At 55.0% G+C, this 71035-nt stretch overlaps 1 long non-coding RNA gene across 2 annotated transcripts; it reads right to left on the bottom strand.

The window, feature by feature from the left end:
* Positions 1-49276: 49276 nt before the first annotated feature.
* LOC121172073 lies at positions 49277-64438 on the bottom strand. 2 transcript variants are annotated; one of them, XR_005886196.1, is made up of 5 exons: positions 64312-64438; positions 62640-62812; positions 59557-59718; positions 51126-51207; positions 49277-49679 (listed from the first exon to the last, which is right to left on the bottom strand). It is a non-coding gene; the product is annotated as an uncharacterized LOC121172073 (long non-coding RNA). The 2 variants fall into 2 exon arrangements; XR_005886197.1 differs by lacking the exon at positions 64312-64438 and adding an exon at positions 63172-64098.
* Positions 64439-71035: the final 6597 nt, after the last annotated feature.

Genomic DNA, 71035 nt, shown 5'->3' with positions numbered 1-71035 from the left:
TCCTTCTGACCCTCTTGCTCCAAGCGGAAGGGCCCCTTCTCTCTGTAAACATCCTCTACGTAAGATGATCTTAAGAAAGTGCCTGTAAGAGAGACGCGACGTTCATTTGCAACAGTTTCCGGGGGCCCCAGTCTTGTCCCCCTCACCGGTTGGAGGGTGAGGGGGCCTGCTTTGACCACTCTGGAGGGTACCGCAGAGGGTCCCCTCCTTTCCTCTTCAACCCTTGGAATGGATGCGCAGACCCAGGCACAGTTGGATGAAGCCCTCGGGTACCAAGTGGGAAGCGCCGGCAGCCAGCGTTGGACTTGACCCTGAACACAGCCCAGGACCCGATGCTTACCCTCTCTGGTCTCTCTCTCTCCTGAGGTTCAAAGAGCAGAAGGCAGGCGACCGGATGGCTGCTTCGCAGATGTGGGCAAGAGGCCCAGAGGGAGGCAGCCTTGAACTTGCCATCACCCAGCCAGCCGGCAGCGGTCAGGCGGCTCAGGTGCCTTCGTCCCTCAAACACACAGAATCACCACCAACTCATTTCACAGTGCTGATGGAAAGCTGAGGATCGCATGTGCCAACCCCATGGACTCCTGTACCAGTCAGGAGAGACAGGGCAAGGACTTCAGAGCCAGGTCACAAATCCCATATCAATGGCTGCTTAGGTTTTCCAGGTCAAAGGGAATATTTTCTAGGCCAGAGGTGACAGTCACAGGGCATAGCCCCCGAGCCGCCCCTAATGCCTGTCCCCATGGAGTCCACGCAACCAAGTGTGAGGCCCCACCATAACCATTCTAGCTGCCTACTTCCCTGGCCCTCCCCTCAGCCCCCTCTGCCTTCTCGTTTTGCCCTACCCGGGCCTCCCTCGTACCCAACCTCAGACCTGAAGGCTGAGGCTAGGAGGCTCACGGGGCACGAGCTGCATGACCGTGTTGATGTTTACGACATCAACAGGTGTTGGCAATTTCCTTAATCAGGTACCATCCTTGCTCCAGACGCCCGCCGGAGCCTGCAATTAGAGTGGTCCCCAAGCCCTGCACATGGTTCGGGTTACCACTCCAGGAGGGACAGATGGCCTATGGGCAGTGTCTTTGTGGCCCAAGATCAGCGGTGTGGCACTGAGACAGACAGCAAGAGACAGAGAGAGGAGAGCTTCCATCCACTGGCTTATTCCCCCTCCAAAGATCTGCAGTGGCCAGGGCTGGATCAGGTTAAATCCATCCAGGTTCCCCCTCACAGGTGGCAGGAACCCAAGTGCTTGACTTTAGCTGCCCCCAACACATTTATGCCACTAAGAAACCAGAGCCAGGAGCCTTGGATGGGAATTTGAATCCAAGTACTCCAAGGTGGGGTGCAGGCATCTTATCCATTAGGCCAAGTGTCTGCTCCCGAGGCATGGAGTTTAAAAACAAAATCCAGAGCAACGCTAAAAGGGTTTTAACCTAAGCAAAAGACTCCCAGCCCAAGCCATGCCCACTTCCCCCACCAGAGCAGTGACTTTTGGAAATATCAGCACGTTCTGAACTCAGTATAGACAACAAAAAAGGTCCCTATTTTACCATTTTAACAATGTGAAAAAAAAAATCATACCTTTTTTTTTAACTTAACGTTTTCAGGACGCTGTTAAATCTGATACACACCCTTGGGATGCCACCCTCTGACACTGGGTGGTTCTGCCCTAATGGCTCACCCTCTCTGGGCATCACTTCTCCCAGCTGTGAAATGGGCACGAGACTGCCTGCTTGGTTCTGTTGCTGGGATTAAAAGGAGGTATCGGGGTTAGCCGGAGATTGAGGCGTGCCAGCTGCGACTCACACGTGGGTCTTCCTAAGAATACACGGAAGCGTGGAATGAGAAAATGTGCGTTTTTTGACAAGTGTTGAAACCCATGCATGCAAAAGGATTTTAGAATGCTCACACAGAATGAAAACCTGCAGGGGTGTCAAACATGTCTGGCACCAAAATCAGCTTATCCTTCAAGTCCATCTTCTCCACGCATGGTGGAGGTGTCCTTGTGTTCATGGCTCAGATCTAACATGAGTGTTGAGAAATGCAGAAACTACTAAATAGCTCAGGGGCCAGCATGGTGGTACAGTGGATTAAGCCACAGCCTGCCACATGGGTATCCTGTTAAGAGTGCTGGTTCGAGTCCTGGCTGTTCCACTTACCATCAAGCTCCCTGCTGCGTCTCTTCGAAAAGCAGAAGATGATACTACGAGGTGCTTAGAGGTTCCTGCCACTCCTGTGGGAGACCCAAACAGAATTTCTGGCTTCTGGCTTCAGTCTTGCCCAGCACCGACTGTCATGGCCATTTAGGGAGTGAACCAATGGATGAAAGATTCTCTCTCTGCCTTGCAAATAAATAAGTCCTTAAAACAATCGATGGAGGCCCAGTACGGTAGCCTAGTGGCGAAAGTCCTCACCTTGTGAGCACCAGGATCTCTTACAGGCACTTGCTCGTATCCCAGCAGCCCCGCTTCCCAGCCAGCTCCCTGTTTGTGACCTGGGAAAACCATTGAGCATGGCCCAAAGCCGAAGGATCCTGCACCTTGCATGGGAGACCCGGAAGAAGCTCCTGGTTTCGGATGGGCTCAGCTCTGTCCATTGCAGTCACTTGGGGAGTGAATCAACAGACGGAAGATCTTCCTCGCTGTCTCTCCTCCTCTCTATATATTTGATTTTACAATAAAATAAATAAATCTGGGTTCTGGTTTGTGTTCCAGGTGCTCAACTTTCAGTCCAGTTTCCTGCTAATGTGTCTGGGAAAGCAGTGGAAGGGGTTTGGGCCCCTTCATCCATGTGGGATGCCAAGAAGAGGCTCCTGGCTCCAGCCTGACCCAGCTACTGGCCATTGTGGTCATCTGGGGAGTGAACCAGTAGATGGAAGATCTAGACAGTATCACAATGGGATTCCAGCACAGGGGCTGATCACAGAAACCACCCCATGTACCAGCGATGAGGCATGACACCTGCCATATAAGGATGCTCAGTCTAGCAGATGTTCTGATCTGTCACTGACCAATGAAAAGATGATGGCAAAGCTACTAGGTGGCCTGGGCCATCTGGTTCTCATCCCACACTCAGAACCCATGTGTCCCCATGTTGGGGGGCATCTCTGCCCATCCTTGATGTCTGTGACATGCTCAAGGTGAAGCTGGCACAAGGAGGTTCAACTTCAATGGGCATGGAACGCAGAGCACCCAGGATGCCTAGACTGTGGGGGAACCTCACAGGGAACGGAACTGGTGGGCCCCAAGGGTCATGAACTCTGCAATGCACCAGGTTCCAGGTGGGCTCTGAAGGCACCCCTCCCCCCACTGCCCTGCCCCCTGGGTGCCTGTGGGGAGAAGTAGGGGGGTGGGGGACTGCAGTGGGCCAGGCCTTCGAGGGCACTGGCCTCCCTGCTCCAGGGGCTTGCCTAACGTTTTCTATTTAAATGCAAATTTTGACTTTTCACTTGGCAGCTAGCAAAAAGTTTTTTGCACCAGAATGAGGGTCACGATAATAATTTATCCACGGGCCTTTTTCCTCACAATTATTATTTGTTCAAGGGAGCGGAGGCCCCAGAGACAGCAAGATGGCGAGAAGCGGGCTCAGTCGTAGAATACTGGCCTGCAGGTGCTAGGGCAGAGGTCAGGGAATTGGGGAGGAGCAAGGTGGGTAAGGAGAGGCTGCCTCAGGCCGCTGGGGGACACTCCCCCACAATTCACCCCATCCTATCCTGGCCATCCATGCATGCAGAAGACAAACTGACTCTTGCTCAGTTCAGACCCCCATTCATCAAGCGAGGTTTGAACTCAGGCTGCTCCGAGTGCGATGGCCAAGGACAGCCAAAGAAAACAAGCAGGATGACACTGGGTGCCACATACAAGGCACAAGTTTCCAGACGCAACTCTTTAGGTAGTTCAAAAGTCTGGGAAGGCATCCTGGAGGAGGCGACAGCTGTTTCTAGTCTTCACAGGTCAGGGCCAAAGGGTCAGGGCCACCCCTGCAGGCTGCCAGAGACAGCGTCCAGCAGTGTCCTCTAGGATTTATCTCCTCCGTGGAAATGGACACACAAGGTTTTCCAAGGCAGATATCCACAGGGTGGAGGCAAGTTCAAGGGAATACTATGCAGCCATACACACTGGGGGAGCATGCGCTCTGTGTACTGGGATGGGTGACCTCCAAGCTACGGGAAGGAGTGTGGTACAGCCCTGGACAACAGGTAAGTAACAGCTGTCCCTGCTTGCTTTTGTGTGCAGGAAGTGTTGCTAAAAGTGACCGCTCGCTTAGCTGATGAGAAGGGGCCCTGGAGGTCAGACATAGACATGGGAAGAAGTGTTCAGTGTTTACGTTCTTTCTTTCTCTTTTCAAGATTCATTCATTTATTTGAAAGTCAGAGTTAAGAGAGAGATGGATGAATAGCCTCAGCAGTCATCTCGACTCACACTGCTAGTCAGCAGGTGACAGCCTGGGCCTGTGACCACCATTCTGCACAGAGTGGCTGTGAGCTCTCACCCGTGTCCCCTACCTCCATCTTCACCTCTCACAGCCCAGCCTCCTTCCTGGCCCCCGAATACAGCCTCCCAATTCCCCCACCTGGGGGCTCTGTACTTGCTCTTCCTTCTCCCTGGAATACTCCTCTGCGGCTCTTCTCGTCGTTGCTACTTGCTCGCCTTGTCATCTGTTCATGCTGTATCAGTTAGCGGCCACTGTTGCAACATCACAAAACAGGGCAGACTGCTGCTGTGGCTTCAAGCATTGCAAGGCATGTGCCTAGCTCACGCAGGAGTCTACAAGCTGAATGGACAACTCCCCGGCTCGGGGCTGCTCCACAGAGGGCTTGGCCTTTAGGCTGGCCCTTGTGGATCTGGGATGACTTGTCCCTAAGCCCCCAGGGCCTGTTGTCCCCCCTGCCAGCTAACCCAAGCTTATATTCAAAGTGAAGGCAGATTCCCAGGACGGCAAGCAGACGCCTTTGGTTGCTCATGGACAGCTCAGTGGTTTTTACCCGCTCTCCTGTGGGAGATGCTGCGAAAGGCAGTGGCTACAGGAGGAGGGCAAGGCTGGGAGCAATCCTGCCGTTAGCCAATCCCAGCTTCCCAATTGCCCTCTCTGAGAAACACCCACCATAATCATCTCTTAGCCACTCAGGCATTTTCCTCCAAGAATGCTTTAAAAAAAAAAGTATAGTCTTTTATTTTATTTGCATATCTGGGGCACTCCCTACAATGTAGCCTCCAATTGCGGTGCTGGCACCCCAGATGGACGCCAGTTTGATTCCCAGCTGGACCACTTCCAATCCAGTTCCCTGCTAATAAGGCACCTGGGGAAGCAGTGAGAAGTCCTTGGGCCCTGGCGCCCATGTGGGATACCTGGAAGAAGAAGCTCCTGGCTCTCAGCGTTGGTTGGGTCCAGTTCTGTCCACTGTAGTCATTCGGGGAATGAACCAACAGATGGAAGATCTCTCTTTCCATGAGTCTGCTTTCAAATAAAGAAATAAAACTTAAGAAGGAGAAGAAAATCTGCCAGTAGATTACAAAGAGATGGAGACAGATAGGAAGACCTTCCATCAGATGGTTCACCTCCTACAATGCCTGCAGTAGCTAGGGCTGAGCTGGGCTGACCCCAAGGGCCAGGAGCTCCAGTCTCAGGAAGCGGGCAAGGATGCTTGAGGCACTGCTTGATGCCCCGCCAGATGCCCACCTGCAGGCAGCCAAAGCGGGATGAGAACTCGCCCACGCGGTTTCCTTTGCAGGTTTCCTTTTCAGATGCTGTCATCACGTCCATTGCCGTGTTGGTTTGTTCTCACGTGTGACCCCGATGGAAGAGCTGTTCCCCTAGAGAGAGATGAGGTGCACCTGACACACCACTGAGGGGCGGGGGCTCCCACCATATTCACACTTCTTCCCCACCCTGGCACCCACAATAACAACCAGATCCATACGAGTTCAGGGGCTTTCTGGAAATTTCCTCTCAGAAGCAGGGACCAGGCAAGCCCACTGTGATCTACTTCTGAGGGTCTCTGTCACCCCTGGGCATGGAGCAAGCTCCTCCCCACCCCACCCCTCTTTCCTAAGTCTAAGACCACTCTGAGGGCGCTGCGTCTTGTCTCGTAATTACCTTCAAATGCAAATGGCCGTGCCAGTGCCTATATTAAAATCTGCATTGTCAGCAGTCAGGGCAGGAGGGGAGGGGGTAGAGAAAAAGAGGACCCCAGAATACAAGACAAGCATGGAGTGCCCTGGCCATGGGGCTGAGAGGCTGACAGAAGGTGGCAGCTACCAGATCTTGCAGGTGGCATTCTCCAAGGGACCAGGGGCCAGGGCAGATAAAAGGGGAACCTGGGGCTCCAGTGGGCCATGGCACATGGGTGGTCCTCACAGCTCCACTCCCTCGCTCACTCTGTCTTTCCTATGTGCCTTCACTGGACACGCACCCAAGCTGCCACTGTGTTCCGTCCTTACCCTTTGGCCTACACTCTCATGGGGGCCATGGCCAGTCCTGAAGGTGGGGGAGCCGGTGTGCCTGGGGCCCAAGGAGACACACAGGTGCAGAACCCAAGGTGACGGTCACACTCCCTTGAGCCCTATGACACAGTCCTACATGCCCTCCACCTACTTGCAGTTCCCCATACCTGGTCTACGGCCATCAGCCCCCGCCACAGCCAGGGACCGAACTCGTGGTCACAAAAGCTGTGCTTCAGGTGAGAGTCTGCCAACTCTTCGAAACACTCCCTTCTAGCGCCTTCTTCTGGACTTCCAGGACCCATAAAAGGAAAGAAGAGAAAGACATAGGAGAGAGGGCGAGGAGGGAAGGGCTGTGCACCTGGGACTTTTTCTTCCTGCACCCCACACTTCACCTGCAACCCTTTGGGGAGGGAATGACTGCCCAGGAAGTGGATCACTGCCCAGGGTTCAGGACCCAGCTTGTACCCAGCCTCAGGATCCCACAGACTGACTGGGGGGCAGGTCATATTGTGCAACACCTAAGAAATCCAGGCAGCCTTCCTGGATGAGGTGTCCTGACACAGCCCATGGAGGTGGAGGCGGAGCCCCTTGGCTCCCAGAACTCTTTGTTTTTTGGATGGGGGAGAGAGCAGTTTAGAGAAATGATTTGGAGGTGACAGCCTCTGGGGGGTCTCAGAGAAGGCTCATGACACTGAGACCAACCCTGGCAGATGTGTCTGATGCTTCAACACTCAGCATCCCAGACCTTCAGCACGCAGTAAGGCTTGATCCACATTATCCGGTGTGTACGTGTAGACCACAGGGTCGGACTGCGGTCCCTACCTGCCCCTCGGGAAGGAACCAGATCCCCACCCTCACCCCCATAGATAGAGAAAATATACATCTATTACAATTTGTAAACCGAGCCATCCGTCCCTGGGTCTCAGTGGCAAGGGCCGAGGACGGGGTGGACACACGGAGCACAGCCCCTGGGAGACACTGATAAGAGAGACCTGGGCGGGGAATACGGGGGCTTGTCCACCAGCCCATTAAACACCATTCTTACAAGGTTTTTTTTTTTTTTTTATCCAACCCCCCCCCATCCTCTTTCATTAATACACGGGGTGAATAGGAGGCTGAATAAAAACCCAGCCTGGCCCGCACAATCGCGGATTGAAAGGTAACTGTCAACAGAAGGATTTGGGCTACAAAGGGAACCGCGGCTGCGCTTAGCAAATGATTTTCGGCTTGTCATTTCAATGGGCTCTGTTTCTCTGAGATTGTGGGGTGGGGGGTCCTCTCTCGCACGCTCTTTCTCTCTTTTGAATAGCATTTATTACCACGCTAAAAAAAAAAAAACTGTGTTGTCTCTCCGTTCCCCACCCCACTCCCAAGTCCTCCTGGGTCTCTCTGTTCTCTCCCAAAATTAAAGGAAATAAAGTTCTAGAAGGAAAGATTGGAGCAAGGGACTGGCTAAGGGGGCTAGGGAGTCAGGGACGGGGCTGGGGGCTGGGGGCTGAAGCCCTGGTCGGGGGGCAGCACAGGGGAGGGGAGGGGGTGCCACCGCTCTCCAGGAGTGAGCTGAGGCGTGCATGGCCTCTGTCCCCCTCCGAGGACAGCGCCCAGCAGCCTCTTGCTGTCCATGGCCTGCCGCAGTCCCCAGGGCTGGCAGCTCAGGCTCTTGGTCTGTGCTGCTGGGGTGAATGTTTCTTGGGGTGCAGGGATTGTGAGCTGTGATGGCTCAGTTCTAGAGGAGAACACAGATCCAACTCCAGAGGGATGGGGCGGAGCAAGAAAGCACGCATGCACCAGTTATGGTGTCCGCACACGCGAGCCAAGGAAGTTACAGAAGCAGAGAGAGAGAGATCTTCCACTTGCAGGTTCACTCCCCACCCACATGGCCGCCATGTCCAGGGCTGGGAATCTCTGCGTCTTCCACATAGGTGGCAGAGACCCAAATACTTGTTCCATGTACCGTTGTACCCACATACGAGACCTGGAAGAAGCTCCTGGCTCCTGGCTTCAGATCAGCTCAGCTCCGGCCATTGCTGCCATTTGGGGAGTGAACCAACAGATGGAAGATTCTCTGTCTCCCTCCTTCTTTCTCCCTCCTTCTCTCTCTCTCTTTCTCTCTCCCTTCCTACCACCTCCTCCTATAAAACAGAATCATGCACTCCAGAAACTTCTTAGAGAAACCAAAGTGGCTGTTCATATAAGAGTTTGCACATGCACAGCTGAAAGGCTAGAGGAATTCCAGGGGCCATGGCTGGGTGCTGGGAGCTACCCAGCCAGTGCCATCAACAGCAGCCTGTCATGCCCATCCCATCAGTGGTTTGGGTAGGTACGTGGAGAACAAGGCTAACTCACAAGTGCTCAAAGCCGTCAGTAGCATCCTGGACAGCTCCATTCACGCAGCATCTTCAACCCAGCCGGGTTCCGGCCACGGGCAGCAGCTGCGTGACCAGCGAGCTTTCAACCTGCAGGTGGTGACACTAAACTACAGCTTTGCAAGATGGTCTCACGTTGTGACCGACCACCCAGCCCCTGGAGGCCAACCCTCCCCTCCAGTCTGCCTGTGCCCACTACCTGATGGACAAGAGTCATGGGGCCTCCCAGGACAAGGAGGCAGGAGTTGTGGCTGCCGCACTGGGTTCAGGCACCTGCCTTCCCCGCTGGCACCTTACACCCAAGTGTACACACACTCGAGTCAGTTTGCCAATCTAGATGAGCAAGAGTGAAGGCAACAGCAGAGCGTCTCCCACTGCTATGTCCTTTCTGAGCTCGAGGCATTAGATGCCAGCTCCCATTCACCCCTACAAAGCTATGCCCACCAAAGTCTGACCACATGCCCACTGCTAGGGCAGAGACCCCCCTCAGGGAGCCCTAGGAAGCAGGGGCACAGAGAATATTTCCAGTTCACAGAGGGGGAATCTGAGGCAGGGGGCAGGAGAAGGACCTGCCCCAAATCACACAGGTGGCAAGCAACGCAGAGCTGGGATGTAGACCCCAGCCCCGGCCCCTCATGCTTCCTACCCCACCCAGCGTGCCACCTGCCCAGGGGCCATGCATGCACTTGTCTGGCTGGTCCAGGTGAGCATAGAGACCCTCTGCAGGTGCAGAGTTTAAGACACTGGCTGACATTCCTGCATCCCGCATCAGAGGGCTTGGGTTCAAGTCCCGATTCTGCTCCAGGTCCTAGTTCCCTGCTCACACACACCCTGGGGATGGTGGTGGTGCCACGTGACAACTCAAGCAGTTGGTCTCTGCCACTCAAGTGGCAAAAATATCCAGTTTTTTTTCTTTTTTTTTTTAAAGATTTATTTATTTTTATTGCCAAGTCAGATATACAGAGAGGAGGAGGAGAGACAGAGAGGAAGATCTTCCATCCAATGATTCACTCCCCAAGTGGCTGCAATAGTGGAGCTGAGCTGATCTGAAGTCAGGAGCCAGGAGTTTCTTCCAGGTCTCCCACACAGGTGCAGGGTCCCTCGGCCTTGGGCTGTCTTCTACTGCTTTCCCAGACCACAAGCAGGGAGCTGGATGGGAAGCAGGGCTGCCGGGATTAGAACCAGTGCCTATATGGGATCTTGGCGCATTCAAGGTGAGGACTTTAGCCGCTAAAGTGCTGAGCCTTTTTGGGGGTGGGGGGTGGCTCGTGGCTCCCACCTCAGCCTTTAATTATTGTGGGCCTTTGGGGAGTGAACCATCAGATAGAAGCTCTCTCCCACTCTTTCAAATAAATACAAATACGTTCTAACATGATCGAGGCTCTCAGCACGTCAGTGGCGGATGTCAGCTACGTTTCTCCACCTACCCCATCTCCGCAGCTACACCTCAGGAAACTGAGGCACACGGGGATGAAGAAGTCACCTGCTATGGCCACAGGGAGACTGAAATCAGGCTCCAGCCCCCTTAGGACATGGGATCAGCCCTGCACCCTGCTTCTAGAGTCTGTCTGGGGGCACTGAAGACAGGGGTACCCCTATCTCTCACCCCGACCCCCACCCCTCCAACTCCCGTCTTTCCCAGCCCCACTACCTGATGGACAAGCTGGTCCACCTGCTGGTTCAGACTTGGAGCTTGATTAGCCCCCCAGGCCAATACAGTGGAGTTCCCGTGCTTCCTGCTTCCCTCCACTGTACTCTGTCTGCCTGTTTGCCAGCCCCTGCCCTGCCTGGCTCTGCATCCCTGGAGCCTAGTCCTGGACTGTACACTCCACCTCCTACCTTCCAGGCCAAAGCCGAGCTTTACCCTCCCAGCTTTGGTGTAACCACTGGCTTCCCCTTCCAGAAGAGGGAGACCGACTTTCCGAGCCCCTTGCTGATATTCTAAGACCCTCTCCCCGGGGGGTCATCATGTCTGACAGTGATGGAGCGCCTAATGGATTCCCTATGTACCACCTCCCCACCTGCTCACGAGGCACGTACAGCTAGCATCCTTCTTGCACAGGAGAGGCCACCAAGTGCCCCAAAGCAGGACTCTCCTGCCCCCTGGAATTTCATCTGATCTCCACAAGACCCTGAGTCCGTCTGCCCAATCACTCTCCCACCTGATCATAAGTAAAATCCACCCTCCCCCGCCCTGCAATAATTATTAATGTGCATTTGCTAGTTTGTGAGGAATATAGGGCAGTCTATTGGGTGTTGAGCAGTGACCACAGCAGACATAACTTTCTTGTAGATTTTACACGGCAGCTGGGAGACAAGGCAGGGAAGCAGGCAACACGAGCGTCGCTGAAGTTGGGCAGTCTCATTGAGCCAAGGAGACAGGAGATCCTGGTGTAGGGATGGTCATGTGAGCACGTGACAGTTGGCAAAGCCAGGCAGCTGGGTGGGCAGCCTAAAGATGCTAATTGGGACGTCCCCTATCTCCTGCCTGAGTAGTGGTGTTCCACTTCTGGTCCAGCTCCCTGCTAGTGCACACCCTGGGAGGCCAACAGCAGGGAGAGAGTCAAGTCCCTCAGTGCTGTCCCCCACATGGGACACCTGGAGTTTGTTCTGGGCTCCTGACTTCAGCTCGGCCCAGCCCCGGCTACTGCAGGCTTTGGGGGAGTAAACCATCAGAGGGAACATCTCTTGTCACCCCTGCCCTCTATCATTCACATTAAAAAATTTTTTTTCTAATTAAAAAATATAAAAGGGAGGAAGAGAGGGATGGCAATGCAGAGTGGGCCAGGCAGGGCAACAGGAAACGCAGAAGCTGAGGTGGAAGGTGGAGCTGAGGCCAGGCGGGGAGGAAGAGGAGGCCCAGACACATTCCATCCCCCTTCTCCAGCCCTCGCCTGTGGCCCCTGCTGGACTTCTCTAAGCTTGTTCATGTTCCTTGTGACGGATACCCCATGCACCTGCTGAGAAAGCAATGACCCAGAAGGCTCTGGAGCTACCATCCCTGCCCCGGTGCTGTCTGTGCTTCAGTTTCCCCACTAGCCCCACCTGCCACCCAGAGCACACACACCTTTGGCTGCTCCCAGGACATAACCAGGTCCACTGAGGCCCACCTTCTACCCCCCCCCCATGATAGCCTGTCTCATCCCCACCGTGGTCTCTCTACGCCACATGTCAAGACTCCACAGCCACCTCAGGGCTCTAGGATGTAGCAACTCAGATTCTGACACCTGGTGGGCCTCAGTATCCTCCTCTGTACAATGTGTCCCCCATCCTCCACTAGCTTCCACAGTTCTTGGGGACAAGGAACAGCAAATGCTGGGTTCTGGGCCTGGGGCAGGGAAAACCCCCGATGGGGGGAAGCAAAGGGGAGACGGAGCCAAGGGCTGTAGCAATTCTACCCTTAACAGATACGGAACACCTGACACCTGCAGCGCTCGGAAGCTCAACAAAGCCAGGAGGACAGCCTTCTGAGCAAGCCCAGCCCTGCCGACAGCTCCAGGCCCCCACCTTGCAGAACCGGGGGGGCAGAGGAGGGGAGGATGGATTTCCGGTTGCTTCAAGTCCCTGAGTTTGAGGTCATGCTCTTACAGCAGCTGCAGGAAGTGAACACAGTGGTTGTGAATTGCAGCTGCATGCATATTTGTCTTTCCCAAATGCAAGGGCCATGTTTCGGGGGAGCCTAGAGGTCAGTGCTCATCCCCTCCACCCTTGCACCTCCACACTCCAGGCATTCCACACAGCGGAAAATCAGTGCTTGCTGGACCAGGCTGGAAGGGACATCAACATCAGCAACATTTGGACCAGTCTCCATATCTCAAGATCTCCAACAAGCAGAGCCTGGCCCAAGTGTCACTGACTAAGCTTGAACCTGGGCTCTGGGTCCCACCAGGGCTCTTTGGAGCTTATCACAGCTAATTTCCAAAGGTACCCAACACAGAGGGCATGGTAGCCTTTCAACCAGCGTTTTTAGATCCTGCCTGGGTAAAAAGGAGCAAGAGAGAAAAGACAGGACCACAGGACAGATGGACTCCATGCTGCCTGTGCGTTGACAGGTGAGCTGCAGGTGTAGGTTGGCAAAGGGAGTCTGCCTGTGGGATTCCTGGGGGAAATGAATTCCTTGCACACTAGCCTCTCTTCATGCTTCTCCCACACAGCACCATCCAGCCAGGGTCCCTCATGCTCCCACACAAATCATAGCCTTTTGCCTCCTTCCTTTCTCTGACACAGTTTAGTCAAAGGCCTCCAATGTGAGCCAAGTGTCCAGTTGTGATGGCTGTCCAGTTGTGATGGCCATGGTCAGATCCAAGATGGGGTGGTTCCAGGCAAAACTTGGTCTGCCTACCAGGATATCATCCATAATGAAGAAAAGTGGTTATTGCTTGACATGTTTAACATTGAACGGATGCATGTTTGCATGAATGGATGGGTAAATGGATGGATGGATGCATGGATGGATGGATGGATGGATGGATGGATGGATAGATGATTGAATGAATGGTTGGATGGGTGGTTGGGGGATGGATGGGTAGATGGATTGATGGATGAGTGAATGAGTGGATGCATGCATGGATGAATGGATGCATGCATGGATGAATGGATGAATGCATGGATGGATGGATAGGTGAAGGAATAGGTGGATGGATTCATGGATGAGTGTATGGATGGATGAACGGATAGATGGGCAGATGGGTGGATGGATAGAAGAAAATAGGCAGAAAGTGAGAGAGGGAGGGAGGGAAGGAGAAAGGGAGGAAAAGAGAGAGGGAGGGAAAGAGGATGGTAGACTGAAGAAATGAAGGAAGCATAGGTGGCTGGGTGGATGAGTGGATGGGTGGAAGGAAGGAGGGTGGGTGGTTAGGCGAACAGATGAATGAGTGAGAGAATCATGATGAAGACAACAAATGGAAGAACAAACGAACGAGTCAAACCAAACCCAGATTCCAATTCTTACTCCTCCATTCACTTGCTCAGGTGTCTCTCATCTCTGTGCTTCAGTTTCCTAGGTTGCAAAATGGGGATCCTAATGCATAGCTGTGGGGTGGGGGTGACAATCCTGTGAGTCCTAACAAGATTGTACACATGAAGAGACCAGCCCTGTTGGCGCCATCAACCTTCCCTAGAGGGTCCTGGAACTGTCTCATGGGCACACAGCAGATCCCCAGCCAGGTGGTAGCTCGATGCTCCAGGTTCCCAGCTTCCCCTCAGGTCTCAAAATCCTCTCCTGATCAAGGAAGTTCTGACAGCCACTCCCGTGGAGAGGTGGCAGGAGCCAGACTGGGCTGTGAATTCGGCTCCCCTTGCCATGGTGGGAGGTCGTGGGCTCCTCCTGGGAGCCCAAGGAGGTGGCAGTGGTAGTTGGGGTGACTGGTCACCCAGGTTCAGCTCTGGTCCAGCCCAGGCTATTACAGGCATTTGGGGAGTGAACCAGAGGATGGGTTCTCTCTCTCTCTCTCTCTCTGCCTCCCTCTCCAATAAATAAATGATCTTTTGAAAGTAAACTTAAATTGTGCACAACACAGCGCACGGCCTCAGGCCGAACCGTGTTGGTTGGATCCACTGAGTCCCCTGCCCTTGACTGTGAAATGACAGGGGCCAGTAAATACCAGCACACTCCCAGGGTGGCCAGGCCACTACAAAAGATCATACAAACTGTCATGTATCAAAGAGAAGCAGGCTGCAGTGGCCAGGACATTCTCAATCCGTCACCCAGGACACCAGCCCCAGCGCCAGCCACGGAGGTCACAAGTCTGGAGCTGGCGGCTGAAAAACCGAGGCGTGGAACCATTGTTCTCAGCGCTTGGCCTGTTCTAGCAGGTGTCAGAGACTCAGCCGGGAATCCAAATGCGCCACCCCCCCCCATGCCCTCTTGCAAGGGCTGCTCTAACCCCACCCCCATTCATGGTCCAGCTCCTTCTTCCTCCAGGCACAAGCCGTGGAGAGCTCTCTCCCTCCCCTCTACAGATGTGGCATGGAATAAGGGGGAGGGGCAAGCCAGGGGTTCTGGGCATAATTGAATAATGCCAGAAGAGTGTGAACAGGGGTGGGTGACATGAGTTGGAGGAGGAGCCCAAGGTGAAATTTATTGCTGTCAGCTGGTGTGCTCTCGCTCCCTGATACCATTTCCTTGTATACCGATAAGGAGTTATCTTAAATGACCATGTCTTTTTCAATTTGTACTTAACAGTCAATCCCATTTTCCTTAGATGATACTATCGCAGCCGGATAAAAAATGCATTCAATAATCCCTTGGGATCTTCATATATCAATATCAAATGGTCTGAAATTGACCTGTTATAAAACCCAGTCCTTCAAGCTAGCGAGAGACGAAATCAAAAAGCAGCAAATTGTAGCATGCCCGGGGTTTTGGGCCAGTCAAAGGCGCTGTGACTAAAGTCCAAGTTGTTTTGTTTTTTGAAGAGTTATTTTTAATTTGAAAGGCAGAGTTACAGAGAGAAGGAGAGAGACAGAGAGATCTTCCATCTGCTGGTTCACTCCCCAGATGGTCGCAAGAGCTGGAACTGAGCTGATCTGAAGCTAAGAGCCAGGAGCCTCCTCCTTCGGGTCTCCCCTGAACGCAGGTGCCCAAGGCTTTGGGAATCGGCACTGATAAGCAATGCTGGTGCTGCAGGCAAGCTCAGTCTACTACACCCTTGGTTTATTACCCCCATCCTGCCCCATCCAGGGTGTTCTAACAACAAATGGCCCACATCCATGCAAAAGGAGAAAATTCATCTGAAAGGTCTAGCTGGGTTAAGGCATGTGTTCATTGAGTGGGACCTGTCCCACAGCTGGATCTAACAAGGACGCTACTGAGCAGAGAGGGGTCCTCATCTCCAAAGACCACCCAAGCCCCCACCATGCCCCCAGACCATACAAAGTACTCAGGAGGCTGAGGCTCATGCTCCAAGCCACAGAGTATCCTTGGGCTCCAGAGAGAAAGGCCAGGATGCCCAGTTGGTGGAACCATCTTCTTAGGAGTCCTGGTGCAGTCCCAGTGATCCTCCTGGGCGAGGCGGATCCTTCCCACCGTCCCTCTTTTGGTGGTTTCATCTAGAGGCAGTGCAGACACGAGAGGTTCATTCGCAGCTCCTGGTCAGCTGTCAGAAGCCATCTGGCTGCTGCCTGTAAAATCTCCCAGGTTCGCTCCCTTGGGAGACGCCTCTAATTCCTAAAGTCTGTCCTCTGAATGGACAGGGGAGGACCTCCTGACATTAGAGATGCAGAAACACAGAGAGGAGGAGGAAGGGGCAGGGAGGATGCCACAAGCACTCTAGGCTCTTACACGTCAGAGAGAAGGTCCCTGTAACAGGGCAATCCAGGCAGGCTTCTCACAAGAGGTAGATTAACCCCAAGAGAGTGAATACTGGATGTGGATACTAGTTTTGTTGATTGCCTTTCTTATGGGCTGCTCAAAAAGTGGGGAGACTGGGACGGAGAAGACAGGGAGGGATCCAGCACTTGGGGTGACCAGGTCAGGCAGGGGTTAGGTCGCCTTCACAAAGGAAGGCCAGAAGTGCCCCCTTTGGCCTCTCCTCTCCAAATCTCCCTCTTGGGCATCTAGGACGGGGGTGGCACAGCCTTGTTGGGTGGTTTCGGGCTCAGGAAAGACCCTCGTGAGAGAAATGTCCAGCGTTTCCACAGGTGCCCACCAGCCCGTTAACCACTTGGGGAAGCCATTGACCCCTTAGACAAGGTCAGGATGAGGTGCCCAGCGCTGGCTGTGACTAGCAGGGGCATCTCCTGAACAGACGGACTGGAGTCACCCAGAGTGCCGGGTATCCCCATGTGAGAAATACATCCCACAACGCTGGCCACCAAGAGGACCCCCGGACCCCCAACCCAGCCCCAACCAGGTATTCAGATGTATGCTGCTCCAGACAGCCAAGCGAGAAACAGCCGGTCCATGCCAGGGCACAATTCCTAGCCCACAGACTGAGTACTGTCATCAGCTGTGACGCCTGGGATGGCACACGCAAAGGGATTCCAGAAAGCTGCTGCTCAAGGCCAGGCGTTGGGTGCAGTGATGAAATTACCACTTGGGGTGCCCACTTCCTGCATTGCTACATCTGGTTTGAGGTGCCAGATACTTAGCTTCCCAGCCAGCTCCCTGCTAACACAGACTCTGGGAGGCGGCAGTGACAGCTCACGTCCTTGGGTCCCTGCACTCACGTGGGAGACCCGGATGGGGCTCCTGGTTCCTGCTTTCTGTCTGTGCCAGCCCTCTCTGCTGCAAGGTATTTAGGGGGTAAACCAGCAGGCAGCAGAACTCTCTTTCTCTCTTTCTACCTTTCAGTTAAAAAGAAGAAAATAATAGATTGATAGTTCATAAGAAAACAGAACTAAAAAACATTTTAGTGCAAAGCATCCTATCCAGGAGGGAAGGATATTAACAAAAGATACCAATCTCTAACATTTTTGCACCCCAATAAGTGTATCTTTGAGTTCCACTACCACCAAGTTTTCAAAGTCCCCTCATCTGACTATTTCCTCAGTGATTTATGTCCACACAGCCCTGTCCATGAGGAAAAGAGAAACAGGGCGACTTGTCCCAAGTCCCACAGGCCAACTCTGGCCAAGATGGGATCTGATTCCAGGCCTGCCTGGAGCCTAGCAGGTCTAAATGGACCCCAGCACCCTGTGTTCCAAGCAGCGGGAGGAGATGTGATTGACAATTGTGTTTTCATATGCTTATTTCATTATGTTCCTGTATTTGGAATGCAGAGAGACAGAGCCAGAAGAAGGAAAGAGAGACAGAAAACAGATTTCCTGGTTCACTCAACAGGGTTTGGGTTGGGCCAGAGCCTGGCGCTGGAGACTAAACTGAGGTCTCCCAAGTGGGCAGGAGGAAACTCTAGGACTTGAGCCCTCACCTGCTGCCTCCCAGGGCGAGCCTTAGGAGCAGAAGCTGGACTTGGGAACTGAACCGGGACTTGAACCCACACACTCCACCTTGGGATGCAGGCAAGCCTGATGGGGTCTTCCATGCCACATCAAATGCCCACCCTGACTGTGCCTTTCCCGGCAGAAAAGCATATAGTCTTGGCACTCCCCAACCTTCCATGGACTACCAGGCAAACCCAGACTCCACCTCCCTACACCCCCATCCCCTACCCGAGGTGTGTTCCTCTGGGGACAGCTGTGGGGGCATGATACAGTACCCAGACAGGTGCAGAGCCCTCGAATGGCCTGGCTAGGCCCAGTTCAAGTCTGCAGTCTTCTGGGTCTGCAGGGGTTAAAGACAACTGGGGGCGGGGAGGGGGGGGGCCTGCCCTGGCTTCAAGAAAAAAAAAAAATCTCCCCCCTCCACCCCGCCAGTGTTAGAGACTGCGAAAAAGGCAAAATGATTGTAAATTCCGCCAGGGGAATTTCGCCGTGAATCCGGCTCACCTTTTGCGGACCCCCATCCCTCCCGTCCCCCTCCCCACCCTCCGCCCTGCCTGAGAGTATAACTGACCTTTGGAGGGAAATAATGAAAAGAAGAAATTCCTCAGAGAAAATCATGTGTCCGGGCCCCGTAATGAGATCGGCCCCTTTTATGTTGCCATGGCGACGGGAGTTATTTTATCATACAAAATACATGAATGGGTGCGGGCGGGCACAGTCTCCCCAGCAAGCTAGCCAAGGGGGAGAGGGGCACGGGGCCATGGTAGGGGGCTGCCTCTCCCCCAACCCCATGCAGGCTGGGGCTTGGGTGAACAGCCAGGGTCAGAGGTCACCGTGCCTCATTTCTCTGGAGAAGCAGGCGTGGCTGCAGGGCCTGGTGGTGGGGTTGGGGAGGGGATGTCTCGAGCTGAGGCTTAGAGACCCGGAGAAGGGTCTAAGCATGGCAGTCCTGGCAGACCAGGGCCACCAGTGGCTCCACTGCACAGATTTGGACCCTGAGGTTCAGCACAGAGCACAGCTGGGAGTCCAGTCAGGCTTGGCTAAGGATCACCACATTAAGACTGTGGGTGTTGAGAAAATGGGGTCCTGTGAAGGGCAGGAGGTGGCGTGTAAAGTGAGCGTGGCCCTGCTAGACTTCTGCTTTGTGCCCCTGGAGGAGATGTTCAAGTGTGTGCATGGTGACGGCAGGTGTTGGGCACTCTGGTTGGCGCCTCCACAGGGACTGTCCCAATGCCTGGGTCCTGCCTCGGCTCCGAAGCCACCTGCCTGCTCGTGTGCACCCCTGGCAGGCAGCAGGTGATGGCTGAACTGCTGTGGGGCTCTGCCACCCATGTGGGAGGCCCAGATGGGGTTCTGGGGTCCCGGTTTCTGGGCCCAGCCCCGGTTGTTTCTTTGGAGGGTGTTAGGGAAGTGAAGCAGCAGATTAGAGTTGTGCATGCATGAGTGTGTGTGTGTGTGTGTGTGTGTGTGTGTGTGTGTGTGTTACTCAGCCTTCCCAACAAACAATCTCTTAAATAAGGACAATGTGTGTGTTTCACACAACACAAAGAGAAAAGTGTGGGGGTCTCATGGATCAGCCGACATGCACAAGGAGGAGAGGAGGAAGAGCCAGGGAAGGGGGGGACAGGGAAGCAGGAACTGAGGAAGAAGGGAGGGGATCAGAGCCGAGGGTCCACGGAAAGCAGTGTGCTTTGCCGCTGTGCCTCTCTGGGACACACTCTCTCTCTGGGCCATGATTTCCTGGCATAGGGAAGTGGAGTAGGTGGAGTGGGGCACACAGTAGGTGGTCAGCCTACCAAAACAAGGAGAGAGAGGAGGGGGAAGGGCCAGGGAGGGGTGGGGAAACTGCCATCCCATGCCCATCCCTTGCTCTGAGCTCTGCCATGAGCCATGGCGGCCAGAAGAGCAGCCCTGCTGGATTTTTTTTTTTAAAGATTTATCTATTTATATTTATAGAAAGGCAGATATACAAAGAGGAGGAGAGACAGAGAGAAAGATCTTCTGTCCAGTGATTCACTTCCTAAGCGGCCACAACGGAGCCAATCCAAAGCCAGGAGCTTCTTCTGGGTCTCCCATGCAGGTGCAGGGTCCCCAAGGTTTTGGGCCGTCCTCACCTCCCCAAGAAGCTGCTGGTGTGCAAGCCAAGGGCAGATCCAGCTCAGGTATGTTGGACTCGCTTTCCCAGCCCAGGGGTGTAAAGGACTGTGGGCCTGACCATGGGCCTCAGGCCCTAGGCTGCAAATGAAAAAGCCAGAGACCTTCAGAATGCTTGTCAATTCAGAGTGTGGGCACTTCCTCAATCATCATGATGCGTGCTCCTCTGCCTAGATGCTGAGGCCCTGCCCCAGGTCTTACAGGAGGTATCCAGCCGGGCTCAGCCTTGGGGTTCCAGCAGCTTGGGAGCCCAAATTTCAGCCCCTCTCCAGCCAGCAGCCCCTTCACGGTAACAGTTGGCAGCAGGGGTGGGGGACAGGGGCGGGTGGGCTGGCAGGACGGGGAAGGGAGTCTCCTCCCAGGATTGGAGAAGGGCTTGGCTAGTTGTAGAGATATTTGGGGACAGTCTGGCCACTGCCTCCGTGGGTGCGTTCCTAAGACATCTCAGAGCGCGCCATGCACATCTGGCGGCTTGGCCGGCAGTCACGCCAGTCAGGGAGGAGGGGATGGGCTGGGAAGCAGGCAGCAGCAGAAGGAAGCCCGTAGGCTCCCGGGATCTGAGGGGCAGAGCGCTGGCCACACGCCAGCCAGCCAGGTGAGTGCTCCGTGTTCAGCTCTCCCGGGTCTGGAATTCCTGCGAGTCCCTGCAGGCACACACAGATGTGTGTACAGGTGTTTGTGCTTTGAGCGAGCAGTTCTGTTGCACACACGTGCTGGAAAAGATCTGTGTGGGTGTCATGTGAGCACACACGCGGAGGGCATGGGTATGTGTGTGTGTCCCAGTGTAGTTAACAGAGGCACTCCAATGCCAACTCCCTCCACATCCTGGCTGTGTGAGCCGGGGCAGCTGCTGCGGGTCTCTGAGCTCCCACACTGCTCCCAGAACCCTGGGAGCCGACAGGGCAGCCAACAGCAGCGCTGTCCTTCCCCAGCTTGTGAGGCCCCCGGTCGAGATGGAGACGGACTGAGGCTGGTCCGCATCTTGGGGCTCAGGAATCGCTCCTCTTCTCCCTCCTCCCCGCATCTTGTGCCTCTGGACCCTGCGGAGATTCGGGGCCACCGGGGTTCCCGTCCTGCAGGGATCCGCTGCATTGCCATATTTCTATCATCTCCCAGACAGCGTCAGCCTTTTTCGGGGCTGTTTGCTTTTGGCTCGCAGCCAGGTTTAGGAGTTTTACGAAAATTCCCAAGACCTTTAGCCGTCTAGCCTTGAGAAGAAAGGGATGCTGGGACTGCTTGGCGGGGGAGTTGGGGTTGGGGGATGGAACGCGAGAGGCTACTGAAAGCAGGAAGCGAGTTACATTCCTGGTCCCAAGGAGGTATGGCTGGCGGGACGCACACGGCATCCTGAGACGGTTTGCTCCGAGTTAAAAATATGCAGTGGCGTCAGCTATGGCCAAGGCCCCAACAACTGAAATGTATTCCAGAAAGCAAAAAAGTACAGCAGTGCTGATGTCTCTGGCCGGGGATGGAGGCTGAGGAGGTGGAGCGGGGGGTTGGGGGTAGGGGTGTTGGAGGTTTATTGGCCAGAAGTTTGAAGGCCTCCAGCTGGCCCACGTCCACTCCATCACCACCACAGGCAGCCACATCCCTTCTGCGGAGTCACGTGGACTTAGTCACGTGTTTCAGTGCCCACCAACCCCATCCAGGGTTCAGACCCCAACTCCTCTCTTCCCCAACTTCTGGACTCACTATGTGTCTCCTAGACAGCTGCTTGGTCTCTCCAAACCTCAGTCCAACTTTGCAAGGAGAACACTTTGTTCGTTCCCTGTTGCTAACACACAATACTTGAGGCCAGGTGCTTCCCAAAGAATAGGGGTTCATTTGGCTCTTGGCTCTGAAAGATGGGGTGTTTTCCTTCTGGGCAACAGAGGCACAGACAAAAACAGAGCCGGATCACTGGTCTACTCCCTAAATGCCAGAGATGGCCTCTTGCCGGGCCAAAGCTGGAAGCCAAAAACTTCATCCAGGTCCCCCTCATGGGTGGCAGGGATCCAAGGACTTGAGCCATCCCTGCTACCTCCCGGGTCTGCATCTGCAGGATGCCGAAGTCAGGGGTCAGAGTTGGGGATGGACCACAGAGCCCCGGATGCAGAAACTGGGTGTCTTAGGGCCTGGCCAAGACCTCACTGTGACCTACATGGGGGTGAAGCATGAAGGAGCGTTGCATGGCAACACAGTGGGTGCGCTGGTTCTAGTCTCAGGACCTCACCAGTACCCTAACTGCCTCCCACAAGCCCCACCCACCCTTGCAGGAACCATCAGCTGTGGCTTCAGCGACAAATTCCTGGGGACACGGGCACATGCAGCCGGCAGCTCCCATGCCCTAGAAAGCTTTTGAAGATTTATTTTCTGGATTTGAAAGACAGAGTGAAAAACAGAGACACAGAGAGAAAATGAGATCCTCCCTTCAGTGGTTCACTCCCCTGCATGATCTCCACAGCCGCCTTTGAGACAGCTGAAGCCAGAAGCCAGCAGCTCCATTGGGGTCTCCCATGGGGGTGCAGGGCCCAAGGACTTTGGTCATCCGATGCTGCTTTCCCAGGAGCATTAACAGGAAGCTGGATTAGAAGTGGAGCAGCACCTATAAGTGACACTGGCCCTAAAGCACTTATAAGGGATGCTGGCCCTGCAGGTGGCAGCTGAAGCAGCAGTCCCAGACTGAGCTCTTTCATATGTTAAGTTACAGGGAAGTAGATTTTAGGACTGAGCCTATTGAGGTGGCCACTGAGACATCAAGGTCAGGGGCTGTTGCTCAACAGAGGCCAGTTGGAATCCTGCCTCTGGCTTGTTAGCCGGCTCCACCAGAAAGTCAGGAGGCTCCAGCTTACTGCCAAGAGTCCTGGGTCGTAACATCATGTGTGGCACACCTGTGGCCCCTGCCACCCAGAGCCCTCGGGGGTGGGGGAGGGCATAGAAGAGGGGCCAGGTGTGGGAAAGAATGAGAGGGCAACTTCAGGGGATGGGAGACATCCTGGGGGACTCAGGTGTAACCTCCCCACCTTGGTTCTAATGTCCCAGCTCTCTGACCTTGGCCTCAAGACGAAGGCATCTGGAAAATGGGAAAATCTTATGCCCCGGCAGGCCCCCATGTGTGTGAAGCAGTGCCCAGTTCACAGACTCCAGGCAGGAGTACGAGACCCAGCCCAGCATCCCAAGGCTTCTCTGATGAGGGTCCCCTCCACCTCCAGGAAGTATCCCGTGACTACCTCTTGCCAAGCCGATTTCTCCTGCCTTGAACCCACAGCAGGGCATGAGTCAAAACGGCGCACCCTCCTAGCAACTCCTCATCAACAGGATCAGCTCCAAGTCCACTCACTGCGCAGGATCATGCTTGTACCATTCGGTGCATGTGTGTGCATGCGTGTATGTGTCAGGTTGGTCATGCACGTCAGAATGGGCACCTGGGACCATCATGGAGTGACTGTGTGTCTGTGCACCAGGGCGGGAAATCCTTCCTGCAGGCTTAGGGTCAAGTGAGGGGCCAAAGGGTGTCAGGGGGACCCTCAGGGAACAGGGCTACACCCCCCAGTCTTCTGCTTGCTATAAAACAACCAAGAGGCAGGCATGGAAGTCACTGCTTGGGATTACCCACAGGCCACACGGGTTGCCTGGGACTGAGTCCCACCCCTAGCTGCTGACCCAGCTTCCTGCCCACGGGCACTTTAGCAGGCAGCAAATAGTGACCCAGGCACTTGGGGCCCTGACACCCACATGGGAATGTCACACTGAGGTCTGCCTGTCGGTTTCAGCCTGACCTAGCCCCGGCCATTGCAACCACTGGACAGTTGACCTGTAGATAGAACCCAGCTTGGTGGCTCAACGGGCTAATCCTCCCCTTACAAGTGCTGGGATCCTATATGGGTGCCTGGGTACCAGTTTGTGTGCCAGCTGCTCCACTTCCATTACAGCTCCCTGCTAAAGGCCTGGGGAGGCAAGAGAAGATGGTCCAAGTGCTTGGGAGCCCTATACTCACGTGGGAGAACTGGAGTCTAACCCAGACCAAATCACTGTGGCCAGCAGATGGAAGCGTTCTCTCTCTCTCTGCCTTTCAAATAAAGAAACACAAAGTTTTAAAGGGATATGATGCCTTTACGAGGTGCTGAGTTCCTGGAGGCGGCACCCTCTCGAGTGGATTCAGGCTGTTCTCACCCGAGTCAGTTACAAAGCGAGCCCTGAACCTCCTCGCACAGGTCCCCTCGCCTCTGCCGGGCTCTGATGCAACACAGCGGCCCTCGCCAGGTGCCGGCACCACGCTCTTGACCTCCTGTCCTCTGGCTCCACATGCCTCACTTCTCACTGACCCAGTGCATGGGACTTTGGGACAGCCCCCAGAAGACAGACGCAGACAGACTGGAGGAAGCCCAGGAGAGAGAAAACAAGAAAATAAAACTGTCAACACCCAAGAAATGTGCGGCTAACATGACGTTAATGCTTGTATGTAGAACGGCAGGCGTGAACAGTGCGGAAAGGAATTAAACAGAAAAACTTCAGAAAAATGAAAATTTCTACTCAAACAGCTCCCTGCATCTCCGGGGTCTGTAACACCCCCCCCCCCCCCCGTCTCCGTGTCCTCTGCTACATGTCCCCTGGAACCTGTCGTGGTTTCCTAACCAAGCCCTGGTTCCATGCCACCCCTGGGCCTTTGCACATGCCATGCTCTCTGCCAGCAATGCCTTTCTTTGGTTGCTGTAACCCATTGTGGCCTATCTTAGAGGATCTCAGGTTTTGCAGGCCTGAAGGCCCGACACAAGCTGACACTGAGTGCAGCTACTTGCCAAGGTGGGGACAGCTTTGAGAGCAAACTTACAGGCTTCGCATCTCTACTGTGCTGAATCTGATCTGCTCCGCCAACCCAGACCAGCTCATCTCCTTCTTCCAGCATCCCAGTTGCTCTTGATGCACTCCAGTTTGCAGAGGAAGCTCCCCAGCCCTGCCTCCTTCCTTGCCACTTGAGGTTGATCCCAGAGACACACACATACACAAGCCGAGAATTGGGTTCAGACAGTGCAAGTGGGTTCATTCCTCAGATGGATGCCAGCATCAAGGACAGGAATTGAAGCTTCCTCAGGACCCCTCGGCGTCTGCAGCTGGGAAATCCCTCAGCCCAGCTCCCAGTCTGGAGCCAACACTGCCACTCACCTCCCTGAGACCACCCTCCAGCCCCCTTCTGGCCTCCCAGGCCAAGCAAGGGTACACAGGGCAGCCTGCAGGGCAGGCCCAGCAACCGCCATGCTTTGGTGAGGACCACTATGTCCTACCCACCAAGGAGGGCAGCGAGCAGCCCAGCCCAGTCAGCTGTTTTGCCAGGTGCTTCCTTTCATGGGGCTCTAGCTGCATATTTGTACCAAGTGACTCCCCAGGTTAAGAGGATGGAGTTTGCCTCACCCAAGTATTGGCAATCAGTGTCTTAGGGCAGTGGTCAGGCCAGGGATCTGACTGTGGGCACTCACTGCAGTCCACCGTCATGGTTCAACAGTAGACAGGGACGACTTTGTCTGCAGCCACACAGGAAGTTTCGTCGAAAGTTCTGGCACTCTCCAGTCACATAGGAGGTGACAGGGTAACAATAAAGTGATCACCCCCATCATCACCATCGTTCCCACCATCACCATCACTATCATCAACATCCTTTCCATGACCATTACCATAACTGCCACCATCACCATCATCACCACCACCACCATTACCATAAGTGCCACCATCACCACTACCACATAATTATCACCACCATCACTGCTATCAACACCACCACAATCACCACCACCATCACCATAATCATTATAATTATACCATCATCACCATCATCACCACCACCACCATTACCATAAGTGCCACCATCACCACTACCCCATAATTATCACCACCATCACTACTATCAACACCACCATGATTACCACCACCATCACTATAATCATTATAATTATACCATCATCACCACCACCACCATTACCGTAAGTACCATCATCACCACCATCATTACCATCACTATCCTAACACCCCTCGCCTAACACACACATTCAGGTATTTCCTGTTCAGCCCCCAGTCTCTCTTTTTTTTTTAAACATTTGTTATCTGTTGATTTTCATTTTATTTGAAAGGCAGACAGAGAGATCTTGGACTCACGGGTTCGTTCTTCCAATGGCCACACAGCCACGGTTGACCTACACATAAGTCCAGGACTCCATCCAGGTGTCCCATGTCAGCGGCAGGGCCCTAAGTACTTGAGCCATCGCTGCTGCCTCCCAGGGTATGCATTTACAGGAAGATGAGCAGTGATTGGGTTTGAACTTGGCCACGGTGACCTGGGATGCAGGTGTTCCAGGTCGCTGGCTTCACTTCCTGTACCACTTGCCCTCCCAGCCCTAACATGTTTAAGATTTATTTTTACCACTAAGGTAGATTTACAGAGAGGAGAGACAGAAAGATCTTCCATCTGCTGGTCTGCTCCCCAAATGGCCACAATGGCCAGAGCTAAACTGATCCAAAGCCAGGAACCAGGAGCTTCTTCTAGGTCTCCCATGCAGGTGCAGAGACTCGAGAACTTAAACTCTTCTCCATTGCTTTCCCAGACCATAAGCAGGGAGCTGGATGGGAAGTGGAGCAACCAGGACTCCAAACAGCACCCATAACGGACGCTGGCTTTTGAAAGTGGAGAATTAACCTATTGAACCACCACACAGACGTTTCCTTTCATTGTTACCTGGAGCCTTGTGGGTACGTTGCAAATACTTTCTGCACTTTCTACTGGGAATCTTCATCAAGGCAGCCAAAGGGGGACTCACGTTCCTCCTCTTCCTCTCCCCTTTCCCACATTCTCAGTCAAAGGGTTTCAACCAGGCCTCCCTTCCCAGACAAAACACAGGTTCAAATCCCACATCCCCCTCTTCTTCCCAGCTGCAGGCCTTTGCAACAGGCCCTTCCCGTCTCTGGGAACACAATAATAGAAGTCTCTGCTTCGTGAAATCATCAAGCGAACGCAAAGTGAAAGCCCCAATAAAGTAACTAGCACGCGCCTGCACACTGTACACGTACGTGGCTACGGCTGCTACGACTGGGGCAGGAAACATCTGGAAAAAATGGGGCCAGCACTGTGGCACAGCACGTCAAGACACCACCTGCGATACTGACATCCCCTATGGGCACCCGTCCCAGTACCAGCTGCTCCGCTTCCGATCCAGTTTGCTGCTAGTGCACCTGGGAAAGCAGCAGAAGATGGTCCAAGTTGTTGGGTGGCTGACACACATGGGAGACCCAGATGGAGTTCCTGGCTCCTGCATTGGCCAGCCACTGCAACCATTTGGGAAGTGAATCAGCAGATGGATGGTGTCTCTGCCTTCGCTTCCATCTCTGGCTCTGTCCTTCAGTAAATCTTAAGGAGCAAAATCTGGAGTAGTAGCCTTTGCCTGCAGAATGACGCAGCCAGATGCGGGGCAAGGGGCTACCAAGAGGAAAGTCACAGGGACTTTGGAATGGATGTCATCTTGTCCACTGTTGCAGATCTCGTGTGCCTGTGGTGGGGTGGGGACAGTCCTCTTTCCTCTGGGAACTGGAGCACATGCCCATAAATCACAGGAGCAGGCAGCATGGACATGCCTCCCGCCCTCCAACCCGGTGCCACCATGCCGGCCCCCTCCTCAGATTCCAGTGCTGGGAATGGCAGGGCCCCGCCAGCTCTGGAATGTGGGCCCATGGGGACCTGAGATTCCTCCAGAATTCAGTGTCAGCCCCCTCACTTCCTCCTCAGACCTGAGAACCAGACATATTTCCCACCCAGCGTCGGCCCCATTCCCAGCAATTAGCCCTCCTTGAAGGGCCACCATCTACTGCCACCATGGCCACCCAGGGCCTGCCAGCTCATTCCCCACTCCCACACTGCAGAAAGCCTGTGAAGTACCTGTTGTATGTTCATATCCCTCCTTTATATCCGCTCTCTCAGCACCCACAGACCCCTCAACTTAAGCCCCACCTCCAGTTCATTCAGCGCTTCCCCCTCAAAAAAAAAAAAAATAAATAAAAGAAAGAAAGGAAATCCAACCAGACATCCCCCAGCCTCTCTTGCGGCCCCCACAACAGCTTCTGAACCCCTAGGGTTCTGTAGTACGTGGTTTGAAAGCCAACTCATCTAGTCCCAAGAGAAAGGGGAGACCCAGAGCTGGGGCCTCCCCAGCAGCCACACAGCTCAGCTCCGGGTTCCGGGGACCCGGCTCCACCCCCTGGAAGAGTCCCCGTGGTGGTGTCTCCATCCCCGGGTTGTGCTGCAAGCATCTGTCACTTGTCGGCTTGCTTGTCTAAGTGAATTCATGTTTTACGTTTCTCCTCCAGTTTGCAAACTTTTTAAAAATTAATCCCATCATTTCAACAAGTGTAACAACTAAATTATCATCTTTACATGATTAAGGAGCCTGCCGCTGCATCTTCTCTTGGCAAACACTGCATGCACATAATTTTACTAAATGTAATAAACCAACCATAGAACTATTAATTTTGCCATGGTATTCATAACAATTAGAAACGCATGAACCTGAAAATGATAAAAAAAAAAAACTGAATGGAATACTGAAATTGTAAGAAATTCCTATCGCTTCTGTCGCAGGCTGGACATAAAGCCATGACAGAGAGATGAAGATCAAGAGACAGAAATTGCTAACTAAGTCGCTGTTGACCTGGAATAAGAAAGACTTGGATGGGAGCCCTTGGAGAATTCCATGAAGCCCTTTCCCAAATCCAGCCCTCTATGAGAAACAAGGAATCTGAATACAAATCCCAGGCTGCCCTGGAGCTGGAATCATCTCTAAGAGGATCTGATCCTGGAGTAGGGAATGCAACGTGAAGGAGACACACACCATCCCCATGTCCTACACTCACAGCAGACATGCTTAATGGATCCCAGGACTCTTTCTCATCTAGACAGCTGGGGCCTCTCCATGCTGTCCTCCAAGGCAGGCATACCCAATCAACCATGCGATGTCCACCTGGGCTAGTATATAGGGAGGGAAAGAAGGCTTCCAGGAGAGAAGTAACTTGCTCAAAGATAAAGACAGGTTGGGGGCCATGTTTTAAGACAGAAGATGGAATGCTTTGTCTCCTGGGAGCTGCTCCTTCCCTCCACTTAGGCAGTCCAGCACAGTCCCCTCTCCTTCAGCAGCACTTTCTGGCCTGCAGTATCTGTGGGACAATACATGGATATGACTGTTTTTTTTTTTGAACACTGGATTTTTATTGGAAAGGCAGATTTACAAAGAGAAGAAGAGATAGAGTGAAAGATCATCCATCTGCTGGTTCACTCCCCAAGTGGCCCTGATGGTCAGAACTGAGCCAATCCAAAGCCAGGAGCTTCTTCTGGGTCTGCTATATGGATGTAGAGTCCCAAGGCTTTGGGCCGCCCTCTACTGCTTTCCCAGGCCACAAAGATGGGAAGTAGAGCAGCCAGGACATAAACCTGTGCCCACATGGGGTCCCAGTGCTGGCAGGGGGAGGATTAGCCAATTGAGCCATCATGCCAGATTGCAATTTTTCTTTTCTCCTAGTTTGTTTCAAAAGCCTTCAACATCAAATGGTAATGTCGCATGGGATTTTTAATTAGCATAAAAACACAAGTGAACAAACCCTGGGTTGGGGGAGTAACATTCACTATGGTGTAGTTTTAAATGAAATAGAGTCACAAGCAATCTTATTTCAATTATTCTTAAAATATTGAAAAGGGAGGTATTTGTAAACGCTTGGTTTTTTTTTTAAGATTTATTTATTTTTTATTGGAAAGGCAGACATACAGAGAAAAGGAGACACAGAAAGAAAAATCTTCCATCCATTGGTTCACTCCCTAAGTGGCCACAACGGCCGGAGCTGAGCCGATCCGAAGCAAGCAGCCAGGGGCTTCTTCTGGGTCTCCCACATGGGTACAGGGTCACAAGACCTCAGGCCTTAGAACGCTTTGAGACAAGGTTTGCACAAACGAAATGAGTCTTCACCTGTAAGTCCGCAGGGCCAGGTTGGTTTTCATTTGCTCTGTGTGGGAAGGGGCAGACCTGGAAAGGGGAGGGGGAGAGTCTGCATAGAGCGCCGGTGGTCCACAGTCTCAGGCCCCGGTTGCACCAGGCAGGTGTGGCTGTTGCCGCTCATCTGGGTGTTGATCTTAGAGGAATTGAGTTTCACTGGCCTGGGAGTCAGAACCTAGAAGCTTAGCCTTGGGATTAAGATGGCGGTTCAGATGGTGCATATAATAGCAGCATGCCACATCCCAGGACCTGGGTTCAAAGCCCAGCTCTGCACCAGCAGAGGTAGCAGGTACACGTATCTGGGACCCTGTTATGGAGCCTGGGAGACCTGGATGGAATTCCTGGCTCCTAACTCCACCTGGTCCAGCCCTGGCTGGTGTGGGCATTTGGAGAGTGACCCCAATGGATGGGAGAACTCTGTCTCCTTCTTCCCACCTTTCAAATAATAATCAATATTTTCTACATATCTTTTTATAAAGGATCTGTTCTGTGATCTGTCCCCTTTTGGAAATTGTTCCCCTTCCCTGACTTCAGGAGCCCCTGCTGCGTATTGGAAGTCAAGTCGGGATCCCCTTCCTGTTCCACCTCTATTTACTTAGGAGCCAGACTCATCCCACTTGGCGGTCACCTAAGTGACCCCGGTCAGACGGCCGCTGAGCTCCCTCTTGTTGTTGGCGATGACAATGACAATCACGACAGTGATGACGAAGATGACAAAGATGATGATTCGTAAAGGAGAGACAGAGAGAGCGCTCACTCCCAATCACTGGTTTGTTCCCACAGTGGCCAAGGCTAAGCCTGGAACCAGAGCCCAGAACCAGGGATTCAATCCAGGTCTCTCACATGCATAGCAGCCATGACTGTCGCCCCCAGCATCTGCCTTAACAGAAAGCTGGGACCAGGAGCCAGAGCTGGGACTGGAACCCAGGTCCCCCAGCAAGGGGGGGCATCTAGCCCAGCAGCTTGGCAGTTAGGATGGATGCCCACGCTTGTTGGAACCCAGCCCAGCTCACACTGCTCAATTTTGGTCATCTATGATACCCGACCCCAGCCTAAGGCAGAGAAAGCCTTGCGGCGACAGCTTCCAGAGCACATATTCTGTGCCTTATGCTGTGCCAGGCCCTGGGATGAAGTAGATTAAGTAAGTGTATGCTGGGAGGCTGGGTGGGGGGAGAGCTGGGAAAGGCTTTGGGGGGGGGTGGGTAAGGAAGCTCCCTGAAGGTTGACTTCAAGTGGGTCAGCAAAATCTGCCTCCCCTCCCCGCAAAAAAAAGATAATGAGCCACTGTCGACCAAGAAGACTAGTAGGGAAGAAGAAGGAAGGGCTGTCCTATGCAGGTGGAACAGACTGTGCAAATGTTTCCAACCCCCAGGAGGGAAGCCACCCCATTGTACAGATGGAAAAACTGATAAAACTCCATAATCAATCCTGCCCAGCTCCCAAGTCTGTTGATGGCCCCAGGCTCCGCCCCTCCTCCAGTACCCTATCCTCCCCTGGAGGCAAAGATGAGGGAGGACCCAGAGCACTAAGCAGGAGGGGTATTAGGGTCTCCCCCACAAATGGGCCCCTCCTACAGGGCCAGGGTAGGCATACAGCTCCCACAGGGCAGTCTTGAGTCCCCACCTCTCCCAGCCCCCTCCTCACTCTTCCTCACTGTCTAGGCGGGCCGCCCCTCCCCAGCCCCTGCACCCCTTCCCCCAGGACAATGAGCCTTTTCAGAGACAGACAAAAGGAAAAGTTTAAAAGGGGAGAATTTTGTTTCTACCGTGGAGAAGGGGGCGGGCCGGGCGGTCGGTAGGAGCCGGTCGTCCATCCGCCCGCCTGCCTGTGCACCGCCTGGGCCTGGACCCCGGACCCCGCCGCTATGTATTTATTCATGTCTGACACTACACAATTTGATTTTCCACATAAAAGATCAAATAATATTTCAGTTACAGTTAATTACACACCCCAAAAGCACTTCAAAGGGCCGGCCACGGCCGCCCAGCCCCTGTGCCAGGGCTTGGATTTCACGCCCAGCTTCGCAGCACAGGGTAGGCAGCTCACGCATTCACACTTGGGCGGGCCTTTGAGCCTGGGGTCCAGGGGCCCTCAGGACAGTCCTGCTTCCCACCTGATGCCGGGTCTCCCTGCCAACAGAACAGCCCCACAGTCTCACCAGTGAGCATGGGAAACTCTTTTGGCTGTCCCTTCGTGGCTTCTCCAGCAGACCATGCCCATCTGCTGGATGAGAACACTGAGGCCCGGCTAGGGAAAGGAACTTGGCCAAACTCTGCCAACCTGAAAGAGATGGAGTGCAACTGGACTCAGCAACTCCCCAAGTGAGGCCCACGCCTTGCCTGTGTGCACAAAAGCACCTGTGGGAACTGAGCCTGGGATGCATTAGTTGAACGAATACGTGATGGCCATGAGAACGGCAGAAAGGACAGAGCGACTCCAGTCAGCAACAGCTCACGAGAGCCCTGCTGATGGACAAGCTAACCTGTGCACCTGGTAGAGAAAGTTCTGGAAAGACAGAACCTGGGGCTCGCAGAACCTTCCAAAGTCTGGACTTGCTAACATGCCAGCCCCCCCCAAAGGTGGTCTCCTCCTCTTTCTCTGCACCCAGAGCCTGCGGGGACCTTGGGCCAGCCGCTGGAGAGGGCGGGGCATCACCTGTGACCCTGCAGAGTGCCACAGCACTGGCCACTTCCTCTTCTGTGTGCCCAGGAGCCTGAGGGGCTCAGAGGAGGCAGACAGCTGGGGAGGGTACCCAGGGTGGGCTCTGGGGAGGAGGGGCTGGCTCTAGAAAGGCTGCCAGGGGTCAAGCAAAGGGCAGGGACCCAGGCAGAGCAGGCAGCTATTCCGGATTCTTCTCCCCGCACCCCCATGTACCCCAGGGCGCGGGTGGCAAACGATCATCCTGTTTGCCAGGCCAAGATGTTTCCTGTGCTGGCCGCAGCCGGGTTGAGATGACCTGGGGCCCACCACAAACCCTTCCCAGAAGGCACCTCTCACCTCTCCTTGGTTCCCTGGAGACAGAGCCCCGCATAAGCCCATCCAGCTCCTGCCATGCCCCCATAGCTACCCCCATGCCTCCAGCCTCGAGTTCTGTGTTTCCCAGCTAGATCCGAAACACCCCAGTCTCACCAGAGATCAACTGGGTAAGGCCCAGTGCCGGGCAGGTTCTTGGTAGCAGTCTGAGTGATGACTCACCAGGAGTCCCTGACGACAGGAGGAACTGGGGACGAGGGGAGGTAAGGACAGCTGTCCCATTGCCATGGATGCCCTGCTCCCCAGCAGGCAGCAGGCTGGGCACACAGCAGGGGTGCCACTAAGAGATGTCGACTGACTCCCCCAGCATCGTCAGCAGCTGCTGGTTTCCCACGGGAACCGTGGCTTCTCTTGCTTCTGACAGAGCTGGGTTGTGCTCGTCTCCTGGCTCATGATCGTCTGTGCCTCACAGATGTGCGTCAAGAGGATGGGTGGAAGGAAGGATAGACAGATGGACAGATGAATGGATGGGTGGGTGGGTGGATGATATGGAGGGTGCATGGGTGGATGGATGAATGAGTGAGTAGAGGGGTGAATGAATGGATGGTAGAGTAAGTGGATAAGTGGATGGATGGATGGATGGATGGATGGATAGATGAATGGATTGATAGATGGATGGATGGATGGATGGATGGATGGAAGGATAGATGGATGGATGGATGGATGGATGGATGGATGGATGGATGGATGGATGGACGGATGGATGGATGGATGGAAGGATAGATGGATGGATGGATGGACGGATGGATGTATGGATGGAAGGATAGATGGATGGATGGATGGGGGATGGATGGATAGAATGATGGATGGATGGATAGATGGATGGATGGAATGATAGATGAATGGATGGATGGATAGATGGATGGATGGATGGATGGATGGGGGATGGATGGGTGGGTGGATGGATGGATGGATGAATGGATGGATGGATGGGGGATGGATGGGTGGGTGGATAAGTGGATGGAAGGATAGGTAGGTAATATGAGTGGATGGGTGGATGGATGGATGAGTAGATGGGTAAGAAAAGTGGATACATGGGGAGTCAAAGGATCATGGGATGGTGGGTGGGTGGGTGGATAGATAGAAGCAACTATGAGTAACAGAAAACTGGTGAGTGGACAATTAAAAAAAAAAAAGTACAGCCAAGATTCCTTTCTTTCACTGTAGGACTTCAGAGTCCCTGACTCACACTTACCTGCTCACTACAACCTGTGTAGCCTTGGGTCAGCCAGCTCACCCTCTCTGACCCTGTCTCCCCATTTATCAGATGGGCAAGTGAACTTGGTCCTTGCCAGCTCTCTGTATGTACCACCACAGGATCAACAGTCCTAAACTGTTAAAAGTGCTGTGCCCTGAGCAGGTGGTGCCAGCCCTGGTGTTACAGGGAGAAGAGTGCCCTGTTAGTGGGGATTTGCAGAGGCCAACCTGCAAGCAAAGTTCTGATCCCGCAAGGCCGCCCCAAGGGTAGCAGCACTCACTCGATCTAGTAAAATTTTATTGGCCTCTGAGAGCAGGCAGAAAACTGCCAAGAGCAAGTGCAGGAGATTTATGGCTGGTCTACCCCTCACTCCCAGCCCTCCCACCACCCTACCCCAACCCCGCTGAAGTCCCTGAGGTTGGCGGCTGGGGAGAGGCCAAAGGAAGGCTTCACCGAGTGGAGGAGATAGGGAGACTTGCGCAGACTCTAGCAAGTAAGACTAGGAGGTGTCAGCATTAAGATCCAAAGTTCCCCTGTTTCTTCAGGAAAGTGTGTGTGTGTGTGTGTGTGTGTGTGTGTGTGTGTGTGTGTGTGTGTGTGTGTGTGTGTGTGTGTGTGTGTCCCAAGCGACCAGCATCCTCTCTTTCTCATTCCTGAACGCACCCTATGTCCACCCACCCCAGCGCCTCTGCACACGCTGTCTCTAGCAGGTGCACCTGGGCCTGAGCTAGGATTTCCTCGGCCAACCACTGTGTACACCTGCGCCTGAACCAGACAGGGGACGCAAGCTTCCCAGTGGGAGCGCGTGGATTTGCAGGTAAAGGAAAGATTTGATTAGGTTAAGGGTGAAGCTTGCGTTTCTGAGACAAAAAAAAAAAAAAAAAAAGTGGAGAGAGAGAGAGCCCTGGGCGGGAGGGACTGGCGACCTCGGCTGACTTCCGCGGGCGGCAGCGCTTTCATCCCAGCTTGGTGGCAGCCGCTACCGCCGTCCTGAGCTACCCGGCTGATTTACGGGGCTCGCCGCCAGCCGCGCGCCGGCCATCAGCCGCGGCCGCCAGATCTATTATTGATGAACTTTTCGAGACCCGCTAATTAACTGCGTGCACCCACGGCAGGCGCCGGGGCAATAGCTGCTGAAATACAGCCGGGGCCCCGCCCAGGCCAATGCCACCTCGGTGCTGCGCCCCCAGCCAGGGTCCAGTGGGAGGGGCGAGAGTCCCTGCTGTTCTCAGTCCCCAGAAGTGGACCTACTGTGACCCGGGGCAAGTGGCTAACATTCTCTGAGCCTCAGCTCTTGGTAAGACAGCACGCCTGGGGAGACAGCAGCTACTCTGCGATACAGCCATCCCATGTCAGCGTTGCACTTCCCATCCAGCTCCCTGCTAATGCAGCTGGGAAAGCAGCAGAGGAGGGTTCAAGCATCGATGCCCCTGCCACCCACGTGAAGGTCCCAGAGAGAGAGAGCTCCTGGCTCAGGCTTTGACCTTGGTGTGGCCTTTTCGGGGAGGGAAGAAGCAGACAAAGATCTCTTTCTCCCTTGGTCCCCGGCGTGCCCATCCATTTCCTTGTGTAGGCTCCTGTCTGTCCTTCCAGGGTCCTCAGCCCCACGACTGGCCAGGGTGGGAAGACTCCGTCTTCGCCTGCTCACCACTAGCTCCTCCGAGTCCCTTGGGTCTCCCCGCCATGGGATGGGCAAGGGATTGGGAAATGGGTGTTTGGGGGGAACTTCCTGTCCATCCTGGCTGGTCCTGCTTGAGCTGGGGATGCAAATCCCACTGGGTCTAGGTGACAGTTGCTGGGACCAGGTCGAAGGAAGTGCGAAAGGACCAGGTTCACAGTGGCTCCTACATAACTTCCAATGGACTCCTAACGCTGTGTAGCCCCAGAGAAGTGGCTGATGTCTCTGGGTTTCAGCTGTGTCCCTGAAGCCAGGGGAGAGAAGTAAGCTGAGTCCATGGCTGTTGTTTAGCCCAGGAGGCCCATAGCCCCTTGGTCAGGAATCACAGCCTGGCATCTCACACAGACCTAAGCTCCCATCCTGCCTCTGTCCCTCCTCCAAGTCTGCCTTCCAGTCTTGGTTTCCCCCATTGACAAAATGAGCGGCAGCAGGTCCTGGCCCCGGGCTTGGCTGGTAGGTGTGGCAGCTGGCGCACAGGTGGGTACACAGTAGGTGCTCAGTCATGCCGTGTGGCTCTCTGCACGCCATCCCTCCAGAAGGCAGAGCCATCTGGCCGCCTGCCAACCACAGCCGCCCCGGGGGCTCCCGGCTCCTCCCTCCCCCGTCCCCTCGCCATGAAACACCTGCACAAATCCCCTTTTTGGCCTCCTGGAATGAGAATCATGCAGAGGCCCCTCGCAGACAAAACCCCAAGAAGAAACATTCCAAAATGCTCCAGTGGGGCGGGGTGGAGGTGGCAGGGGTTCCCTAAAGCCTACAGCCTGGACGCTGAAATCAGCTATCCCATTTGCCAGAGAAGAACACTGAGGCTCAGCATGAAAAGCCAGCAGCCCCCAGCACCCAGAGTAGCTTCTTGGGGGCTTGAACCTGGAAGGCCATCAGATAGGGACCCAGAGAAGTGCTCAGTGCATTAATGGTTGGGACTCGGGCAGGTTCAGGCAAGAGACAGAAGTAGTGGAGGGAGGGCTGTTCGCAGCAGTGGGCCAACCCCAGGAGGGGGATGGATGGCAGGAGGGCATCTGGATCCTGCCCTGCATTGCCGGCTGCCCAGGTCACAGCCTGGAGCCAGTCTCAGATGGGTACCCTAGCTACACAGGAAGGCGCCACCCAGGCAAGCCGCTGGGCCGCCAAAACACTTGTATTGCTCAGACGTGCGCTGCCTGTTTTCCATTCAAAGCACGCATAGGCAGTGGCAGAGAGAAGGAAGAGGCCAGACCCTCCAAACATAGGGTAAAGCTCTGGGTGAAGACAGGGGATGGTGGGGGCAGTTAGAGAAACAGCTGACTTTCCCATCTCCACAGCTTGGGGGTTTTCAGTCCACTCTGTCCCCAGCCCCAGGAGGGTATCCGTCCCCCAACCTCACCTTCTCTGTACTGTCCTCCCCTCTGACCTAGAATGCCAGGCTGCTTGCCATCAAATAGCAGCCGCAGCTGTGCCCTGCAGAGTTCGCCTTTTCGCAGAGAAGCCAACACAAGAGATCCCTATGGGTTAGAATTGATGTCCCCTAAGGATCCAGGGGACAAGAAGAAACCGGACGTGCAAGGATGGTGTGGGGGAGAGGGGCAGGCCCAGAAACAAGAAAGGGGTGCCCTGTCACAGAGCCCCCTGGGGGGGGCAGCCCAGGGGGGAGCTTCCTCCAGTTTGAGTGTTTTGAGCTTTTGAAAGAAGATGTATTTATTTGAATGAAAAGCAGAGTGAGGGGTGGGAAGAAAGGGGGAGAGAGAGAGATCTTGGACCTTCCACTTTACTCCCTAGATGGTTTCCAATACTCAGGGAACTCCATCTGGATTTCCCAAGCGCTTGAACCATTGCTGCTTTCCCAGGAGCGTTAGCAGGAAGCTGGATCAGAAGTGAGGCAGGACTCCATCGAGCGCCCACGTAGGATGCCAGCACCGCAGGATTACTGGTGACCAGCTTAACAAGAACCCTCTGGCTCCTGCTGACCCTGCAATGGAAGGTGGTCCTGATGGAGGAAGGGCAGCAAGGGAGGGTGTGTGGGATGCGAGTGGGGCAAAAGCAGGGAGGAGCTCAGGGAAGCAGGCATTCAGAGCTGGGCTTAGATGAGGGAAGGAGGAAAACGGGGCTAGAAAGTCTTGCTGATGCATTTTGGAATCAGTCATCAAGCACCTACTGTGTGCCTGGCATCATGGGTCAGTCTGTCCAAGAAAGAGCCTCATTCTCATGGCTGTGCAGCTGGAGGCAGGGGCGCACACATGATACAATGTGCCCAATCCATGACTATCATACTTGCACATGCACACCTATGTACCAACCTGCACCCCTGCCAGCAGCGCACACACACACACACACACACACACAGCTTCATCCCCCAGGCTCTCACGTGCACACGCCCAGGCCTGCTCCCTCTAGTACACGCCCCGGCTTGGCTTCTAAAAATAGCCTCACAGGCTGCACCATGTCAGGGCTGAGGTTGCCAGGGACAACTGAGACCCCTCGTTTCCCCCCCACCACACACACACACACACATCCAGCACCCCTCCCTTCCTCCCTCCCTTCCAGGTGACGCTTGGAGGCGATGCCCGCCCTCGCCTCCGCCCCACCGCAGGCTGCGAGTGTTCAGAGTCCTTCCTTTCTCTGGGACGCATGACATTTGAATTCATTTTCCTCCCTGTTATGCACGGAGACAGCGCAGACGGAGCGCTTATTACCCGCCTGCCATTATGTAACGTGACAGAAATACGCCATGGCTGGCTGCCGTCCCAGTGCCTCAGGCCGCAGGGCAGCAGGCCAGACCTAGGGAGCCAAATCACCGCACGGCTTTGGCACCGAGACCTCCGTTTTTCCGTCCGCTAAATGGGGTGAGAGGCACAAGTCTTGGGGTGGCAGGGTGGGGTCTCTCGGACGACTTGTCCCAATCTCTTGCATGCGATTTCGGGCTCCTCCTGGGGGACAAAAGGGCTGTGTGTGTCCAGTTGGAGTGAGCAAGCCTTCTTTTTTGGTGAGCAGGCTGGCGGTGATGCGTCAGAGCCGGATCATGACCGAGTCCTGCCGTGGTAGACTTACTGAGGTAAGAGCCCTCAAAAGCACACACAAAAGCATGTTTTGGGGAGCAGAATGCATGAATTTCACACATTTCTGCACCCAAACTAATTGCTTGACTGTATGATTATTTATCAGAGAGAGAGCTGACGGCGTGGGAGGCCCAGATGGAGATCCTGGCTCCTGGCTTTAGCCTCGCCCAGCCAGGATCTGTCGTGGGGAGTGAACCAATGAATGGACGCTCTCTCACTGTCTCCTCTTCTCTTGCTAATAAATAAATAATAAAAAATAAAGTTTATAATAAAAGGGAGGGGCGCTCTAGCGTCATGGTGTAGTAGGCCAAACCTCTGCCTATAACATCAGCCTCCACTGTGGGCACTGGTTTGTGTCCCGGCTGCTCCACTTCTGCTCCAGCTCCCTGCTGATGCACCTGGGAGAAGAGTAGGCGGCAGGCCTAAGTGCCTGGACCTCTGCCACCATGTGGGAAATTCAAATGATGTTGCTATCTTTGGCCTGGTGCAGCCCTGGTGACTGCTGCCATTTGGAGACAAAATATCTCTCACTCTTGTATATTTGCTTTTCAAATAAACAAATACATCTTTTAAAAAAAAAGCATCCAGAAGCAGCCCTACACTGGGCTGCAGATCCCAGGGACACGAAACAAAGGCCAGGTCTCCATGCACTGAGGGAGACCCCTTAGCATAGAAGCTCCTACCCCAGGCCACAGCCCCACAGCCCCCACAGCAGGACTCTGGGGACCACTGCCCCTCCCCTGAGAGCAGAGCCCCTGAGGACACCACGCGTTGTCTTATCTTGAAGTAGTACAGAAGCAATCCCAACCCGACCCGCTACTCCGTCAGCCCCCGGGACAGCCTCCCCTCTCAGTCTTCAGGACCATTTGTTTCCAATATCAGCAGTCCAAGTGGGATGCCAGTATCCATGGTGACCAAATGAAAGGAATCCAAACACACGAGCTCCTCCATACCTCACCCCGAGAAGATTCCAGAAACCGCTGGAAGATTCCAGAAACTGCTGGAAGATTTCAGAGAGGGAACATTGGTGGCCGCCAGCTTCACATATCTGTGGCTTCAGAGAACAGCCTGAGGCCCTGGTCCCCTCCCGGGGTTGGCTGCTAGCAATCTGGAAAGTACTGAGGTAGGTGCCATGGCAGGCACCCATAGCCAACATTGGAGTTTTTTTGTTCAGCTGCATATGGTCACCTCTACAGGAGGGAGGAAAGGCTACAGACAGAAAGATCATGAGAGTATTCCTGTTCCTACTTTTTAAGAGTTAATTATTTAAAGAGTAGAGTGATAGAGAGAGAGATAAGGAGAGAGAGAGAGAGAGAGATCTTTCACCTGCTGGCTCCCTCCCCAGACAGCTATAATGGCCACACATGGACCAAGCCACAGCCATGAGCTCCGTCCAGGCCTTCCACAAAGGTAGCAGGGGCCCAAGCACTCAGAGTCATGATCCATTGCTTCCCCAGGCACATTAGCAAGGAGCCAGATGGATAACAAAGCAGCCGGGATTCGAACCGACATCCGCTTATGGGATGCTGATATTGCAGGATGTGTCCCTTGCACAGGATCCAGACTCCCATCCCCGCCCCAGCTTCCTGATGCACTGTATGCCCTGAGAGTTGGAATTCCTCCAGTGAGCCCTGAATCTCTGGAAGCCTCAACTGTGCTGCAACTCAGCCCCACACTCCCTTCTACCATCCATCCATCCATCCATCCATCCTCCTGGGTCATTCTGAGGCCCCTAGCAGACATTCGGGATCTTTGGTGGATTAAGAGGGAAGAGTTCCACAGCCCTGGCCCAGCCCAGCCATGGACAGGGTTGAGGGTCCTCGATGCTCCTTGAGTATGGGGGGGCCGAGGGGCACGGTAGGCCTCCTCTGCATAGACAGCAGGATTTCCGCAGCGAAACATGAGACAACATCCCCCTTGTCACGGATTAAAATTCCAGATTCAACATCTTGGTCATGGAGCTTGGGGATGGCTGTCAGACCATGATCCAGGGCCGGACAGCGTGACCCTGATGCACAACAGGCCCTGGAGCTGGGAGCCACATGTGTTCAGGGGTCCCCACACCCCCGCCCGCCATCAGGCAGGGACAGCACCCCACCCAGGCAATTGCGCTTCTTTCAAACGTCATCCATTCAGGGAAAACATTTCAAAAAAAAAAAAAAAAGCCTGCAAAGTCGTGAACTGTTCGCACCCCCAGAGCAGCAGGAGGCAGGAAAGCAGCAGGCACCTCACGTTACTACCTGTCCACCATTTCTCCGGAACGGAACAGCATGCGTCTTTGCACGAGAGGGGCTCGCACGGAGGAGAGCTGCCCATCACACAATCACTCATCCGTGCTGCTATGCATTCATTCATTCATTCACTCACTCGCTCGGACACCCTCCGGTTTCAACTGAGAACCTGCCATGTGTCCGGGCACCACCCTCCACCCTGGGGGACAGAATGAAAACGAAAAAAGCAAACAGAAGCACGAAGCCCAGATCCCCTAGGACCGGCCGGCATCCTTGTGTCTGCAGGGGTATTCCACGATAAAGATGCAGTGTTGTTCACGTCACCCGTTGCCCGTGGCTGGGCAGCGAGGCGTCTTCTCGGTGCGTGCTGCAATTCTAAATGTGCTTTCTGTCACTGAAGTTCTATTAAATAGAGAGCCCTAGAAGTGGAACGGCTGGGCAAAGAGATACACAAACATACCCAACCCCAGTATCAAGTGCCAGCTGCTCCATTTATAATCCAATCTCCTGCTAATGCAGCTGAGAAAGAAACCAAAGATGGCCCGAGTGGATGACCCAGACGGAGTGCCTGGCTTCAGCCATTTGGAAAATGAGCTAGAGGATGGAAGAACTCTCTCTCCTCTCTCCCTCTCTGCTCTGCCTTCAAATAAATATCTTCTTAAAAAAATGACAAGGATAGCTGGCATTGACATATAAAATATAACACAAATAAATGTTTTCTGATTTAAGTATGTCCCACGTACTGCACAGGATATATGTTCATCGTATTCATTCCAAGTTTACTGAGCAGCCTGTGTTTGTTTGTGAAACCAAAGCACCAGAAACGGCTTGGCAAAAACCCAACCTCAGGAAGACGACAGGGCAACTGGATGAGAAAGGCTTTGCTCCAACCAGGAGCCAACTGGGAGGCCTTAGTTAGCTCACCTGTGGAATGGGACAACAATGAAAGCGCCTCCCCTCCCTTCCAGAAACAAATGCTACTGACCACCTGAGAGAAGTGCTTGCCCGCCGTGGAGAGCCATGTTCCATGTTCCCCTGGCAGAGCCGACCGACCCACCCCTGCCCCCAGTCCACAGGGCAAAAGACCATGGCCTTCTTATTTCCCCACCTGAGTCCAGCCCAGATGGGGCTTAAACTCCAGCCAGATAGGAGTCGATTTCCTCGGCTCATTATCCCCAACCAAATTAGGGGCAGCCCAGGCTGAGCCACTTGGGGCTTAATTGGCACTCACAGATGCCCTGCTCCATGCAGTCTTTCTTTCCTCCAGCTCCCCCGTCTTCATCCCCCACCCTACCAGGCTGCTGTGCCTTGGGGGGACCCAGAGGCGGCCCCAGGCCTCACCACCTGGGCCTTTCTCGCAGACAACCTGATATAATCAATTAGACCCAGGCTGGGCCTGGCTCCTTGCAGGACACCGCCAGGCAGCTGGGCTCCCAGCATCGATCCAGGGGGGCCCCCCCATTGGTCCCCAGGGAGGAGAGGCAGCCAAGGCCAGATCCCGATGGACGGACGTGGGAGTAAAAAAGGCCAGGGCTCCTGATGAGCCTGAGTGTTTGATATTCTTGGCAAATAGCGCCCTGCAGGGGCTTGGTGTCCTCCTGTCCTGCCAGGCTCCCTCCAGGGAGCCCCTCTGATGCCCAACCCCCGCCCCATGACCCATCACAAAGGTTGACCAGCGGCTGCAGAGGGAATGGGGTTTCCCGGATGGAGAAGCGTGGGGAGGAGTAGCCATACTTGGCCTCCTCTGCGACCATCTGTGCATCAGCGCCTTAGTCCCGCTTCTTGCGACCACCGGAAGCAGGAATGGAGGGTTTGGAATCAGGGGAGGGGGTGTGCAGAGGTGTGGGCCCCATGCACGTCGTTGTCTTTGCCATTTGTTGTCCTTTTCCCTACTGCCCACCCGTGTGTGCACCTGCTTCAGCATCACCTGCACTCCTTACCTGCCAAGCAGCTCTACTCACATCCCCTTTACAGGTGAGGAAACTGAGGCCCCCAGAAAGCCAGAGAAAGTCACTGCTGGGGTCAGGCCCTGGCTGGTTCCGTGCCACGTCCAGCCCTCCTGGTCTGCTGAGGCTGAGCCGGGATCCATGGGGAGTGCAGAGAGAGAGAGAGAGAATGAGAGAGGAGTGGGGGACCGAAGCCCCCCACAGTGTTCTGCCCAGCCCAAGGTGCCGGGCGAGTGGGCTGCAGTCCAGCCGCTGGGCGCAGGCTGGCTAATTGCCGACGCACGGCCGCTGCCCCAAGCCGCGACACGGGCCCCTGACAAACATGATTTATGAAGGCCCTCGGCAAAGCGGAACCCACTCAATTGCCTATTACCTCACTTAGCAGGCACCTTGTCACCGCCCGAGCGCCGGGTGTTAAGAATACAAACCAGGCAGCCAGCCGGGCCCCAGGCACGGCCCCTCCACCTGCTATGCTGCGCCAGATAGCGGTCTCCCGGCCTGGCCAGCCCATTTTGTCCCCAGCCCAGATTGGGGGCTGACTGGATGACCCAGGCTGGGTTTGTCAGGCCTCAATATCTGGATGGGGAAGCTGGGGGTTGGTCAGAGCATGGTCAGGCCTCCTGCAAGCCAAGCTATTTCACCCACATGTGTGCCCACTGTAGAGATGGCATGACTAGTCACCACGCCAAAACAGAACTCAGCCGTGTCCAGGTCCACCTCGGATGTTCAGAGTGCACAGATGACCCCGGCATGACACATGCATCCCACCCAGCCTCATCACCTTCCGGGACCCTTAGTTAACACACACATCGCTGGGGCCTGACTGCTCAGTGCACACACAAGGCCCCTTGTGGGAACGGCTCAAAACACCTGCAGCCCGTGCCTGAGTCACACCTCCCCTCGGCTACCCGATCCGACTTCCTGCTCACGCACATCCCAGGAGAGAGCAAGTGAGCTGCACCTGTGTCCCCACTAGGTCCCGCCCACACCTGCTGATACACCTCCTAGGAGGGCCCTTTGCACAATCCATCCTCCCACCCACCCCCTTGGGGAAAACACAGGGCAGCCCCCGTGCTATCTAGTGCATGCGTGTGTGTGTGTGTGTGTGTGTGTGTGTGTACTAAGGCCCAGGGGACAGCAGAAATGCATCAGCCCTACAGACAACGGGAGGGTGCGAGTTCCCAAACTGTCCTCCGTGGGACCTTCCTGGGCAGCACGCGGCCACGTGGAGGAAATCAGGTCAGAGCCGCTCCAGGGTGCCTTCCACCGCAGGCAGGCAGGGTGCCTTTCCTCTGTCTTATCTTGGTGGCACCCCAGAGATTTTGTGTGAGCCCAAGTGCCACCCACATGGGAAACCTGGACGGAAATCCTGGCTCCTGGATTTAGCCTGGCACTGCCCTGGCTGTTAGAGGAAGGGGGCCTTTGGGGAGTGAAGTGATAGAGGGAAGCTCTCTCCATATAATCCCTGCTGTCGGTCCAACAGGAACAAAGAGAAGAAAGAAGGAGGGGAAAACAAAGATGACGTCATCACACACCCTGGCCGGAGGAGCCACGGCTTGGGTGGGAACTTGAGACATCACGGAGAAGACCAGGGACTCTCAGAGCCCAGGCAGTAGAGCCAAGACGCAGTGGTGGGCCTGGCCAGGGCCGAGCAGGGGCTATGTCAGGTACAAGGAAGGGCATGTGCCAATGTTCAGGGGGGTGCTGGAAAACAGTGTGGAGTGCAGCAAGAGGCACATGGGGACTATGGCGAAGTAGGAGTGACAGTGTGGCACGAGTGCCCAGCCCTTGGGAGGTCAAGGTGGAAAGTCACCCGTGCCTTCATGTCACTCCTGCATCAATGTGATCACTCCAAGGTGGCTGAGCCCTGCAGCGGCCCATCCTGGGGAGGGCATTGATTCAGACAGAAAGCTCAGATGGAGCCCAGCCTGCTCCCCGAAAGGGTGATGGGAGAATCTCTCTCCACTCACCCAGGGCCCACAGCTTTTTTGGAAAGGCTGAGTCCCTGTGCCCTGCCTCTCTGCCTTCTCCATGGCTGCCCAGGGCTTTGGAGGTGGCTCAGCCTGCACTGGCATCGGCCCGCTGCTGATGACTTCAGAATCCATCCATGCCAGAAATATAGACCTGATCCCCTCCCAACCCTTCACCACCACCAACAGCAGGACACCGGGGGCAGGGAGGGACTGACCAGGTTGGTGGCAGCTGGGGACAGACCCCTGCTGTCCTCAGCTCTTATTTTAACCTCTGGCATGGGAAGCTGAACGGGAGGAGGCTGGGTGGTTTACAAGGGGGATTTGCACAAGTATTTTCAGCCCAGATGGAGATCGGCCAGTCTGGCCCTCGGCAGGCAAACTCTGTATCACCTACTGCGTGTACCCTCTTGTCCCCGCCTGCTCCCTGGGCATGGGCAAAAGGCTGGGGTCCTGCTGTCACAGAGGAGTAAGCAGGCTGCATGGACCCTCCTGAGCCACGCCTGTCTACTTGACAGGTTGCCACTCTATCAAAAGATGGGTGCCGTCAGCCCCATCCCACAGATGCAGAAACTGAGGTTGGAAGAGGTCAGTGTAATGGTCTGACTCATGCCAAATGTCCTTGTGATGACAGTGGATTCAGTTTTTACTCAAGAGGCAGCCCCAGTGCACACTGCCAAAAAGTCATGCCCAGTCAACTGCCGGCCCCATCGTGTGGTCATTGGGACATTGGTAATGGGTGACCTCTCCCTAGCCTTGGGACACACCAGGCCACCTATCCCAGCCCTGACGCCAGTTGTGTGGCTGCCCACCAACCAGGAACTGAAGGCACACCTGCCAGACGCACACAGTGCAACTGGCACCTGATTTGGCAGGTGGGCAAGAAGATCCAAGGAGCCTCAACGTCCCCGGTGAGTGTTATACTGCCCCATCCCCCTCCCACGTGAGGGACCCCCAAAGTCAGTTGTCTGGTTCGGGTCCAGAAGCCTAGCCCGGTGGCCTGAACCTAGGGATCCAGAGCCCAACCAGCCCCGCCCCAGCCTGGCCATGTCCCCCCCTAGAAAGCCACTCACCTACTTGAACCTCATTTCTGCTTCTGAGAAGGAGGAGCCCCTTGTCCCACTGAGGTGGCCTCCCAGCACGGAGGGCAGGCTCAGCAGATACACCCTTGGTCTGGCTGACAGTTAAAGGGAAAGAAGCAGCTGGCCGTGCTCCCAGGGGTAGTAGGCATGAGCCCACCTGCTCCCAAGCTGGCATGCTTGGCCAATGTGGATTCTGCTGACCTGCTGGGTGCCCTATGGCTACTCACCAACCCTTTCTGAGTCACGCTTTCCCAGCCACTGAAGGGGGGGCAATCACATTAGGGTGCTGAGAATCAAGTGGGTCTGGAGGAGCCATGTCACCTCTCGATGGGACACCCTAGGGAGGCATATGGACTCTACTGGGATCACAGGACACGCAGACAGCGGCCGAGCGCAAGTGTACCGACAACCCCCCAGGTCTAAGGTGGGAGGAAGCCTTGGCCAGAGAAGGATTCCAGGAAGCCTGAAGACACCACGGGGCTCAGCCAAGGTCAAGGCCATGGCCAAGCAGTTGGATCACACAGGGCACCCTCCGCGGAGAGGCAGAGCAGGATGTCTGGCCAGCTGCAGCTGAGGGGCGCCGAGGGCTACAGACTCACATGTGAGAGACGGTGTTTCCATCTGTGTGCGTGGGGACGCGGGGGAGGATACATGCCTTGTGTGTGGTGTGCGTGCATGTGTTCAAGCATGGTGTGTGTGTGCGTGTGAGCACAGCTCTCGTGGGCTTGTCTGTGTGCCTGAGTGCAGGAATATGCACATTTATGCGTGGTGGGTGCCTGTGTGTGGGGGGAGGTACGCATGCTGTGTGCTTGAGTGCACGGATGTGTGTATATGAGTGCATGTGTATATGTATGGTGTGTGTGTATACATTCATGGGTGTGCATTGTGCCTGCATAAGGATGTGTGTGCATACATGGTGTATATGAGGGCATGGGTCTGTATTATGGTGGATACTCTTGCATGCATTCATGGGTGTGTATTTGCACACGTGGCAGGTGTGTGTGTTTGTGTGTGTGTTTTGTGCACACACAGGTATATATGGATGTACACACACACACAAGGATATGCGTGTGCCTGCTTGGGTGTTTGCTCCGTTCCTGCTCTCTGCTGCCTCCCCGCCCCCCACGCCCGTGCTTGCCAGTCCAACCGCTCTCCCTCTGTCGGGGGCTCCATGGGTCATTAAAAGCTAAACAAGCCCCTGCGCTGATGGCTAAACCAGATGCCCAGACCGCCCCCCCTTCGGCCCGGGGGCCCCATCTCTGGGTCAGCAGGAGCCAACCCAAGCTGCTGAGGGAGGCCCCGCCCAGACTGCATCCGACAGGCCGACCGGCCGTGGGGGGCCTGGGTTCCCGGGAGGGACGGGCCCAGACAAAGGGAAACCCAATCTCTGACACATGGAGGTCATTTGCAGAAGGAACAAAAATCCGTGACCAACTCCAAACGAAGGGGAGAGAGGGGAGGGGGGTGCTGGCTAGGGAGCGCCTGCGGGGCCAGCAGGAGACAGAGGCTGAGGCCAAGCCTCGGCTCATGCAGATCCTGGGCTGCCCCCAGCCAGGTGCTCCTGGGGACCCCAGGGCCAGGCTCCCACCCTCTCTGGACCTCTGGATCATCCTCTACAGTGCCCCGGGTCCTGAACCCAGAAAACAGAATTGCGAGAAAGTTGGGGAGACACAAGTTCAGAGAGGTCATATGACATTCCCAAGGGTGCACAGCCAGGCAATCTAGGAACAAGGCTAGAATTTTGCTGGACAGCTCTGGGAAAAGAGCTGAAGAACCAGACAGCTGCCCACTGCCTCTCCATCGTCATCTCCCCCAGGGCCTCAGGCCCCCCACCCATCTGCCCTGGTGATTCATGTAGGGGGCTCACATGCCACATAAATTACCCATTTAGTGACAACCCCATGATGTGTGTGTGTGTGTGTGTGTGATTTTGCATCATGGGTGCTCTTGATTGTGGCAGTTGTCACTTGAAACTTTTTTTTTTTTAACCTTCCATCCGTTGATTCATTCCCCAAGCGGCCACAATGGCTGCAGCTGAGCCAATCTGAAGCCAGGAGCCAGGAGCTTCTTCTGGGTCTCCCAGGCAGGTGCAGAATCCCAAGGTCTTGGCTAGTCCTCAACTGCTTTCCCAGGCCACAAGCAGGGAGCTGGATGGGAAGCGGGGCTGCTGGGATTAGAACCGGTGCCTATATGGGATCCTGGTGCGTCCAAGTCAAGGACTTCAGCCACTGGGCTATCACGCCAGGCTCATATTTTTGTTTTAAGCGGGCAATTTACAGTGTCACCCAACCATCTCCACCACCAATTTCCCCAAACTTCCAGGGTTTCCGGAAGAAAATCAGGGTGTGTGAAGCAATAGCAAGCAGTAAGTGGGCCGGAACTCTCAACATCCCTGTCCCCCCACCCTGCTCACGATGACTCTGCTTCCTTTTCATCTCCATGAAGGTGCCTGCCCTTGCCCGCGTGTCACCTACGTGCGATCAAACCACCCAGGCCTGTCTGAAGTCGATCGAGCTCGCCTTGCCGAGGTGCGTTCACCTCGGAACACGCCTTTCCGCAGCAGAGCCGGGCACTGCGCTGTGGTCGCCCACGCATCCACCTGCAGCCACATGCCCGGCTCTGGCCTCTCGGCCCCTGTGGATTCGGCTGTTGTGACTGAGCCACATTAACATCCCTTCCATGTCGCAGTGCCGGTTCAAGTCCCCTGGCAGCTCCACTTCCCTTCCAGCTCCCTGCTGACGTACCTAAGAAAACAACAGAAGATGATGGCTCAAGCGCTTTGCAACACGGGAGACCCAGCTGGAGTTCCAGGCTCCTGGCTTCAGCCTGGCCCAACCCCAGCCATCACAGCCATTTGGAGAACGAATCAGCAAATGAAAGATCTCTACAACATTCAAGTGAATCAAAAAAAAAATTTTTTTTTAATAAAAATATCTTTCCTAGATGAACCTGGGATGGGAGAGGGACTTGACCTGGCTGACAAGTGAGAAACAACTTTGCCAGATGCAAGAAGACAGAAGGTGTTAAAGCACCAGTTTCCTTCCTGCCCCCTCACCTTGGGGCATCTGAATGCTCTGGGTCTGGTCCAAATCTCATTTCAAACTTGCTGTGTGGCCTCAGATGAGGCAATCGCCCACTCTGGTCCTTGGTTTGCAATCCGCAATGTGAAGGAGCCTGGAGTCTGAAGGTTGGAATTCTAGACTTTTCTGGCCACATTTCCCGCCTCCACCACCACCACCATCAACTCATGACTCCCTCCCCAAAAGATTCCTAGGGGCCCAGCTGGACCCCTCAGTCCACTCCTCCCGCCCACAGGTAATTAGAAGGACACAGCAGGGGTCAGGGACAGGGGGAGGCCTCAGCAGGAAACTCCTTCCTCTAAAAGAGGTCCCTCCACCACAGCCTGCCTGGCTCCTGCTGCGGGAACAAAAGGCCTTATGGATGTTCAAAGCGAGGCACTGGGGCCCCGGGAGGCCAGTGTGGGCGGCTGGCCGCAGAGATGGCCACAGGGCTCGTGGCAGGGCTGGCCAGTGACTGGAAGCTGTCCCCATCCATCAGTCAGCGGTGACAGCTCCCGGGGTCCCGTAGCTCCCCTGTGGCCTGGCCAGCTGACCATCCCGGCTGCAGCCTGCTTCCCCTCCTCCACCTGGTAGCACCAATCTGGTGACCTAAAAAAAAAAAAGTAAGGTAAAATAAAATGGTTCTGCCTTGAGCCCTTCGGCCGTAGTGACAGCCTCTTCGCCTGGCCCTATGTGCCTCACACAGAGCTCTGTGACGATTCGCTTGCTCAGTCACATCTTCGGACTTGGACAGAGAGGTATCTCAAGTGTGTCCTCCCCGCTCCTCCTGCTGCGACAACAGGTTCTGGAGCAATGTGCCCAGGGCCCTCCTGGCCTGGGAGCCCCTGGCCTGGCCTGCTGCCAGCTTGCTGGGTGATGATGGGTAGGTCCTAATCCCTTCTGGAAAGCATCCTTGATAAGTCCCTAGAAGACTTCATTGGTGGGGTGAAATGAGATCACACCAGTGAGGCATCCAGTCTCAGGACACATCAGGGCCCTGGGAGAACATGTTGTCTTCAGAGCCTACTGCATACTGTGCAATGCTAGGTGCCCAGGATATAGAGTGTTGGGGAGCACACCACCAAGGGCCTTCTTTGGTGTAGCCCCCCCAGCCACGAAGCTGGCACCCACATGACCACATGATCCTAAGCAGGAAACCCTGGGAAGGAAAAACAAACAAAACACAACAACAACAAAAAAAGTTTCTGGGAAAGGTAATATTGGAGATAAGCCTGGAAAAGCATGCTAGTCCTAGGGAGCAGCAAGTATGGGTACTCAGCAGCAGGGAGCGCCTGGAGGTGTTGGAGGGATGGCTTGGAGTCTTCTCGGGGTACAGCAGAGAAGGGCGGATGAAGATGTTAGGCAGTGCCTCCGAGGGTCCAGACTTGCCCTCCAAGGTTTCCCTTGTAGCTGTGTGTCCTTGGGGAGACTTGGTCTCTCTCTGTTTTCTAGACTTGTGTGGGTTATCTGAGAACAATGCTGGGGCCTATCCCATGGAAGAGGAGGAGGAGGTGCTGGCAGGATTTGCATCAACAGCATCGTCATCATTATCAAGGCCGTTGATTGAGCAACCTGAGAGTCTTCCTTTGGGATAACCCTGGGGGCCAGGGGTATCAACTGGGAGGAGAAAGTTGCTGCAGCTTGGGTGATGAGAGAGAGAGAGAGGAGAGAGAGAGGCTGCAAGCCACAGCACGGCCCATCCCTGGGAAGATGACTCAATGAGTGGTGAAAGGTCCTCACCACTGGACCCCGCGGCCCAGCAGCACAGAGGCAGCAAGGAGTGCCAAGTATCCGCACAGCTCCGCCACTCCAGAGACCTGGAGGGTGTGGGCGTCCAGCCCGGCGAACGCGCAAAGCTGTCAGACCAGCCACGGCAGCTTTGGGTGGCAACTCACGGAGATGGGAAAAGGGGAAAGTCAGACCCAGGGTGATGTTCACCAGAAGCTCCTTGGGAACCTGCCCGCCTGGGTGCTCTCATGAAGCCTCTCTCTGCTTCTCCTCCACCCCACTCCCTGCGCCTCTGACGAGTACAGGACTGCATCCCGTTTTATTTACCCTTGGTCTTCTTCCTCCTGGGCTGTAAGCTCCCTGAGGTACCACAGTCAGATTCAGAGTAGATTTCTTCACTGCTGAGTTCCTAGTGCATAGAAAACAGTGGGAGCTTAATAAGTGCAGAATGAATGGAGCACAGTAGGTGCTCAATAAGTACACAAAGGCGAGAGGGAGGAGGAAAGAGAGGAGAGGAACATGGACAGGAAAGGGAGGGACTTGGCCCTGAGGATCCCAGGGCCACCCCCAGAGCTGGACAGAGAGACAACAGGGTGGCCCCTTCTGCCTCTGCCTCCCCTCAGGGCCCTGCTGCAGCTGCACCTCAAGGCTCAGTAACCCCCCACATACCTGGCAGCCCCTCCTTTCTGGAGGGGGAGAGGAAACTGAGGCAGAGCCACACCTCCAGGAAAGAGGGCAGGAGATGGGGTCCTCATCGCTGCCACAGGAAGGCAATTTCCCCTCTGAATCCAAGTGGCCTGAGGAGCTCAAATGCAGAACACCTGTCTCCGTGCCATCCGGCATCCCTGGAGGTGTAAGGGCCAGCTCACCAACCTGCCCCACCCCTGCCGAGCCAGGACAGGACAGCTTCCTCCCTCCCTGTGTCCTCTCAGACCCCTCCCCACTATGCAGCCCTTCCTTCCTCCCTCCCCAAGCCCACCACCATGGCTCCCCTGGCCCCAGGCCCAGTGACATCCGACATCCTCTGCACCTTTGCCCTCCCCCACACTACACTCTAGCCACTTCTTCACATTCAACCTCCCACATCCAAACTCTGACACACCTTGTTCCCACCCGACACCCAACTCCCAGACATCCACCCTGGAGTTCATAGACTCCACTCCCACCAAGAGCTCTTCCTGGATTTTCCAGGCTGGGTCTGGTGCCCCCCCACCCCGGAGCATTCATTGCCCCCTGTGCTTTCTGAGACAAAGCCCACTGCTCAGGGAAATGTGAGTTCCAGGTCAGGAAACCTGCTCCTTTCATAACTCAATACCCAGGGCCTGAATGGATGGATGGATGGATGGATGGATGGATGGATGGATGGATGGATGGATGGATAGATGGATGGATGGGTGGGTGGATGGTTGGATGGATAATTGGATGGATGGATGGTTGGATGGATAGATGGATGGTTGGATGGATGGATGGATGGTGGGTGGTTGGATGGATGGATGGATGGATGGATGGTGGGTGGTTGGATGGATGGATGGATGGATGGATGGTGGATGGTTGGATGGATAATTGGATGGATGGATGGTTGGATGGATAGATGGATGGTGGGTGGTTGGATGGATGGATGGATGGATGGGTGGGTGAATGAGTAAGCAAGTAGATAGGTATAGGAAGGAAGTGAAAGAGAAAAGGAAGATGGTTTGATGGTTGCCAACATGGCAGATGGTTGACACAGGGTGCTCCTCTCCCCTCCCACATCATTTCAACCACCCTATACCCTCTCCACCCCAACGCTGCCCTGGACAGGTCCCTGTAGCATAATGCCAAGATAATGATGGCAAGAAAGAACTGCAAAGAGACCAGAACTAAACTTCCGTTGCAGAAGGTCCAGCAGACGTCAGGGTGGAGTAGTCTCAGAGCAGAAAGGCTGGCACCAAGGAAGTGCTGGGACTGAGAGCAAGAAAGAGGGGTCGTGGGGGGCAGAACTAGCATTTCTTCTGAAAGCCACAGATTTGGGGAGAGGTATCACAGTGTAGTGAGTTAAGCCTCTGCTTGGGATGCCACATCATAGAGCAAGGTTGGAGTCCCAAGTACTCCACATCCAGTCCAGCTTCCCCACATGCAGTCCTGGAGCTCAGTAAGTGATGGCTCAAGTAGTTGAGTCCCTCGTCACCCAAGCAAGGCACGCCCCCTCCCCATCTGCCCCTGCCCCCGACCCAAACTCATTCCTGGCCACCACGGAGTTCCAAGCTCCTGGCATCAATTTGGGTCAGCCTAGTCTTTGCAGGCATTTGGAAAGAGAGCCAACAATCAAAAAAATATCTCTCCCCGATCTGTTTCAAGTCATCAGAAATAATTTTTTAAAAAAATTGAAAAGCTGCAAGTTTTAAAGAGAGGACTGGCATGGTTACAGGTGCCTTGCTGATGACGTCAGGTGGAGTAGGGGCTAATGGGAACGAGCCAGGAAGTGGGGGTTCTGCTTGCAGAGGCTATAGCAGGTGTGAAGTGGAGGGGAGAGGGAAGGGGGCAGAGAGGGAGGAGCACGGCCTCAGGAGTCAGTTTGGAGGGAAACAGATCCGGTCTTAGCAGTGGCTGGGCTGTGGGGACCCAGCTCGGGGTGGGAGGCCACTGGTACTGCCTGGTTCTGGGAACTTATATTTTGGGGACTCTGGGAGAAGCCGAGCAATTAAGGCTGTGAGTGGAAAGATCTAACAAGACCCTCTCTGCAGCACATCTACTGCTGTCTTGCAAGGCTGGACATGCAAGGACAGCCCCCACCCACTACACACACACACACACACACACACACACACACACACACACACACACACACACCAGGCTGCCCAGCACAGCGTGTCCCCAGCCAGGTCACCCACCAGCTCACCAAATCCCTCAGGAGTGACAGGAGCAGCTGCATGGGGTGTCAGATTCTCATACGCCTCCCTCTCCTGAGACCAGCTGGCCCGGGGGGCTGCCCGTCCCCAGCCTCCCAGGGAGCAAGCACGGCCTATGTTCCTTTAATTCCACAGCCCCGGGGTGCTCACTCCCCATCCCCTGTCTCCGGGGCACACACACGCATGACTTGCACATGGTGGTTGGTCTGTAGCACCTGCCAGGGCCCCAGTCCTCACAGCAGCCAGAAGTGTATCCAGCTGGCTTGCAGTGGGGTGCCGTTGTGACCTCGGGTGGACCTCACTCGATTGCCCAAGGAAGGCGGCACCTGCTCAGCTGCCTACTGCTCAGCACCATCTCGGTGCCTGACAGGACCCGACCCCCTTGGGGATCCTCCCCCTGCCCCAAACATCCCCTGTGGCCTCACTGGCCACAGACAAATCAACAGCGATTTCTAGATGATCCGAGGAGACTAAAGGTGACCCCAAATCACTGACTGCCTTTCTCCTCCAACTTCATCTTTGCAACAGCCTCAGTGGACAGCAAGGGCTAAGTGGGGAATCTGAGCCCCCCGCCCAGGGACCTAGGATCTTACACAGGGACCCCACAGCAGAGTCAGGAGCCATACCCGCACCTCCTAACTCTTAGCTAAATGCTCTCATCCAGGCCCCAGCTTGGACAGAAGAGGCATGGAGCCAGCCAGGTTCCCTAAAGAGGGAACCTAGATTATATTTGTGCTGGGGGTGCAAGAGGGGGTCTGTGACAGAGCTGGGGGCTCCTGCACCCCTGGGGTTCTCTCTGGTGCCAAGAGACTCCATGCACAGCTTCCAGATCCACTCCAATAGCCAAGACTGGGAGGAGGGATCAGCCAGGGTTACACAAGGCTTTGCGCGTGGCTAAAATTGGAGCTGCGATGTGAACTTCAGGACACAACAAAAAACATCTCTGGAGGGAGCCAGGCAGGGTGAAAGCATCAGATCCCCCAGCCCAGCGCTCTGGGTAACAGAGAGGGGTACGTCCTGCTGACCCCTTACCCCAGGGAGGAGCTCACGAGGCCAACCTGGCGGAGGACAGCAGGAGTGGCCCCAGCCAGCTGGGGACAGCATGGGTCCAGTGGCACTCTCTCCCTGGACAAGGAGAAGGGCCTTGTGGGAGTGGACCTGGACACACATCTCCTCCTGTCTGCAGGAGGTGCAGGCTTATTTCCCTAACGGTCTCCCACACCAATCGAGGGAGGAATCTGGTTAGCCAACGCTGGTGTGGAACACTCAGAGCCCGCATGGACTCCTGCCTTCTCACACATACATGCATGGAAGCATGTTTCCTTCCAGGAAGGTGGGACATGCACACACATGAACACGGGCATGCATGCACATACATGCACACGCGTGTGCACACACAAAGCAGGTGAAAACAAGGAGCTGACCTCAGAGCTGAGGTCAAGGCTCGTTTCCACCTTCCCTCCTCCAGGACCCTAGAGGAAGAGGAGGAAGATAGAGATTTAGGGGTGTAGAGGCGAGCAGGGGACGGGCAGTATCTGAAAGGGGACTCAGAACCAAGGATTGAGGGAAGTCACAGGGTCAAAATCAAACATTTGCATCCTTCCCCAGGGAGGTAGCCCCCGAGGCTCCCCAGCTTCTCGCCCACCAAGACCCAGGTTCCTCCTGCCAAAACCAAGGCACTCACTGGGCAGGGAACAACCTGCCAAGGTAGGACAGGGCCTGGCCCCCTGTCGCCTGGCACTGCCCGCACGCAGCCCCTCCCACCATGGGGGTGAAGGTAGAGGGGGCTCTGGTGGCTGAGGAGGGGAGGGAATAGACAGGGACTTTGGGCCTAATCTGTAAAAGCACAAGCTGAGGTATGGGTTTCGGCCTCCATTGTTCCCATCTGTAAAATGGGCATCACGGCAGGGTCTCAAGAACAAGAGAGACCATAGAGGGGTGGGGCAGTGCTGTGTGCAGCGTCCAGTTCTTGCTCACACATCCTCACTGCTATTGGCATCCTCCACGTCATCACTGTGCATGTGGGCACGTGTCGCTGTTGGCTACTCCCAGCATGAGAGGGCCAGAACTTGGAGGTCAACTCCTTTCTACCTCTGACAGCTGGGAGTGGTGAAGAATGGGGACAGGCAAGAAGTGAGGACCGGGGCAGTGCCAGCTGCTAGCACTCAGAGTGAGAGCAAGCAGAAGAGCAGGCAAGAGAGGATGCTTGGGTGCCAGGCAGCAGGCATAGCAAGCTGGGGACATGGAGGCACCAGCATCCTTACCCATGCCCCTGGCCCAGGAGCCCAGCACCGAGGAGGCCAGGCCGGCAGCCAACCCTGATACGTCCGAGGTGTCCTCCCGCAGCGGCCCCGGGGCGTGTCCCTCTGTCACCCCCACCACCCCCTCGGGGTCCAGCTCCAGACAGAGGCTTCTCCTGCCTGTCGCCCAGATGGTGCCTATCTCTTTGTCTTGAGGGGCATTCCCCCTTCCCTCATCTTTTTGTCATCTCTCTCTCTCCCAATTCCAAGGATGGAACAACTCCCTGGATGGCTCTGAGAAGACAAAAGGGGCTGCTGTCAGCTATCCCTGCCGCAGCCCAGCCACCCAGAGCTGGGGGATATGCAAATGCGCTGGTGCACATGCAAATGAGGCTCCCAGCTGATTTGCATGGAGGCGGGCCCCTGGCTGGGTGGAGGTGGAGCAGGCGGGGAGGGTGGTGGAGAATTCCATGCAGGCCTCCCTTTGGGGGGGAAGGGAGAGGGCGGTGACCCTTCCCCAGGTACCTGGCTTCTCCAGGACAGCCACCCCCACCCCGTCGCCCACCCCAGGACATGCTAGCCTCCACAGCGTGGGTTATCTGGATGGCTGTTGGGGTTTAATTACTGCTATTTGTGTAAATAAAATGGATATTCTGTAGGCAGTGAGTTGGGGCTGGGGAGGACTGAGGGTCACCGTGTGCGCCAGCTGAGTCAGAGTGAGAACCACCAGTCAGGAGCCATGAAAGGGAGACCTGCAGAAGGGGTCCCAGCGAGCCCCCAAACCACCACCCCCACCTCCTGTCTCACACACACACACACACACACACACCACGCGCGGGCCAAGAGTCCTAACGCAGGCTTTTGCTGTCATCGGATAACCCAATGATGAAGAGCATGAGCGTGTCTCCGATGGGAAGCAGTGATTTTACCCAGCAGTGCCTGGGAGGCCAGATGACAGGTGGGTGGGAGGAAGGAAGGAAGTAGCAGAAGGGTGGGGGATGGGTGGAGAGGCGAAAGAAAGGAGGGAGGGAGGATTGAAGGATGGATGGATGGAATGGATAAACGGGGCAGGCAGGCAGACCAGAAAGAAGGAAGGAGGAGGGAAGCAGTAAGGGAGAGAAGGACGTGGTCGGGGGGGGGGAGAGAGGAAGGTTGTTTAGAATAGATGAGCGAATGGCTGAGCGGGATGGAAACTGGATGGATGGGTGGATGAAAGGAAGAGCAGGAGGGAGGAAGGAAGGGCGGTCAGATTGCTCCAGCTGCATGATGAATTGCACATCTGTGTACCCCAAAATTCATATGTCCAAGCTCACCCCTTGGTAAGCTGTTAAGAGGTGGTTAGTCCTCAAGATGGGATGAATGACTTTCTAACAAGAAGGAGGAGGCCCGCTCCTGTGCTTGCTCTCTCTCTCTCTCTCCCTCTCTCCTTTCAACCAAGTGAACTCCAGCCACACCAGGGACAACCTTCCCCAAAATTCAGCCCTAATGCTCCCCAATCCCCACTCCAGGCCCCCGGACTGTTTTCCTGCAGAACCTGCTCAGCCAACGGCCTCTGAGAAGGCAGCCCAGGCAGCCACCAGCACATGGCCACAATGCAGCCCCTCCAGCCCTGGGGGCCTGGACAGCAAGGTGGACTCTCTCTTGCCTCTCCTAATTCTAGATGCTCAGCTCCCAGCCTCCAGCCAACTCCTGTCTCGCAGGCTTGCAAACGACAGCCTTCTCAGACAGCCCTCCACTCCATGCACATGCAGAGACGAAGGACAAGCCCGGGGGGCGGGGAGGTCTCTTCTTGTGAAGATACTCTCACAGATCTGTGCCCTGTTCTTGGACTATCACTGACCCCTCGTTGTCTCCTTAGGGGACCCATCTTCCGCTGTAGCCCCGCTATGAGTCAGGGCTCGGTGCATCCTGAGTTTGGGAGCTTCAACTCTTGGTCCACAAGTAGATGTGTGAGTTGGAGGGTGGAAGGGTTGAGAGGTCTAACTATAGGTATAATCTGTGAGCAGTCTCCATGGAGTGATTGAAGGGAGCTCAGAGGAAGCCCAAAGGCAGTCGGTCCCCTAGGAGACTGCAGAGCCATGGCCACGTGCTCTCATCACCGGCGGCTGCCCCTGCAGGGCTGTCATGTGCTCTTGGCATTCCTCCATGGGAGAGACCCTGGAGTCTGAGGATGATGGGAAGGGGCTCAGGAGTAGCCTGATGTTGTGGTGTTGCGTTCCCTGAGATTACATCACTAGTTGATGGGGTCAATCGCTTCGGGATCAGTTGGGTTAGTTAGAGCTATGAAGGTTGCTTGTTTTCTGCCCACCTCGGTCTTCTCCCTTCTGTGAAAGGGGCCCAGGAACAACTCAAGGAGACGATCATTCCTACAAGCCCATGAGGAGCCTGGAGGTCATTGAATTATTAAGAGATTGAGTGAATTGAAAGGAGGAGTGACAAGGCGGGGAGGGAGAGAGAGAGAGCCAGGGCTGGACCAGGCTGAAGGCAGGAGCCGAGAACTCCGTCTGAGCTTTCTATAGGAGTACCAGGCGCCAAGCCCTGGAACCATTACCTGCGACATCCCAGGGATGCTAGCAGAAAGCTAGACTGGAAGCAAAGTGACCAGGACTTCAACCAGCACTCCGAGATATCTGCCCCACCACATTGATCTGAATTCCACTGCTCCCACCTCAAGATGAGGGCTCTGGTGGGGAGACAGGATCCACGCAACTCCATGCTGGAAGTAGAACTGGCAGCATCCAGTTCCAAGCCCAGCTCAGCCCCACCTGCAACCCCCCAAGATCCCCGCTCCCCCCCCCCCCGACTGGGGCCCCCACACCAGAGAGCTCAACACAGGACCCAGACTCTGCTGGGCAGCTGTGTGGGCAGGTCCTTTGCTGTCTTGAAGCTCTCCCTGCCACCATGCCTGTAAAAATGGGGGTTGGGAGAAAAGCTCACAGGCTGGATGTGAGGATGGAATTGCCGTGCAGCCTGGGCCCCCCTGATGGCTGCCCACAGGCCAAGGTCCTCTACCACAGACCCTTGGTCTCCAACCTCGCAGCAAAAGCCCAAAGCAAAGGGAGGACAGAATACCTGGAGCACTCATAATGCGAGATGCCGCTTCCAGACAGTTGGCGCCGGGTGGTGTACCCATTTCACAGACAGGGAAGGGGGTCCCCAGGGAGGTTGGACCCAGTTAGGGAAGCAGGCTCAAGATGTGACCCGGGTCTGCCACCCACTCACACGATCAGAAGACCCTCTGAGACCTGCAACTGCTGGCATTCACAAGGCACCCCCCCACACACACACCCTCAAGGGAAAAGAAGCTGAGCCCCAGGAGACCATTCCACCAAAAGCCCATTTGCGTGGTTTGGGAAACAGGCTCCCACATGCTCAGAGGTGTGGCATTTCTTCTCTCCATCCTCTTGGAGCTCTGAGAGGCTCAGGTGGGGGTGGGGTCTCATTGTCAAGGTCACGAGGGGAGGGACTTGGGGCAATGCGACCTGTGTTCATTTCCATGCCCCATCCCCGGCCCCCCCTCAGGTGTGGACAAACACCCACACATTTCCACTTTTCTTCCTTTGTCTCTCCCTGTGCCCAACCTCACCATGCAGGCACCAGTAACCATAAGGATGTCCCTCGGCCCCAGACCTGTGTTACGGTGGTGTCAGCATCCCTTCTGGCCCCAGTGACCGCCCAGCCTCATGCGTGGGGCTGTCTGAATCAATGTCTTGGTGATGGCAGACCTTCTCCGTATTGTCTCTCAATAAATGAAGTTCTCAGGCCCTCATTTCCATGCAAGCAGTCCCAAGGCTGCGGGGAAGACAGAAAAAAATATATATATATCATCGCTAAACTGCAGTGCCCTGTCGCATAGGAGCCTGTGACTTACAGTTCTCTCCTCTTGGCTGCACTTGAATATTAAATGTTGTATTAATAGCTCACTCTTAATTATCCATGAGTAATGTACTATGGCTCAGACATTAATGAAGGCAAGGACCCAATCGAGAATATTTCCCACTCCTCTGGGTGCCGCCGGGCTGATGGGAGGGGGAGATTTGCATATGATTTGCATGAAAGACTGTAGCTTTGGAAGGCCCTGGCTGGCAGGGTAGAGGGAAGAGGTGCAGGCATGCCCCCAGCTGATGCCCAAACTGATCTTGTTGCCAGGCATACCATTCCTGATCTGGATGTGAATACCTCTCCCTAAACCCACACTGAAATGTCATTGCCATAACAACCATACCTGGGGGCGGGTGGGGGTAAGGGGCCAGGTTTATGAATCAAGGGGTTGTGGGGTAGGTCTGTGTTCCTGTGTGGGTTTTGGGTAGGTACTAAGGGAGGGTTGTCCCTGACAACACAACAGGTGTATTCTCTCCTTTTCCTTCATGTATCTGCCACCCGGACGAAGGGATTATTAGGCCCGAATCCCATGCCTACACCTCTATATTGGATTTACCAACCTCTGCTCTACAGCCATACAGAACAGAGGGAAATGTCTGTCTACACAAACCACCAATGGTGATTCTTCCTGGGGACAACTCCCACTGCCACCTGTGCCGTCCTACCGCCCTGTGCATTCTCTGCTTTTGACAATTTTGTTTATTTGAAAGATAATTATGAGAGAGAAGGAAGGACAAGTCTGCCATGCACTGGGTCACTCTCCAAATGTCCTTAACGAGCAGAGATCAGCCAAGTCAAAGACAGGAGCCAATATTTCCATTTTAGTGTCGCCCGTGGGTGCAGGGACCCACGCACTGGAGCTGTTCCCCCATGACATCCCAGGATAGCAGCCCTGTTCACAGAAACCAAACTGTGGGAGGTACTTCCTATTTGCATCAGTGACTGAGTGGGTAAGCCACCATGGTCCATCCCTACTATGGAACATTATTCAGCCCTAAAAAAAGAATGGCATACTGAGACATGCCACGACTTGGATGAACCCTGACAACCTGACGGAGTAAAGGAAGCCAGTTATGGGAAGTTCCCTAAATAGATACATCTACAGGGTCAAGAAGTAGATCACTAGGGGCATGGGAGATGACGGACCTGAGAGTGGGTGAGGATTCAAGTGTCCTGTTTGAGACTATTGCAGTGACGGCTGCACAACCCTTAAATATCCCCAAAACCTTGGGATGGGTGAGTTCCATGGAATGTGAATTAGACCTCAAGAAAGTAATTACCAAAAAAATAGGAGAGGAAGAAGAAAAAGATGATGATGATGATGAAACAGCCACAATTTTGCACACTATCCCCTAGAACTTGGCTATGGCTGTTCCCATTGGCTTGAAAACACTTTTCAGAGTTGTTCAATGCAGAGTGCGCAGCAGAGGGAGCTCAGAGCTGGGCCACATGAGCTGTGCCGGGTCCCTCACACAGGTGCAAGACTCTAGCATCCACGGTGTCTGGTGTGGAGCCCTGCTCGGTGCAGTCCTGGCCCTTGGCCCCTGGCCCGGAGTCCCGTGGTTTGTGCCTGTTGTGGGGGTCATCCAGCAGGAGTGTCTACCACAACATTGAGTCATTGGCAGGCTGAGCAAGGCGGGGCATGGCCAGCTCTGGCAGCAACCCTAGAACAGGGGGTGACACTGAAGCCATGCAGGGTGACCAGGGACCTGGCCAGGCCCAGGAAGGGATTTGCTGTTCCCAGCTTTCTACAGCAAGGGCAGGCGGTCCCCATACCAAAGGCCATGGCTGGAGGCTGAGCTCAGTCCCCACCCATCCCTCTCCCCTGTGTGTACACAGGGATGCCCTGGGACAGAGGGGCGGGGCGAGAGTGGGGAGGGCATGCACCTGCCACAGCCTGCCTCCAGCCCGTCTGGAAGACATCCCTCCCCTCCTTCTCCTGGCTTCTCACTGCAGTAGTCTGCCCTTGGCTCCCATCTGCCAGGTCGGGGCTCTGCCCTAGCCCCTCCCTTTGGCCTATGCACCACACTTCCCAACCCCTGGGCCTTGACTCACAGTCACCTCTCATAGAGAAGCCACCGCCAGGAGCCCACTGGGTCCTCCCCGACACCCACACATGCGTGCTTCCCTCTCTTGCCAATGTGTTGCAAGCTGTGGCTCTGTGGTCCTGTGTTGCATGTTCATGATTTTGTTACAGGAGAAGCAGAGACTGTGTCAGGTTCAGGGCTGGCTGCTCAGGGCTGGCTGCTCAGGGCGGGGCAGACAGACAGCACCTGCTAATGAGCCTCCAATCAAAGCTGAAGACGGGCAGCTGCCTCCTGGCCCCAGGTGTGCCCCTGATCTGACTGAAAGGCACTGAAAGAGATTGCACCTGCCTTTTGGCACTGCATCAATCTTTTTTTAAAAAAAATGTACTTATTTGAAAGACAAAGTGACAGAGAGATATTTTGCATCCACTGATTCGCTTCCCAAATGTCTGAAACAGCCAGGGCCGGGCCACGCTGAAGCCTTAAACTCCATCAAGTCTCTCATGTGGGTGCAGGGGCCCAAACATTGAGGCCATCTGCTGTTGTTTTTCCAGGCCCATTAGCAGGGAACTGGATTGGAAGTGGAACAGCCAGTATTCGAACCGGCACCCATATGAGATACCAGGCTCATAAGGTCCAGTTTTACCAACCACACCACAGTGCAAGCCCCTGGGTCAAACTTTTTAAAGGTGGGGAATCCCTGGGTGCACCTCCCCTGTAAGCAAAGCAGATGGACACAGAGCAGAGGGGGCTCAAGATGAGGGGTCTGGGATGGGTTACAGCTGTCAGGGACACTCCGCACACCTGACCCCATGTTGGACGTCTCACGGTTGTGTCTCAGTCCGCGTGGCCTCTTGCTGACACAGCATGAAGTCACTAGAGGGTACTTGGGCACGAAGTCCACTGGGTAGAGACACAAGGGCACACGAGTGCCCTGGGCGACAATCCTCATGCAGTCACTCCCAGGCCTGCAGGTTCTGAGGGTGGAAACACAGGTGGGGGCAGAATCCGGCTTCTGGTCACTGCATATTTGTCAAATTTCCCACAGTGAATGGCTCTTTGTTCATCAGAGTACAAAGATGATCAAATTTTTTTTTTTTTAAATCTAAAATTCAACTGAGCCTGGAAGGTGAGCTCATTTCTCAGGGCTTCCCACTCCCCACCCCCAACATCCAGGTCTGCAAAACGCAATGAAGACATCAGCCAAAAAAGGTGGTGAGAGAAACTCTTGTTAGGAGGCAAAAACAAAGGGGCAGGTGGGGCCGGCCGTGGACCAGGGAGGCCCAGCACCCACATAGCACCGCCTCCCCAGAGCGGTCTCCAGACCCCGCCTCACCTCGGCCTTAGGTTTCTGGTCTTCTCGGCTCCACCTTTGCTCACATCTACTCATTCACTTGGGTTCCACAAGCCACTGTGGGTGCCAAGTGTTGCATAGGGTGCTGGGAGTCAACCAAGCATGTAGCAGACCGGTCCTGGGCCTCATGGAGGTGGGAGAAGAGGGGAGAGCTGAGACCTCATGGGGTATGATGCCTTGGGGAGTTAGGGCTGGGTCTTTGGGGACTGTGGTCATCTCTGCTGTGTGACGGCTTGTGCGTGATTTGTTCTGCGACGGTTCACATTCCAGTGTCTGCCTGAGTTGCTAAGTGGAGAACCACAGGTCAGGTACTTTTCCTATTAGCTTCCCAATGCTGTTATCTGTGAAGTGGGAAGGGTCCTGTACCCCTATCACACACTCTTTACGATGACCAAAGGAGACCCAGATGCGTGCATTTCATAAACAGTCGGCATCAAAGGCACTCAGTTAGGAACACATTTGTAACAAGATCAAACTGCTCCACTCTCCCACAATTAGGAACAAACCTAGGCACTTTAGGCTAGTTCCTCCCACATATATATATTTTGCACAGGTTTACATAAAAGATATGAAACAATCATTTTTATAAGAAATGAAATGACAGGGCAAGCATTGTGGTAAAGCATGTTAAGCCTCCACCTGTAGCGCCAGCATCCAAGAGGGGCACCCAGTTCAAGCCCCCATTGCTCCATTTCTGATCCAGCTTCCTGTTCATGTGCCTGGGAAAGCAGCCGGAGATAACCTAAGGTGACGGGGCCGCTGCATCCATGGGGGAGACCCTGAAGAAGTTTCCCAGGTCCTGGCTTCAGAATAGCCAGTCATTGCAGCCATTTGGGGAGTGTACCAGTAGCTGGAAGATCTGTCTTTCCTTCTCTCCCTTTCAAATATAAATAAGTATGTCTAAACATAAATTGAGATCGGGCCCAGCATGGTGGCCTAGCGGCCGTCACCAGCACTGGGGGTGTTAGGGCGTGTGTCAGTCCCCTACCTGCTGTGTCACACACCACCATGGGACTCAGAGCATGAGCAGTAAAGAGTTGGTTGGCACTGCTCTTGTGTCCACAGGTTACAGAAGTTCTTCATGAACCGCACACCTACTTACACCTAACGGGGCCTTCTCACCTGCTGGAGCGTGGCTGGCCTCCACACGGTCCCTCAGTTGCCAGCTGACCAGTCCGGGAGCTTGTTCCCAGGGCAACAGCTGGGTTCCCCGAGAGTGAGAGGAACCCTGCCAAGCCTCTTGAGTCTGAACTCAGGACTGGTGGCAAATGACACAGGCCTCATGCTATTGACCAAGGCAAGTCACGTGGCTGAGTCCCTGATGGATAGGGTGGGATGCAGACCCTCTCAAGGGAAGGAACCAGAAAAGCCACATAGCAGAAGGTCAAGGCAGTGGGAAGGCTGGAAAATGGAGAACCTGTTTTGCAATCAACCTCCTATTTCGTAACTCTCCATTTTTAGTTACATGTGAAACTTACTTTACCGACGGTACAATTCTAAAGTACATTTCTATGTGCATTAAACTGAGATGATCCCATCTTCCTGTCATCAATTATTGGCCATTCGTCAATGTTCTCCTGGCCACCCAGTGCTGGTTTTTGCTTTTACTTGAGCCCACACTCCCCCTATAAGTCCCGTTCGTGCCCCTTCTGGAAACTTCCATCATCTTCACACATCAGCTCCCCCTGCCTGTAACGAATCACCCAGGAGCCTGCGGGAGCGAGAGCCATGGCTGCCCAGCACCCTCAGTGCCCCCAGGGCCAGCCCCCAATGACGCCATCCATCACTGCCACCCTCCGTGGCGGGGCGCCCCAGGCCCGACTGAGGCAGGGAGGAAACGCTTGCCCACAGCTCAGTGGAGCCCTTAATGATCACGTCCAGTGGCAAGCCATTTATTAGACTCCTTAGCGGCCAACAAAAATACGGCCTGAGAAGCCGGCAGGCACCGTGGGGCTGTGGTTTTACTTTTTACGACCACTTCAGGAATCAGACACTGGCGGGGCAGAGCGGGGCTGTGGGGGTAAGCTGCATCTTGTAGGAAGGGCATGTGGGGCTCTGAGCCCCCGTCTGTCTCCACAGACAGGCCAGGAGCACAGAGGAGCTGTGTGGTTGCACAGCTCCCAGGTTAGCATCCTCCCATGGGACAATGCTACTTCTGCCTCTGTACTTGAGCTCAAAGCTCCCGTTTGGAGCAGGGGATCAGGGTTGGGAGGGGTGGCGGAGACCAAGGAGACTGGTGCAGTAGCTCAACGGGCTAATCCTTTTCCCTGCGGTGCCAGCATCCCATTTAGGTGCCAGTTCGTGTCCCAGCTGTTCCACTTCCCCCATCCAGCTCCCTGCTTGTGGCCTGGGAAAGCAGTCGAGGATGGCGCAAAGTCTTGGATCCTTTCACCCAAGTGGGAAACCCAGAAAAAGCTCCTGGCTCCTGGCTTTGGGTGAGCTCAGTTCCAGCCATTGTGACCATTTGAGGAGGGAAGTAGCTGATGGAAGACCTTCTGTATCTCACCTAAACGGAAGTATCAGTCCTTGAGGACAGCAGAATAGAAGCCACACTGGAATTGGACATGTCCCCCTGCTTATGTCATCCACATCTGTAGGACCAGCTCTCTGGAGATGGGAGTCTCTGGGCCCTGCCCCTCTTGCCTTCTGTCCAGGCAAGCTGAACTCCTTAAATTGGAGACCATGGCCATCCAGGCACACCCAGCCATTTCATCTCTGAACCCCACGCTGTCTTATCAGGGAAGTCCCGTGGGACAGGAATGTATGCAGAGGAGCCAAAAGAAGATAGATGGATCTCATGGCCAGTGCTGGGCATCCTGGGCCTTCTCGGAGCCCAGCCTGGCACCTGGGCAATTTCTGACTCGCCCCACCTGGCCCCGTCCTTGCCCGCCTGCATCAGAGCGGCTGTTCTCTTGAGCCCCGGATCATGCTGCCCACCTGTTTCTCCCTGCTTCCACTCAGCTCTGGCCTCAGCCTCCACCCCTGCCCACCTTCATTGGGACCCTCCAGCCTCCAGTCAGCCCTGTCCCCACCCTGTCTCACAGCTAAGAGTCCCACAATCCTCCCAAACCCCCCACCTACACACACACACACACACACACACACACACACATGCATGCGCACGCCCCTCAGAATCCAGAAACATCTTCAGGGAGTGAGAGAATTGTTTTTCCTGCTGCACCTACTGTGTGGCTTTGGGCCGATCACTTTCCCTCTCTGAGCTTCTATTTTCTCTTCTAGCCAAAGGTCGGGACCCACTCCACCAGCAAACACTGGCCTCCACTAGCCGCTTTAAGGGAATAGGGAAGGGAGCCTCCCCCACAGGGAGGCAAGGGTACACCCCTGGGGTGATGGAGGACCCATTGCCGGCCCTCTGTGAGAGCTAAGGGTAGGGGCCCTGTGTCCCCAAGCTCCAGACACACAGGACACCTTATCCCTGGGCGGGTAGGGCGCAGTCTGGAACTGGGCCACTTCCTAAGTCCTTTCTTGCGGTTCAGCAGCCTCGCTCCGGGGCTGCAGCCCCCTCCAGGACTCACACCCTTCCTTCCTGGGCAGGAACAGCTGGGAGGAGCCCAGGGCCAGCCTGGCTGTGACCTTGGGTGTGGCCTTCGCACAGCGGTTGCACGTCTCACTCATCCTCCCGAGAAATGCTGGCTTTGGCAGGACAGCGTGCACCCTGAGAGGAGCTGGCCCATTTCACAGGAGAGCCAACGGAGAGAGAGAGAGCCAGGACACGCCCAAGATCATGAAGCCCCCAAGGCGTGGGCCTCCTGGTGGGGAGAGGCAGCAATGCCCCGGCCACCCCCAAATGCCCACTCCACAAGGCAAGGGATCACTTGCCACTCCTTCTTGCCAAGGCCAAAGCCCACCCTAGGACCCCAACCCTGAACAGACACACAGACACCTCTCTTCCCTTTACCCTGGCAGCCACCTGCCAGCATCATCCTTTCCAAGGCCAAGATGCGTGAGCTCCTCCGACAAGCTCTCTCTCTCTCTCTCTCTCTCTCTCTCTCTCTCTCTCTCTCTCTCTCTCTCCTGCCTCTTTCTCACACCTCAATACACCGGACCTGCTTCTGCTGACCACTTAGCTTAAAACCCCTCCCAGGAGGTTGACCTTTGACTCCCATTACCCAGATGAGCAAACTGAGGCGATGAAGCTCAGCTCAGGAAGTGTAGGAAGGTCACAGCAGAGGATGTGGGTGTCCAAGGGGCAGAGGTGTTTCCTGCCTGGAGCCTGCAGCTGGGGGATAGCTGGGGCCCCCCCGCCAGGAGGGAGGGGTAACCCTTTCCTGGCCGGGCGCCCCTTGCCATCCTCCCCGCTCCCCCTCCGTGAGGGTCCAGACAAAGCTGCCTTTATCCACTCTGTTGCCGCATTCCTCAGTGACACCGAAGGACAAAGGCGGGGGCCACCGGCAGCGACAGGAAAGCCCGACCGCCCCAAACCAGTTTGTAGCCTTCCCACGCCCCGCCCCCACTGCGAGGCCTCCTGGGGCCTCCCTGCCCAGCCCCTGGGAGCTCTGGGAGGAAGTCCTGGCAGAGCAAGGCTATTTGCCCCAAAGGAAGGCTGTCCCCCACCCATCCTAGGACAGCCTGGGTCCTGCACCCACCTCACCCGCAGCTCCCTCCACCTGTGTCCTAAAAGGCAAGGAAGTGTCCCTCCCTACCCTTTCAGACCTCTGCTTCCCTGTTGGGAAGCGGGTTGGGTGTCTACAAGGGTTCAGCAAGGCATAATACAGGGAGTTTAAGCAAGTGGAGAAGGTGGGAGTGACCACCGTTACCTCTGATGCCACTGCAGGACCTCTTTAAGCTCTGGGCAGTGCCCTGGGTCCTCTGGAAGCCTCTCACCTCGGAGCCTGACCCAGGCTGTGCCTTCCACCAGGATTAGCCCTCCCCCCAAGTCCCGCCTTCCCTGGTGAATTCCTGCCTGTGTCACCCAGAACACACTGTCCTAAAGGTAGTGTGCCCTGACAACTGCCAATGTAGGGACTTTGTGGAACCACTACGTCCTGTGCCTCCCTATCACAGTGTCCAGACCTTAATTAACCACTGCTTGCTGCCCGACTGTCACCACACTGGGTGGATGGATGGGTGGGTGGATGGGTGAATGAATGGGTGGATGGATGGATGGATGGATGGATGGATGGATGGATGGATGGATGGATGGATGGATAGTTGAATAGGTAGATGGGTGAATGAGACTGTTTCCTAGACTTGCTAGATCCAGGAAGGAAGGGAGGGAGAGATGAAGCCCCTGGAAGAGCAGAAAGAGCCAGGGACAGGTGACTTGCAGTTCACAGTAGGTGGAAACAGGAAGAAGCGCTGAGGGATCTATTTAGCCAGAGCTGGCCACTGAATCCAAACCCATTCCTTTTCTCCCCCTCCACTCCCCACCACCACCACCACCACCAAGGCCTGGGCTGCTGGGACTGCATAATCTGTGGAACTTCCATGAAAATAAGAAGTGCAACCATGCTCTCTGCCTTCCAGCCACCCTAGCAGAGCGAGCCCCCAAAGGCCTGTGCAGTTTGACACCAGCCAGCGCAAAGCACCCACCCCACACTTGCATGCATGTTCCCCCGGGACACCACGCAACATGACAGGTACGCAGGGGGAGAAAACATGGTGGAACCTTCCCAGAAGATCACCCCCTGGACACAGAGCATGAGAGAGGGCTTTTCAAAATTCATTTATTTGAAAGGCAGAGATGAGAGAGAGAGAGCTCGTGCAAGAGAGCAATTCAGTCCACTGGTCCACTCCCCAAATAGCTGCAACAGCCAAGGCTAGGCCAGGCTAAAGTCAAAAGAAGAATCTGGTACTCCCCATTTGGGTCTCCCACATGGGTGGCAGGAGTCCAAGCACGTCATCGTCAGCACATGGAGGAGTCGGGTCAGAAGCAGAGCTGGAGTGAGTGCCCACGTGCATGCCAGCACTGCAATCAGCAACTTCATCCGCTGCACCACAGAACACCATCCCCCTCACGGAGAGGGCTTCTGAGAAGTTTTAGCCAGACTAGAGAGGAACCAATGCCTAAAGCTCCCACTGTCCAGTCCAGCAGAGACCTGGGACCCACAGCCCAGCGCCCTGCTCTCTGTGAGGAAGCTGGAGGGACAGGAGGGCAGCAGTGGTGGCCTCAGCATTCCGTAGCGAAGGAACTTAGGGTACAGAGTGGAGGTTTCAGCCCCGTCAATTCCAGAGATGGATCTTTTCACAGAGACTAACAACTCTTGGGTTCATTCCCTTGAGCAGTCAGGGAAAGGGGGCAGGCGACCCCACCCCTGAGCTGTGTTAAAGTGGGTAGAATCCTATGCCACATCCTGGTGGGGTGCAGCGGGCTCCTGGCTGGGTTCACAGAGGACGCCAGCTCCCAGCGCCCTTCTCTCCCCCCACTCCTCCCCGCTGGGGCTGGGATGGGGGCGGCTCCAGGGAGGCCGGGAGCCCTTTCAGCTGGACAGAAAGGCTGTGTCGAAAAACAAACAAACGACTTCCGGGGCAGAGGGCAGGGAAGTGAATCCAGCAGGGTGTTGGGAAAGCGCGCCAGCCATTCAGCTGGGCATCCCCCCATCCCCCGCCCCGACCATCTCCGCCACCACTGGGCTGGGATGCATAAGGCCGAGGATCAATCATGGGCTGCTGTGTGTGTTTGCAGAAGGATGAGTGTGGCTGTGACAGCCCCGGGGAGTCGTGAGAGAGGCCCCCCTGGGGGACACGTGTCCACCACCTGGACTCCCAAGTCTGCCTGGGAGTCTTGAGAAGTGGGGTGGAGGTGGGGGGAGGAGACTGCTACAATGCAAATTCTCAGGCCCCCCAAAGACAATCCCCATTGTTGTCATTTTTGTGGCGGGTCTCTCAGTTTAGTTAAGCAGCCATGGCTGGAAGCAGAAAGGAGCCAGGAGGAAAGAGTGGGCGGGCAGGAGTCAGAAGCAGAGATGGGATCCTTCCATGAGGGGTATGTGTTTCTAGCACACTCTCTAAGCAGCGAGGCATTGTCCTAGCCACAAACGTCATCCATCGGGCTGTCTGGAGGCAGTGGCACAGCATCCAGTCCACAGCAGGTGCTCAAAAACATGTACCCAGTGGTCATCTTCTCTGCTGTCACTTGTAAGCCTGTTTACTGCTTCACCTCTTTCTGTCATGTCACCTTCCTCTCTCCAATTGCAGCTTTGGGGCTTTCCGCAGTAGCTAGAATGCCCTCCCCCCCAGCTCCTCCCACTCCACCCCTGCTGAGGCCAGGCACCCTCCCACCCCCTCCACCCCCCATGACCCCACCCATCCCCCCCCCCCCCCCCGCCACACACACACACCTGCCTTAAGCTTCTAGAAAGGAATGCTGGGGCTGGAAAGGAAGCAGACCACCCCCCACCCTGACAGCTGCTGTCCCACGCCTGTCCCCAGGGAAAGCCACAACCCCACCTGTATCCCTTGGCCCCTACTCTGCTTACTAGCTGCCAAAATTGATCGCTACCTAGAGGGGGAGAGGGCACAGGTCACCCCAAAAGTCCACACCCAGGTAAGAGGTGACCAGATGCAAAATCAATGTCTGTGTTGAACCTCATTCCCCTGCAACTCCCAGGGGTGGCTGCAGGTGGCTCAAGGGAGGCGGGGTCATCGGTAAGAAACCATGGATAACTAAACACAATCACCACCGCCCTCCCACCTCCAAAGAAGGGGGTGGGTGGGGAGTTATGGAAGAAGACTTCAAATTAGTAACAGAACATGAAATTACAAGATGGATTTATATTGGTGCAAAAAAATGAAATTAGCGATGTGAAAACTGCCTGTTTTCTTCACCGTACACATTTCCCAAGAGTATTTTGAAGGCTTCATATGAGCACATTTCAAAAACTGT

The sequence above is a fragment of the Ochotona curzoniae genome, unplaced genomic scaffold (genome assembly GCF_017591425.1).
Source record: "Ochotona curzoniae isolate NIBS_2020 unplaced genomic scaffold, NIBS_Ocur_1.0 scaffold_274, whole genome shotgun sequence".
In the NCBI taxonomy this organism is placed as follows: domain Eukaryota; kingdom Metazoa; phylum Chordata; class Mammalia; order Lagomorpha; family Ochotonidae; genus Ochotona; species Ochotona curzoniae.
The sequence above is the reverse complement of the archived record's forward strand: the minus strand, read 5'-3'. Positions and strand labels throughout refer to the sequence as shown.